Source organism: Cucurbita pepo, chromosome 20 (assembly GCF_057944985.1).
Source record: "Cucurbita pepo subsp. pepo isolate OVF chromosome 20, ASM5794498v1, whole genome shotgun sequence".
Classification (NCBI taxonomy): Eukaryota; Viridiplantae; Streptophyta; class Magnoliopsida; order Cucurbitales; family Cucurbitaceae; genus Cucurbita; species Cucurbita pepo.
This window is the reverse complement of record NC_141817.1, coordinates 8,398,694-8,470,782: the sequence shown is the minus strand read 5'-3', so window position 1 is coordinate 8,470,782 and position 72,089 is coordinate 8,398,694. Positions and strand designations below refer to the sequence as shown.

The 72,089-nt window shown below is 35.6% G+C and overlaps 4 non-coding genes and 1 pseudogene across 4 annotated transcripts; all 5 read right to left on the bottom strand.

The window, feature by feature from the left end:
* Nucleotides 1-15,836: 15,836 nt before the first annotated feature.
* On the bottom strand, nucleotides 15,837-15,917 carry TRNAL-AAG (transfer RNA leucine (anticodon AAG)). The gene has a single exon. It is a non-coding gene; the product is annotated as a tRNA-Leu (tRNA).
* Nucleotides 15,918-30,136: 14,219 nt separating this feature from the next.
* TRNAL-AAG (transfer RNA leucine (anticodon AAG)) lies at nucleotides 30,137-30,217 on the bottom strand. Its single transcript has one exon. It is a non-coding gene; the product is annotated as a tRNA-Leu (tRNA).
* A 17,587-nt stretch (nucleotides 30,218-47,804) lies between these two features.
* LOC147786485 (zinc finger BED domain-containing protein RICESLEEPER 2-like) lies at nucleotides 47,805-49,187 on the bottom strand (annotated as a pseudogene).
* A 6,400-nt stretch (nucleotides 49,188-55,587) lies between these two features.
* Nucleotides 55,588-55,667, bottom strand: TRNAL-AAG (transfer RNA leucine (anticodon AAG)). Its single transcript has one exon. It is a non-coding gene; the product is annotated as a tRNA-Leu (tRNA).
* A 66-nt stretch (nucleotides 55,668-55,733) lies between these two features.
* On the bottom strand, nucleotides 55,734-55,814 carry TRNAL-AAG (transfer RNA leucine (anticodon AAG)). Its single transcript has one exon. It is a non-coding gene; the product is annotated as a tRNA-Leu (tRNA).
* Between the last annotated feature and the right edge of the window lie 16,275 nt (nucleotides 55,815-72,089).

Sequence of the window (72,089 nt, the reverse complement as noted above, 5' to 3'; positions counted from 1 at the left end):
ATTTGAGTTCAATGATCAACTTTTTAAGCTAGCATCAACGATGCATAATGACCTTGTCTTAAACCAACCAAGTAAGCAGTTCTATTATTGGACGCCCATGAATTTGGTTTAATGACTTGTATGTTATATGAATAACACGTACATTATGACCTTTGTACGTGTCATATTTTGTGATGCTATGATATTTGATGTGTGATATGTTATGTGACGATTTATGATATGATATAAGTTATGCTATAATATGAAAGTTATATGATGTATGAACCTCCATATGTCACATCATGTATACTATGTTAGCATGTTTGAAGGGAATGAACTCTTCATCCACGTAGCGGAAGCATTGAGAACCATTTTTTATTTTTATTAAGAATTAAAACAAAGCAATAAATACAAGAGTAAGAACTCTACCTTTGTAGAAACCCTAGCTTGCAAGACTCCTCGGAGTATTCCAACTATGCGGAAGTTCTTGAACATTCCACAATATCTTCCTTACTATGACTCGAACACAAGGTCAAGACTTGTGGGAGCCTCTTCAAAGAAAATCCGAAAGGGATTGGAGAAGAGAGTTTCTAGAATTCTTAATTTTATTCTCCAGATAAAGTGGGAGAGATCGTATGTCTTTGGCTCAACCCGAGGGTCCTATTTATAGGGACTCTCGGAGAATATTTGCCAAATAATATATTTGCATATTTAATATACTATGATATAAGATATCCTAATATATTTAGATATTATAAGATATCCTAATATATATTTAATTAATTTTTATTTAAGGTATCAAAATACATTAATTGATTTAATATTTAGTTGTATTGAATACAATAAATATATTTTTTATTTAATATATCTAATAGATTAAATATTAATTTGAAACCTTCAAATTAAATATATTTACTCTATTTATTTAATATATATAATTATAAATATATTTTTTCTATTTATTTAATATATCTAATATATAAAATATTAATGTGACATTTCAATTAAATTTATTTTCTCCTTTATATTTAATATATCTCATATACTAAATATCAATTAGAACACTTCAAAAAAAAATTTCAAATAAATTGAATCTTTTAGCGTTACTATAAGCTAGCAAGGGGACCATATGGACCTATAGATTATAAGTTCAATGATACAAAATTAATTAATTAAACTCTTTAATTAATCAATTTCCATTCATTAACTATAAGTCACTCCACTATAGACTTAGAGTTGCACTCTCATGCACTCTAGGACAAGTTATGTCCATTGATATAACTATTACAAGTAAGTCGATCCTTCACGAGTTGTTCATAATTACAGCTGGGTCAAAAGTTCGTTTTACCCCTGAAATTACATCTTTCACCTTAAGTACCACTGATTCTCTAATGAACAATTTGTCTATGATCAAATCATAAACCAAGTCCCTCTCGGGCCAATGAGAGGGCGGGGCCCTATTGTTCAAGTCTCGAAATCAGTACTTAATAGAACAACTCACCTACTTTCTTTATATGGAAGGTAGTGAATTTCATCTCATGATATTATGTTTCCAACTCCCTATTTGGTCAAGTCCCCAAAATGGTAGGCATATTGATCGGCTAAAAGAGTCATTCTCACCCATGTAAATTAAAGGACAAACCTCGTAGGCAGGAGTTCATAACTCACTCAAAATTGAGATCAAGTCGCATATGATTATCCTGTGAAATATTAATCTTCTCAATTAATGGATTTATAAAGAGAGATTAAATATTTCTTGGTCCAGTCTTATACAAACTCATTGTATAGGATACCCCACTCATATGTCTCCACATAAACGAAGTTAGGAATCAATCTTTACCTTGGCGTGGACTATATCACAAGTTATAGGCTCTTAAAGTAGGCAGAAAATCATTTTTGGTGAGGCTCCTAATTGTTAGTTACATTCATGGAGTGAGAGTCAACTTTCAAGTCCATCTGTATTCTTTATAAAGGTTTAAGGATCAAAATATTAAACATTTTAAACATTAGTTAGAAGATTATATAATTGCTAAATCCATATGAGGGCCCTCAAGAAATTTCTCACGATCAAAATATTAAACATTAGAAGATTATATAATTGCTAAATCCATACGAGGCCCTCAAGAAATTTCTCAAAATAATTGTTGAGAGTGGGATTTGAACTCACACCCTTTCGGACTAGAACCTTAATTTAGCACCTTAGACCAACTCAGCCATCTCAACTTTGATGATTAAAAAAAAATTAATCCGTCAATATTTTTTATAAAGGTTTAGGGATCAAATTGTTGGCTTTTTGGCCTTGATCTCATGTTAATTAATTTTAATTAAATAATTTATTGAAGTTTTAATGATAACAAACCTACTTTTCATTATTAACCATTTTTAGTATTTCGAATGGTAGGGAATAATGATTTCAACGATTTTTCAATCACTCCAACCAGAGCTAAAACAAAGATGGTACAGTCAAGAAAACATACCCGATGTGATGATGTGACAGCTAAATCAAATTAATGGACAAATCAAAATATGACACTTATCATTCTAGAAGAGTAATAAATGGTGGAGTTTTTCTTATCATTATATTTCTAAATAAAATTATTTTTACATAATATAAATTTATTATATCCCGAGTTCTCTATACAAGGTATATTTTTTTCTCCACAATATTTTTATATTTGAAATTTACATACATGAATGATATTTCACAATACATTAAATATCAAAGCTTCTGTCCATAATTAAAATTTCATAATTTACTTACATATTACAAAATAAAAAATTTATTTAATTGAGATAAAGTAGTTGCTTAATGTAATAAACTAATTAAGGAAATACAAGATTCATCCGTTTTTATTTATTGAAGTTTATCGAGTAGATGAGTTGTCATCTTCAAATTAATTTCTTGCATGAATAAGGCATCACTTCATTCACCTATATAAATATATAAAATATATATAAATATGTGGTGTGAATTAAGTAAATAAAGAAATTCTTTAATAAATATAAATAAATAAATTTTATTAATCACAAATTTTTCCATACATGTCATTTTTTTTTAACGATCCTAAATTTTACCTATTTAATCTAAGGTCATTACTATACCTTGAAATGCCGAATTTACATCAAATGGGCTCTTATCATAAATGTTCCTTACGCTGGCCTTTTATTACCTCTTGAAAAACGAAGACAAGGGAAAGAAAGAAGAAAGAACAACACTGAAACAACTGTCTTATACTACCCTATGGTTTATTATGCGATTACAATTCAACCTATTCTAACCTATACTAATGATGCAAACGGAAATTCAACCTAAACTAACCTATTCTACGAAATGCAAAACAACTATCCTATGCATGTGCCACAGTCCGGGGTGTGCGATGCCGCCGTTGATCTCACATGGGTGCCTTGCCTTTATCTAAAAAGTATAGTAGCACGAGACTTGAGTATTTCTAGAATACTCAGTAAGTGACCCCCTATCGGGGTTATGCAACAATCACATGTAATGAGATGATGGGACCTATCTTTCAATCTGTCTTCCTACGGTGCTATTCTAACGGGTAAATTTGGACGTGTACCATATACTCTACACACAGCCCATACATGCGAGTATGGGCTCACCAGCTAGTTCGCACACCGCTGGGCCACTTTCCTTGTCGGGCGAGCATACTCTAGGAGCTCCTTAGGCCGGACACCCATTAGAACTAGTAACTGTCACGGCAGCACTATGCAAAACATAACGATCGTTGTCCTGCCATTGGATGTATGCGTTCGTACCCTCGTGATGGAATAGGGGTATCCATCATTAAAGAATCTAACCCCACTATCATTTTTCATGCTTAACATGTCATTTCTCACTTTCAGTCTACGTATCATACATATTCCTAACGGGGTTATATTTCACGTAATTTACCGTATTTCATGTCATACATTTCATGCTGTCTACATTCAAATATCTCATACAATCATGCCATAATCATTTAAGAATCACATAAACGTCATAAGCACTACATATCACATCATTCTAAACAGCATACATTAACGTTCACAAGATTACGTACTTAAGCACAACAGTCTAGCATTCAATTTAATGACACGTGCGAATCCACAGGCACGTGCCAACATACAACAAACAACGCGTAACCTACGACGGGCGAGCCACTTACTTGGTAGGCCTTAACCGAAGTACTCCTAAAATATAAACGTAAGCTCCTAGCTCCTCGTATACGTCCTACGCTTCCGTTGGTGGTTGGTTCCTATTGGGTCATTCGACAACTTCGTTAGTATTTCACAAACATAATTAATTTCCAACTTGAATTTGTGAAATACGATCTTAAAATGATCTATTTTTCCTTAAACGGGGTCGAAACTAGGTGTGGGAGGGTTGGAACGGTGACAAACCAGGTCGAAAACAGGTTTTTCGAGCCAAATAAGCCGCTAGAGCCGAGAAGCCGCCGTCGAGGGGTGTCGCGCTGCAGACGTGCCACGTGGCACAACCAGAGGGCGACGCGTGTGCAACGGTCTCGGGTCGAGGCGTGGGTTGTTGGGTCGAGCACGCGAGTTTTTGGTTGCAGTCGCGAGTTTGGGTTGACTGCGAGTGATGGACCGGGCCTGGACTAAAAGGAAACATGTGAAGGTGGGTTGGGCTGTGAGCGTCGGGTGTCGGATTGGGCTTGCGGGTCTCGGGTCGGTTGGGTTTTTGCTCTTGGGTCGTGGCTAATGGGTTAGGCCGTAATTGGGCTTTCTGGTTTGGGCTGAGGCGACTGGGCCGCGGGAGTGTCGTCAGCCGAGGTTTGGACTGGAGTGGGTTGGACTCGGTTCGGGTCGCGGGAGTTTGGCCCTTGGGTCGGACTTCGTCTTCTTCGCCCGGGTACCCGAAGTTTTCCGACGACCTCTCTCTCACCTTGTAACGTCGTTTCGACGTCCTTTTTTCCTCCTTTTTTCTCTATTTCTGAGTCTCCTTCTCCCCTTAATTTTGTTTTCGGTATTTGTTTGTTTTGTAAAGTCCTAACACTCCTGGATCTGAGAGGGTTCAGAAATCCGACGTTTTGTCTCCCTTGCCCGACGGTGTACAACGAGTAGGACTCGTCTAAATCTACCCCTGGTGTGTGTAAAAGTCTTTGGGATTTCTTTCGTTGCGTAAAATGGAGGTTTCGACGTCGATTTCGTAGGTTTTGGCTTTGCCGGAGCTTCATTTCTTATTGTCTTTCTCATTTTCTCATTATTTTTCCACTCTGCAGATGTCTTGGAGTGGCTGAAGGTCGGGTTTGGTTTCCGTGGTGACCCCGACGTCGGGAGGCCTTTGTGGGTCGTGTGCGAATGAAAACTTCGGCGTTCGCTGGAGTTTTCGGTACTGCCGATGACCATTTTTTTTATCTAATCCGTTACACTATTTACCCTTAAAAAGAACTTTCGTCCTCAAAAGTCTCGAACTCCTTGATCAATTCGGAATATTTTTCCTTTATTTCCTCCTCTCGTTCCCACGTCGCTTCCTCGATTTGGTGGTTTTGCCACAATACCTTGACGTAACCTATGTTTCTATTATGTAAGGCTTTCACTTCTCGGGCTAGAATTTTAATCGGTTTCTCCTGATAACTTAAGTTTTCCTCGACTTAGTGCGTCAGCGACTACGTTTGCTTTTTCAGGGTGGTACTGGATATCTATGTCGTAATCTTTTACCAGCTCTAGCCATCTACGTTGTCTCATGTTCAATTATTTTTGTGTGAACAAGTATTTTAGGCTTTTATGATCCGTGTAAATTTGGGTCTTTTCGCCATACAGGTAGTGCCACCAAATTTTTAACGCGAACACCACCGCCGCAAACTCCAAATCGTGAGTAGGATAGTTCTTGAAAGCTGGCCTCACAAGTATCGTTCCACATGAAAGGTACGCCTTTTTTTTGTTCAATTGAGTGAGAGACGAGGCTATTCTAGCAAAGTCTTGGACAAACCTTCGATAGTAACCCGCCAATCCCAAGAAACTTCGTATCTCGGTGACCGTAGTTGGGCGTTTCCATTTCGTGACGGCTTCTATCTTGGTGGGATGTACTAAAATTTTGTCTTTAGACACTACGTGTCCCAAGAACAAAATCTATCGTAGCCAAAATTCGCACTTGGAGAATTTGACATACAACTTGTTCTCCCTTAAGATGGTTAGGGCTTTGCGGAGGTGCTCTTTGTGTTCTAAGTCCGTTTCGAGTATATCAGGATGTCGTCTATGAGCACGATCACAAAAGAGTCTAAGCACTCCTTAAATACTCAGTTCATTAATTCCATGAACACCGTTGGGGCGTTTGTGAGGCCAAAGGACATTACCACAAATTCATAGTGGCCATATCTGGTTCGAAAGGCTATTTTCGGTATATCTTCATTTTTAATCTAAATTTGATGGTATCCTGATCGAAGTTCTATTTTAGAAAACACTGTTGCCTCTCGAAGTTGGTCAAATAGGTTCTCGATGCGGGGTAATGGGTATTTGTTCTTTACCCTCCTCTTGTTTAACTCTCTATAATCAATGCATAAACGCATAGAGCCATCTTTCTTTTTGACAAACAACACTGACGCACCCCAAGGGGATACGCTAGATCAAAGGAAGCCTTTATCTAATAGGTCTTGTAGTTGTGATTTAAGTTCTTTTAGTTCTACTAGGGCATGCGGTATGGGGCTTTAGAGATGGGTCCCGTTCCTGGTTCCAGTTCTATTTCAAAGTCTACCGCTCGCGATGGAGGGATTCCCGGGAGGTCCTTTGGGAAGACATCCGTGAATTCATTTACTATGGGTACCGTATCTATTGGTTTCTCCCTTCCTTTTGTGTTTACTGCACAGGCTAAAATCGCCCACCCCCCTTGTTGTACCAAGCGTCTCGCTTTCATCATTGATATTATTTTTGGGGTGGTACCTGTGAAGGTTCCTTTAAACTTAAAGGTAAGTTCGTTTGGAGGTGTGAATACCACTTCTTTCTTATGGCAGTCTATGCTAGCAAAGTTTTCGGCTAGCCAGTCCATTCCTAGTATGACGTCAAAATTCGTCATATCTACTACTTTTAGGTCTACGTGGATGGTTCGTCTAGCTATTACCACTCGTCCATCTTTTACTCTATTTTAAGTGACTAGGTCAACCCCTGCTGGGGTACCGACCGACAGTATATGCATTAAGGGTTCTACTATGAACCTTGCTTGTTTAACAAATGGTAAAGAAACAAACGAATGGGTAGAACCCGAATCAAACAATGTCAATGCAAAGTGTCCTAGTATAGAAAGCGTACCTGTCACCACGGTGCCAGACGTTCTCGCCTCTTTACTGGTCGGTGCATATGCCCTGGTCTATGGGCGGGTTTGTATGGTGGGTTCTCGAATGACCAGTCCTCTAAGGGGTTCCCTTGGGTTTCCCGTGCCCTTTGCAGGGCAAGCTCTGGCCAGGTGACCTACACAACCGTAAATATAACACATACTGGAGCCTGCCAAACATCTACCACCATGTTGTTTTCCACAGTCGCGGCATAGGGGTTTCTCCGGTACTACGTATTGGGCTATTGGGGGTGGAGCAGGTGGCCTGTTCTGATGTCGAGGTCTCTGGAGCGGCGGTTAGAATTTTGTGGGTTTGACCTCGACAGGGTGTTTCTTTCCTATGACAACCGTTGGCTCTGGGTTTTTCTCTTCCGAAGGTTCCTCCAGGGCCTTGGCCGTCCTCAGAGCCTCTTCGTAAGTTTTTGGGTTAAAGGCCCCCAACATGCGGCGGGTCTTCAGGTTCAACTCCAACACAAATTTCTCCATCTGTTTCTCTTCAGTGTCTGCTAGTGACGGTGCAAATCTTCTTAATCTCATGAATTCCTTATCATACTGATCCACCGTGCGTTCACCTTGGGTTAAGTGGTTAAATTCTTGTTGTTTCTTTATACGGGTTTCCATTGGATAATAATACTTCAGGAAGGCTTCCTTAAAGATTTCCCACGTTGTGATCCCCTCTCCCAGGTTGATACTCTGTTTATTATCCGCCCACCATACTTCTGCGTCTTTTTGCAGTACATACGTCGCACACGTCACCTTATGTTCATCAGGGCATCTCATTGATTCAAAGGTCGTTTCCTTGTTTGCGATCCACATCTGAGCTACTGTGGGATATTCCTTTGAACCGACAAATGGACGGGGGTTATACTGCCTGAAGTCTTTTAACCAACTGCCCCCCTATCCAGTTGCAGGTTTCTGGCGGGTTGTATGGCTACCGCATCCACCAGTTGCGTGGTCGTCACGTTGGCTAGTTGCGTTGCCATTGCTGCGACTTGTTACGTAGCTAACAACGTGGCCTGTTGTGTGGCCAGCATTGTCGTTTGGAGTGACTCCAACATTAATCTTGTGGCAGGGTCTAACCCAACTTGTGGTGCAGCTTGAGGGGGCGGTGCGTATTCAGGAGTGCGTACAGCTTGTGGGGGAGGTGCGTATTCAGGAGGGGTACAGCTTGTGGGGGAGGTGCGTGTTCAAGAGGTGGTTCAAACGCATAGGGTCCAGTAGTCGACCCTTCTTGGGAGGAGCTTCTTTCGGCTTCTCTTCTTCCCCCTCTCCTAATGGGAGGTCATCCTCTCCCTCTCTTGCCTCTTCTACGATCTTTGTGCTGCATGGTTCTAGAAACCAAGAAAATGATTCTATCTAAGTTTATGATTCACTTGTAACATTCCTTACATTCTACTATATAATTCAAGGAAAAGAAAACATAAATGCCGCAACGTAGAGACATGCATTAACAAGATCACATCACAACACAAAATCATACCGTATCATGACATTCAATATTTAAAGCCAACAACATATCACAAAAATATCCATCCTTCCCTCATCCTACCCAACACAAAATCATACAGTATCATGACATTCAATATTTAAAGCCAACCACATATCACAAAAATATCCGTTTCAATATTTAAAGCCAACCACATATCACAAAAATATCCGTCCTTGCTAGTCTACAAGATCTATAACCTAGGGCTCTGATACCAACTGTAACGACCCAAGCCCACCGCTAGCAGATATTGTTCTCTTTGGACTCCCTTTGTCCTTTTTGGGCTCCCTTTCGGGCATCCCCTCAACGCTTTGAAACGCGTCTGCTAGGGGAAGGTTTCCACACCCTGCGCTTTCCCTTTCGGGCTTCCCCTTTGGGCTTTAAAACGCGTTTTCTAGGGGAAGGTTTCCACACCCTTCTAAACAGTGGTTTGTTCTCCTCCCCAACCAATGTGTGACACCACATTTTTGATGTAGAACATCATAAGTACGCATTAAATTTCCTTGATACATCGGCCCATACTCTAACATCATGTGGTCCAATAGGAATGTGATGAATAAGAGCAACTAGATCACTAGAAAACTATCATCCTTTTGCAACAATCTCTTTAAGTCATGTCAATATAATAACTTAGTAGTTAATTTGAGTATTATTATTATGCTCTAGGAGAAGAAAAATATAACAAATGAAATAATAATGTAATCAATAATTTAGTCATCAAATTAAAAAATATAACTAATGAGAGATAATTTGGAACGAGTTACTCATAGTCCTTTTACATGCTCACGATTAGGCTCAATAACCTTATTCAAGACATCATCAACAACATTATTTGTTGAAGTTATTGTCTCAACCTCGGCTGGTTCAATACGCTCCTACAAATACAGTACTTCCAAACTTTCTGCGTGTACGAGGGAGTTGTCTCTTTTTCATGATTTTATACTTTTCAACTATTGAATCAGAAGACATATGTAACATTTATATCAAAGTATATAATAATCTCGAAAATATCATACTACATTTTTTTGATCGGTAAATATAAATTACCATAGGGTTCATACTTGTTTATTCATCAATAAAGTCCATCCAATCATCTACCGATTGCAAATTATCCAATTTTCCTTTAAGACTTTTAGTCCCAAGATATCTTCTTTGTGATCTACGGTTTGAGGATGTAGCTTATCTCTAATCATTCCAACTTGATATTAATATTGATAGATAATCGTTATGCACTAAATGAAAAAAAAAAAAAAAAAAACTAATGCATTTACACACCAATCAGACAGTACCGTCACAAAATTAATATTATATAAAGAGTATAATGTGTTCACAAAAAATATTTTATATAACGTCCCGAATTGTTCCTCAAATAAATATGCCCTCAATATCTTGTCTTGCATACGTGATCTCAGTATTTTTATCAATGTCTTCCAATGTACTAAGAATTTGTTCATTGACAACCATCGTATCAACATATTGTCGATCGTACATATCAAAGTCATGAAAGCCTATTTGTGGTACTTTTAATAGGACATAGCAATTGGAGCCATCATTTTTTCTAACATAAAACATATGTTTGGCTCCTAAGGCTAAGATGAAAGGTTCTCATATAAAAACACTTTGATTTTGATGTAGGTTAACAAGAGTGAACCCTTCCTCAATTCTTACTCCATTATAGACATGTAAAGATTGGAAGTGGTGGTGTTACTGAACGCGTGCGGAAGCAATTTGGATCTTAGGCACTCTAAGTACATTAATTATAGTAAATTAGCTAGCATGCTCAAAAGCATTAAAACTCAATGAGTTTGAATATTAACCTTTTGTAGTTCAAATTTCTTTTTCCTCACGAACCGGTTTCGAACAACCACTAGTATATTCCCTACTATTCTCTAGCCTTAAAACGAGATTGTGGAATCTGGTGAGTGACTAAACTTGATAGGAATTTAGTATATCTAAAGAGAGAGTTTTGAGAGATTTTCACACAGTTTTTCAAGCCAACTTTCCATGTACCTTATTACTCAATTTATAGGGTCATATTTGCCTGTCCATGCAAATTTGAGATTATCAAATTTTGACCCTCAAAATTCCACTCAAATTTGTGGGATTATGTGGCAAACATGCAAGTTTGGTTAAACTATATATTGACACTCAATATTCCACTAACTCAAACATGAATTTTTCCACCGAGTGAAGTCAACATTTTAACTTTCTTTATTTTAATTCAACAATTAATTTCAAATCAAAATAATATTAAATGATTAATTAAACAATTTAATTAATATTTAACATTAAATCCAGTGCCAATCTCAATCAATTCGGGTACATATTGATTATGAATCCCTATTCATAATTAAAATATTTAAATCTTATTCAATATCTCCAATTCTCTCTTTTTGTTTAATTCATAATTAAAACAAAATTTTGTTAAATATATCGTATATATTTAGTGTGTATTCTCTAATTTGAATTCGAACACTTCGAACTCACTCGTCACACTGTTCTAAGGTTTAGTCTGATATGAGCTAGCAGAAGGACCTAATGAACCTACAAATCATGGGCTCCAACGATCCGAGATTAACCGCTAAACTCATTAACCTTGTTAACCAACATTCGTTAACTACTAAGACACTCCATTATTGCCTAGTAGTTACACTCCCATCACTATAGATATATTTCTGTCCATTTGATATAACCATGATTAGTAAGTCGATCCTTCACAGGTTGTTCGTAACTAGAGCTGGACCAATTTACCGAATCCCTCTCTGGCCTCTAATGAACAATTGGTTTGTGGTCCAACCACCAAACCGAATCCCTCTCGGGCCAATTAGAGGGTGGGGCCCCTTGTTCAAGACTTGGAGTCAATACTTAAGGGAACAACCTCTCTACTATCCCTAAAAGCGGGTAGGAGTGAATTCCATCTTACACCCTATGTCCCTAGCTATTCACCCAGTCTTACCCCTGAAACGGGAGGCTTATTGAGTCGGTGAACTCGGGCCACTCTCACCCATGCAAATCTAAGGATAATTTTGAATAAACAAGAGTTCATAGTTAGCTCAGGATTAAGATCGAGTTACCTAGGTCATCGAATGAAAAAATCAGTCTCAATAGTAAACGCCATTATAAAGTGAGAATGGTTTTCTTCATGGTCTAATCTTATGCAATACTCATTGCATAGGACGCCCCCACTCACATGTCTCCACATGTACAATTTAGTGATCACATTGTTTATATCATATACAAAAGTGGGCCGCATTCATAGTGTCTCCACATGTACATTTTTTCTTGGTCTATTTGCAAGCCATTTTAACAAGTCCGAGTAAATTACGATAGATGAATCTATTTCAATCCGGTAAGAAGAAACATACTACTTGTTAGTTAAATTGTGTTATAATCGTGTACATTCATTAGTTTATGGAATAGTATGTTATATTACCTTAGATTTTAATCATGATGGAAATTATTCTGCATGAACCTTCCAAAGTAGACTAGAATATTCTACTAGTCTTCTATATTAGATCATGAGTTCCTTCATATGCATCCTAACTCAATGAATTACTAAAAAATTATGGTTGTAAGTAAGTAATAATTGGTACACAAATTAACTCACTCCATAAATTTTTCCACCACTATTGTGTTGAATAAGCCATATTGAAGTGCATTTTTAAGTACATTATCGAGTAATGTAAGTGAAGTTAAAGCTTGTAACACCCCAAGCCCAATAGGTACAGACTTACACTTCTTTCAAACAAGCATCCTCCTAACTTTTACGAGTTTATAGTTTTAGGAAAAGATGCTCGGACACATCAAGGAGCTTAGGAAAATTTAAAAAAAAATGGTAATTTGATGAAAAATTTGGGTCAGTCAACTAGGGGCAAAAGAGTAATTTTTCCCCACACACCACCCTTGAGGGGGTTTAGACAGACCTGCAAGGAAAAGAAAAGAAAAGAGACAGAGAGAGAAAAAGAGGAGTTAGGGTTTTTAAGAAGAAGAAGAAGAAGAGGAAGGTGGGTACCACGCTCAAATCCGAACATTGAAGCACTTTCGATCTAAGGTCTCCCTCCAGATCTACTCAGAGGATCAAGAGGAGTGATCCGAGTGTTTGGATCGTTTGTTTCCAACAAGAAACCCATATTTATACCAAGGTAACACAAAACCCATATTACCGAACCTTTAAAACTTGATATCTTGGTGTATGTTAAGTAATAGGTAATGAAATAGGGCTTGTTAGAATCGTAATAAGGAGCTCTATAAAGTTGTAGAAGAAGTCGGGATGAAATACGGGTTGTAGGGTTGGAGTATGGCCTCGTGACTTAACGGGAATTAATGTCAATGTGGGAAAATTGCAGGAAATCGAAAGGAAGAAGAAAGGGCGCGTGAATTCTGCCGACAGAGAGAGTGGGGGCACGTGTGTCATTGTTTTGGCTCCCGGTTTGTCCCCTTCGACTCCTTTTGACCTGTCCTATCAAGATTGGTCTATACTTATCTTGAAAATGGTGAAATATAGGTCTAATAGGAATTGGATTGAAATACCCTATTAAATGTACATCCAAGAAAAAAAGGGATTCGAAAGCAAGTAAGTAGCATATCGTTCTTTAAACTAATTCTTAACTTGTTTTACAACATGTGAGTATGTTGTTTACATGATTAAGAGCTTAGTATGTTAATATGAATTTGATGGTATTTAATGTCTATTGTATATTGTGACTGCTTGCTTGTAATGTAAGCATGTTATTAATGATTACCAGAATGTTCTGTGTCGAACATTATAAACGTATGAAAACATGCATTAGATATGAGTATGTTATGCATGTTAATGGAAAGGTTACGACTCTAGGATATGCTTATTGGTTTTGAGTCATGACTTATTTATATGAGTATTGTAGTCTACTAATTCCCGCAAAGTTCCTAACCAACGTGTTGAGTGCTAAGTTAGAGAGAATGAGTGCTCCTGACCGTTGGTATATGAGATGAACAGGCTACCAGAGAAATGAGTAGACTAGCCGTATTTGACCTAGAGCGAGTCTTACATACGAGTCCAAAAATTCTAGATAAGCCTATAGAGAAAGTAAGTAACCTAAGCTGGAGGTAGCTGAGATACCGCATTAATGAACAGGTGACACTGGTAAGAAAAACTAGGAGTCAATGACGAACAAAGCTTAAAAACATCGGGAAAGATTAGTTATAACTCATGAAAGATAAGTTAGCTATCTATTAGGTAATTTAATTACTCATCAAAATTATTATAACTTTTCTTTCCAGATTTAGATGATGCAGGCAATTGAGGACGAGACCAACGGGCTAGAGACTATTGGGAATCCATGTCTGGATCTGTTTATGTAGTTATGCTTTTCGTTGTTTAAAAGTTACGTCAGTTGTTTAATGTTTTAAATAGTACTGGTTTTAAATGTTTTACTCCATATTTATAGAAATGTTTTGGAAATATTTCTAAATTTATGGTTGGTTGTCGGAGTTTGTTATTGGTGTCGATGGTAACTCCTGTAAGTCGCGTTGTCGATGAGCGGGTGTTACAATAACAAACATATATTCTCATTTATAAAGTAATTGGAAAGTATAGTATCAAATAAATTGTATGTTGGTAGGCATTGTATTATTCCCAAGAAACATTAAATCTAAACGAAAAGATTAAGAATTTATTAAATACTTAACAAATTTTAGGAATTATAATTATTGATGGAATTTAGTGAACATCTTTAATAGGGTGAAGCGCCTTGGCATAAGTGAGAACGATTTCGAGGGACGAAAACAAGCTAATTTGGAGTTAGATAGAACTTCGACTAAGGTCATCCAAGTAAGAAGCCTTACTATCGACATGGTTATATTTGATGTTGACACGTGCTCCATGATTCTGCACGTGTCATATATATTGATATGTGTGAATGTTTATGGATCGATATGCTTATGACATGATAGTATATGTTATAATATGTAAATTGTATGATAATACTTATGGTACGACGTGTTCAATGATATGTTTGAGATAGGATACGAGAAGGATGTACTAAACATAATGTAACGATAGGAGTAAGATATGTTCATGAAACGTTAAGGTTATGTTACGTATTAAAGTGCTATGAATATGAGAGATTGATAAAAATGATATGACCATGATCGATTTATAAAAGAATATGATTAGGTGATGGATAAAAAGGGAGATGATTATGATAGGTGATGGTGTCTAGAATCTAATTGATATAGCTTTGACACAACCCATATGGATATGGGCGATTTGGAATTTTAAGTTTTTCCTCCCTCCTCGTTATTAGGGGTCTGGTTGGAGAAACAAGTTTGAACTCTTAGTACTTGGAAGTCTGTGGGCTAACCTAAGGTGTACCATAAAGCTTGTAACACATAATAGCATTTACTTGTAGTATAATAACGTTTATGACCATAAAGTGAGCATAAGTCATGTTAACGTTTAAAATTATCCAATGACTACCAAATTTCATGTGTAACCTTAATATGTCATATCTCGTAAGTAATGGAGTCCATTTAGTGGGTTAATCTAACATTACTTAATTTCCAAGCAAATCTTCGTTAACTTATGCTATTGGATTATTTCGAAGAAATTCCTACCAGTATAGAGAAAGACTAAAGGAAGGTCTGATTTGGGAGTGATGTGGCTAGTTTATCTTCTTCTAAAGAGAGGAGATAATGCACCCATGGGATACGTCTGAAAATGGTCTCCCCTTTCCTCACCCGGTGACTTTTGGCATTTGATTTCTTCATAAAAGTGGCAGATGAGATTGCAAGAAGAAGTTAGGAATCAATTTTTACCTTGTCGTGGACTATATCACGAGTTATAGGCTCTCAAATTCATCGAGTCAAGGTCAACTTTCAAGTCCAACAGCTTGATACAAACCTCTTGATACAAACCTCTTAATACAAACCTCTTAATACAAACCTCTTAACATTTGATTTCTTCATCAAAGTTGTGAGCAATCTTATTTAGAAATCTTAATCTATCTATATTCTTTATAAAAGTTTAGGGATAAAAATATTAAACATAGGTTAAAAGATAATATAATTGTTAAATTATATAAGGATCATCAAGAAATTTTGCATAATAAATGTTGAGAGTGGGATTTGAACCCACGCCCTTTCGGACCAGAACCTTAATCTGGCGCCTTAGACCAACTCGGCCATCTCAACTTTGATGCTTGAAAAAAAAAAATTAATCCATCAATATTTTTTATAAAGGTTTAGGGATCAAATTGTTGGCTTTTGGCCCTTAATCTCATGTTAATTAATTTTAATTAATTAATTGATTGATGTTTTGATGATAACAAACCTACCCTTAATTATTAACCATTTTCAGTATTTTGAACGGTTGGGAATAATGATTTCAACTACTTTTCAATCACTCCAATCAGAGCTAAAACGAAGATATTACAGTCAAGACAACATACCAGATGTGATGACGTGACTCTGATGATGTGGCAGCTAAATCAAATTATGGATAAATCAAAATATGACACTTATCCTTTTGGAAGAGTAATAAATAGTGGAGTTTTTCTTATCATTATATTTCTAAATAAAATTATTTTTACATAATATAAATTTATTGTATCCCGGCATATTTTTTTCTCTACAATATTTTTAGTATAATTTACTCTCAGCTATATTTGAAATTGACATACATAAATGATATTTCACAATATATTAAATATCAAAACTTCTGTCCGTAATTAAAATTTCATAATTTACTTACATATTACTAAATAAAAAAGTTATTTGATCGAGATAAACTAATTTCTTAATGTAATAAATTACAAGATTCACCCGTCTTTATTTATTGATGTTTATAAGTAGATGAGTTGTCATCTTCAAATTAATTTCTTGTATGAATAAAACATCACTTCATTCACCTATATAAATATATAAAATATATATAAATATGTAATCGGGTGTGAATTAAGTAAATAAAGAAATTCTTTAATAAATATAAATAAATAAATTTTATTAATCATAACTCTTCCCATACATGTCATTTTTTGTAGCGACCCTAAATTTTACTTATTTAATATAAGGTCATTATTATACCTTGAAATGCGGAATTTACATTAAATGGGCTCTTATCATAAATGCGCCTTAGGCTCGCCTTTTATTACCTCATGAAAAACGAATACAAGGGAAAGAAAGAAAAAAGAACAACACTGAAACAACTGTCCTATAGTACCCTATGGTTTATTATGCGATTACAATTCAACCTATTCTAACCTATACTAATGATGCAAACGGGAATTCAACCTAAACTAACCTATTCTACGAAATGAAAAACAACTATCCTATGCATGTGCCACGGTCCTAGGGTGTGCGATGCCACCGTCGATCTCACATGGGTGCCTTGCCTTATCTGAAAAGTATAGTAGCACGAGGTTTGAGTATTTCTAGAATACTCAGTAAGTGACCCCCCTATCGGGGTTATGCAACAATCACATGCAATGAGATGATGGGACCTATCTTTCAATCTGTATTCCTACGGTGCTGTTCTAACGGGTAAATTTGGACGTGTACCATATACTCTACACACAACCCATACGTGCGAGTATGGGCTCACCAGCTAGTTCGCACACCGCTGGGCCACTTTCCTTGTCGGGCGAGCATACTCTAGGAGCTCCTTAGGCCGGACACCTGTTAGAATTAGTAACCGTCACGGCAGTGCTATGCAAAACATAACGATCGTTGTTCTGCCATTGGATGTACGCGTCCGTACCCTTGTGATGGAATAGGGGTATCCCCCATTGGATGTACGCGTCCGTACCCTTGTGATGGTTGTTCTTTCCGTTTTTTTTTTCAATTTCATTCTTTTTTCACTTGTTTTTCTCTTTGATTTTTCTCTATTTTTTCACTCAACTCTTGTTTTTTTTTTTTTTCAATTCTTTTTCCTCGAACTCTTTTTTTTTTTTTTTTTTCCAACTTTAATTGATCAGCAAATACATTTGCAGAACTCAAAGGTACAAGAGTGGTTTTTCTACCATCTTTTACAAAAGAATACCTATTCAAATAGCCATCATACATAACCCTCCTCTCAAATTGTCATGGTCAGCCAAGCAACATGTCTTCAGCATGCATTGGTAAAACATCACAAAAAACTTCATCTTTATATTTTTTCAAAGTAAAAGATTTTAAAACTTGAGAAGTTACCTTCATTGTTCCACTGTCATTGAGTCATTGAAGCTTGTAAGGTTTAGGATGGTGTTGGGTTGGAATAAACAACCTTTTGATCAGCATGGTACTTACGACATTGGTGCAACTTCCACTAGCAATTACAAGACTACAAGGAATCCCCTTGACTAAACACCTTGTGTGAAATAGGTTGTCTCTTTGATCATCAACAACATTCTCTGTAACTTGAGTTTTAAGAAGTCTTTTGGTAACAAGTACCAAATGACTCTCATCTTCCAGTTCCTCCTCATTCTCCTGGATTTTTTCTTCAACTAGCTCATCCTGGTCACTTTCCTCACTATCTGTGACAACTTGTCCATTCTTGATGATCATGACACTCTTGTTAGGACAATCACAACTAAGATGACCAATTCCTTGACATTTGCAACATTTGATGTCTCTATTTCTTTCTTGAATCCTCCGCTTTCTCTTTACCCTTGGAGGTCTCAAATTTGTTCTTTTTTTCAAGATCATACTTGCCTCCAACTTTGAAATCTATCTTTTCAATATTTGCATTTTTTTTCCCAAGTGTTGAAAGTAGTAGACTTTGAAATACCAGACCTCCTGGAGTTCTTCTTCAAGCTAGTTCCCCTTTGAATTTGATAGCAAGGTGTAACAATTCTTGCATATCAAAGTATGCTTGCCTATCCACTTGATGAGGAAGTTGTCGGTTTAATCCACCAAGGAATCTAGCCATTATATCTTCCTCGTCTTCATCAATACGCTCTATTCATAAGGGCCTCCATTTCTTTGTAATATTACACTTTTGGATCCCTGTTGCAAAGTATAGAGTTTTTGTTTGAGTACTCGAGAATAATGCTTAGGAATGTATCTTTTTCTCACTAATGTCTTCAATTCCTCCCATGTTTCAATTGGTTCTTCATAATTTCTCCTCCACTCTGATTTCAAAGATGTCCACCATATAATGGTGTAATCACAAAATTCAGCCACAGCAAGCTTCAACTTTCTTTCTTCACTGAAATTATTGCAATCGAAAACATGCTCAATTTTGCTCTCATATTGCAAATACTCCTCTAGATCAGATCTCTCATAGAAAGTTGGAATTTTTAGCTTTACTCCCCCGAGTCTTCCTCTCCCTCGACCGACATCTCTCCCTCCCCTAGGACTATGTCCCGCTAAAAGGGTGACATTGTCATCTTCTTCATTTTCAACTCCTTCATTCAAGAGAACTTCCCTCCCTTGAAGATTACCTAAGGCTATTTCAATTCACTCCATCCGGTCTGTCAATGTACTGATAACTTGATTCAAACGAGTAATTGTTCCGACTTGTGCTTCTCTCCACCTAGCTTCATTGATCTCCCCTCCATTTCTTCCGTCTTGGTTCATGATTGTACAAACAGTAGTTAAATATGTTTAGGACCTCACACACTCAACTCATTGATTTTACACTCAGGGACACTCGTGTTTATACACACAAAGGTAGGTTGTTTGGGAAAGTGACTAAATTATGATCAAGGTAGGCTAATATATGGGTAAAGCAAATCTGATAGTTGCAAACTATTCAAGAGAATTAAGATAAGTTAATTATGAAATAACGACAAAATAAAACAAGAAGTGAACAAACAAATAAGGGACACAAAGATATTTTTGGATAGAATTGCACACTGAAAAAGAAAAAAAAAAATCCAAAAAGAAAGGACGTGAAGATTTTAAGAATGATCTAACTCTCCTTTCATAGAATTCGGGAAATTTAGAAGTTATCTTCAAGCGTAGATTATGAGGAAGAAAAAAAATATATATCAAACACAACGGTTCTAGATTTAGATAGATTAAGAAAAAAATCTGAATCGAAGTTTATTTGATCTTCAAATAAACATGCAAATGATCTAAAATAAATGATAAAGATCGTTTATAATCACAATCGTAAGAACAAATGTGAAGATTTTTTTTTTTTTTCAAGATCTAAACGTGTTCTTTAGGAAGAAAATGAGAACAAAGTGAAAAGTTGATGAATAATGGCGAAAATAACATCAAGAAAATAAATAGACAGATTTAAAGAAAAGATAAACAATATCAGAAATGAAAAAAAAACAATTCTAGAGTCGGCCACAAAGATGTAAACCTTGCTCTGATACCAAATTGATAAGGCAACCCTAATTCTTAGCCCTACAATCAAAGTTTTTGTTGAAGCAAGAACCCTTGAATCAAAGTAATTAACACCTCCTTATACGAAATTTGGATCAACCAAGAGATAAGGCTAGAATTAGATTATCTCTTACGATCGAAGATCTAGGAGCAAGATTTGGAACCTTGTTTTAAATTGAGTCTGATATGAACCAAGAGACATCAATCATACAATATACTTCAATGAAGATGTGAAGAAAATATTGTTGAAATTATCAAAAGATATTTCAATTCATGCCACATTTAGGAATAATGAAGTTTCATGTTATAAATTTTTGGTGGATTACAATTTACAGTAATTTAAAGTTATTTTATTTCATTAATGTATTTTAAGACTTTTAATTTACTCTAGGTTACAATTACATAATGGTTAAGTATGGCCATTAAATATGTGATGGAGTTAATATAACACATGCGGAATCAATTTGGATCTTAGGCACTCTTAGAACATCAATTGAAGTAAATAACTAGCATGTTCATAAGTATTAAAACTCAAGGTATTCAAGTACTAACCTTTTGTAGTTCAAATTCATTTTTACTCACGAACCGGTTTCGAACCACCACTAGTGTCTTCTCTACTATTCTCCAGCCTTAGAACGGGATTGTGGAATCCGGTGAGTGAATAAACTTGGGAGGGATTTATTATGTATGAAGAGAGAGTTTGTGAGAGTTTTTCTCAAGTTTTTCCAAGGGAGAAGTTCCATGTACCATGTTTGCATGTTCATGCAAATTTGAGATCACCAAATTTTGATACTCAAAATTCCATTCAAATGTTTTGGATCACGTGGCAAGCATATAAGTTTGAGTTAACCAAATTTTGACACCTCAAAATTTCACTAACTAAAACGTTGATTGTTCCATTAAATGAAGTCAACATTTTGACTTTTTTCATTTTAATTCAACAATTAATTTGAATAATTAATTTCAAATTAAAGTAATGTTAAATGATTAATTAAATTATTTAATTAATATTTAATATTAATTCAAATGCTAATCTCAATAAATTCGACACATATTTGATTAAAATATTTAAATCTTATTTAAATATCTCATATTCTCTCTTTTTGTTTAATTCATAAATAAAATAAAAATGCGGTTAAATATATCGTATATATGTAGCGCATATTCCCTAATTTGAATTCGAACACTTCGAACTCACTCGTCACATTGTTCTATGGTTTAGTCCAATATGAGCTAGCAGAGGGATCTAATCGACCTATATTTCATGGGCTCCAACGATCCAAGATTAACCGGTTAAACTCATTAAGCTTGTTAACCAACATTCGTTAACTACTAGGACACTCCACTATAGCCTAGTAGTTGCACTCCCCTCACTATAGATATATTTCTGTACATTTGATATAACCATGATTAGTAAGTCGATCCTTCACAGGTTGTTCGTAACTAGAGTTGGGTCAATTTATCATTTTACCCCTGAAGTTACTTCTTGTTCCTTATGTTCCACTGATCCTCTAATGAACAATTGGCTTGTGGTCCAACTAGTAAACCGAATCCCTCTTAAGCCAATGAGAGGGTGGGGCCCCTTGTTCAAGATCTGGAGTCAGTACTTAAGGGAACTACCTCTCTTCTATCCCTAAAAGTAGGTAGGTGTGAATTCCATCTTACACCTCACGTCCACAGCCATTCACCCAGTCTTACCCCTGAAATGGGAGGCCTATTGAGTCGGCGAACTCGAGTCACTCTCACCCATGCAAATCTAAGGATAATTCCGAATAAACAGAAGTTCATGGTTAGCTCAGGATTAAGATCGAGTTACCTAGGTCATTGAATGAAAAGAAAATCAGTCTCAACAGTAAACGATAGTATAATGTGAGATTAATTTTCTTCATGGTCCGATCTTATGCAATACTCATTGCATAGGACGCCCCCACTCACATGTCTCCACATGTACAATTTAGTGATCACATTGTTTATATCATATACAAAAGTGGGCCGCATCCATAGTGTCCCCAGGATAAGGTACTCAGTCTTATCCCTGTACTATAGATCATTTTGACTATATACTTGAACTTGATCCACTCTTATGTCTCTACATATAGTTCAAGTAATCATACTATAGTCAGAGTGTTCTTAGTTTATTGGATTTAGATTAATAATCGTAAAATTCACTTTATTCAATAACAATATTTACTGAATAAACAACAATAATAACTTTATTGAAAATAAAATCTGCTTTTGTTTACAAACTATGAGTTTTAGGACATAAAACCCAACAGTATGAATGTTACAACTCTTGGGAATGCCTCTAATAGTTACATTTTGAGGCTATATAAAGCCATGTATATTGTATTTGTAAGAAGACTTGGAAAATACAGTAAAAGAAGCATTTGTGCTTTTCTTTAGCCAATGGCTAAGTTTCTTTGCAATTCTATGTAGTTTAGGTTGCATGTAGAATCATTCAAGCTCGACATGATCAATCTTGCTTGTGGAGTGATTCGAATCTCAATCAAGTGTTCTTACCTTGAGATATTTGATCAACAAGAATCATTCAAGCTAGACATGATCGATCTTGCTTGTGGAGTGATTCGAATCTCACACAATGTTTTTGCCTTGAGATATTCGATCAACAAGGCAATCCGAATCTTACTCCCCTTGTAGTGATTTCCACATATCAGAGTCACTTCACAATCGAACTTGATCAAAGCTTGATTGAATGGCTCAAATGCAATTCTACCACAAGAATTGCTTGAAACTTAGAAATGGCAAAATTGATGCTCGAATTTCTAAGGAAAACGTCTCAATTTCATTCATTCACCATTCTGATTTTTACCTAACATATTGTGGGTATTTATAGTCTCCCGACAGAAGACGTTTGTGGCTGGGATTCAATCCCGATCCCCTTTAATCTCCACAAAAGACGAAGTTAATTTTGACCATTTCACCATTACAAAATGAAAATGAAAAAAACAATAAAATCTTCCAACAAACGTTGATATGTTTGAGTGGCTAAGGAGACAAACTTGAAATCTATTGCGCTTATTACTCGTGTAGGTTCAAATAGCTAGAATCTCTCCTACTTCCATGGTAGTAGGAGATCATGATGCCTTCTTGTGCCTAGTGTCTCTCCTACTTCCTTGGTAGCACGAGATCATGCTGTCTTCTTGTGCCTAGTGTCTTCCTGGTCAAGATAGTAATGCTTCAATTACTGACATGGACAACAAGGCTAGTCTACATCCTTAAGAGAAATTGAATCATGTATGATGTCTTCCCGACCTTCTTATGACTTCGGCTGGTCCATAGTATTTTTGCACCCCTCTATTTTTTTTGCTTTGAAATTGAAATTGATCTAATCTTAGTATGATTAGAACTCTTTCTATTTTGGAGTTGTTGTGGCCTACATTTTCTATCCGATGCTCTCTTAATTCATTTGGATTTTTTCTTGAGTAAACACGAGTTACTTCGAAAGTTTGTCTACACCCTTTAGTGAAAGTGTTGGTTTGGGATCTCTCTCTAGCATTCGGGTGATCACTAACATGAACCTGGTCTAATAAACTCAACTTTCAACAAGTTGTTTAGCTATTTGTGCAGTTCAAAACCGGTCCATCCAGCCTGTACCTCTATATCCGACCCATAACTGCAACCCCCGTCTATCAACATGCAGCTATACTACCCCGAAAGTGCCATGCGTGAAAATGAGTGTATAATTCCCTCATGTGAAGTGCGTGAATGCTATTATATTCGTTGGACTATTTTTCATCCTGATTTTGATACTAACCCTATTTTTATGTTAATTAGGTCTTCCGAATGATTTTTTGTGTTAATTAGGGGCTATAAGCATAAAAGCAAGCTCGAAAAGGCACGCTACATCCTGATAAGTAGCGGCATGGACGGCAAGTAATACTTATAGCGATTGTTAAGATGTGCTAGCATGCAAGTGCTTCTTACCTTAGGTGGTTAGAATATGCATGTTATTCTCCCTTAATGTTAGGCATGTTTCTTTAAACTAATTTTCTTTTTTATAATTTCAGGATCATTATTTTTAGAGTATCAATTGCTCATTAAATGTCTCTATTTAGTTATTTATAGTTTTATAACAAGGTATTAGGTTAAGATGTCACAATTCTCCCTTAATGTTGTTGATAAATATTTCTTTTGTTCGAATGATCGCAGATTGATTTGTGGAGTTTTAATGTCTTTTATTTAAAATTGTATTGAATAATGATGAATTCTAAATAAATAATTCTTTTAAAAAATAATTTTTTTAACAATGGGACAACAAAATTCAAGAAAATTTGTGTAACGACTAAAAATAAAAATAATAATAAAGAAAGAAACGAAGGAATAAATTAATTACTAATTATTTTTTAATAATAACTTATCCATAAACTTTCTCAATAAAGAAAGGAAGGAAAGGAAGGAATAAGTTTACCTCATACCGTAGCTCTTATAACAGCTACCAGTTAATGAAGGAAGGATTGTCTTAAAGAGAGGTCGTCACCTTGAGTCGATTATCCAAAAAAAAAAAAAAAAAAAATTTCTTGTTTTATCAAGTTGCACCATATAAACAACATTTGGATTATGTGATCCAAATATCAAAATAATATTGGTGTATTTATTTAAGTTAAATTAAGTTTGGAATTAAAATTATTAAAGAAATTAAGTGAACTTTTTTGATAGCGTGAAGCACCTCGGCATAAGTGGAAAAGAATTCGAGGGACAAAGGCGAGCAGGTTCACAATTAGATAGAACTTCGGCTAAGGCCAACCAAGTGAGTGATCTTACTATCGGCTCGGTTCGAAGACTTGTCTTATGTTATATGATGATGTGTGATGTTATATGAGGACATGATGGTGTTAAATGATGATATGATGATTGATGATTTACATGATGTTGACATGATGATGTCGACGCGTGATAACAAGATGATGTGAGATATATGATGATGAAACGACTTCACATTATGATATTATATATTAAGATGATGTGCATGTATTAAATATCAAGATGCACTGTGAAGACGAGTTTTCAAAGGCACAACCCTAGTTAATATTAATGATGATGAATGTATGAAGGTCCATGCTTATATGTTATTAGAGTAATGTGTGAACAATATATAGGGTTATGTGATAAAAATGATTTAAAGATGAAAACTAGGGAGGCTTCATGCATTTTGTGTGTTCATATACAGTGGAAAATTTTCCTATTTATGATGATGAGTATGGATGTGATTAAAAATTAAAAGAGAAGATTTGAGAGTAAGAATTAATTAAAAATTAGCTCAAGTCAACATAATTAAAACAAAAAAGATAATAAAATAAAAACACAAAAAGAAAATAGAATAATAACCACAAAGGTATAATGGATAGAGAAACAAAACGGGATAACCAAAATATATATATATATATATATATATATATATATATATATATATATATATATATATATATATATATATAAACAGAAAAAAGAATATAATAAAATAACACCGAGTAAATAAAGTAATTCTAAAATGTATTATAAAATGATAGTATCTAATAAATTGTATTGTTAGACATATTTATATCCCAAGAAACATTAAATCTAAACTGGTTAAATAGTTAACAAAATTTATGAATTATAATTATGGAAGAAATTCAGTGAACATCTTTAATAGGGTAAAGTGCCTTGGCATAAGTGAGAACGAATTCGGGGGACGAAAGCAAGCTAATTTGGAGTTAGATAGAACTTCGGCTAAGGTCATCCAAGTAATTGGTTTTACTATCGGCATGGTTATATTTGATGTTGATACGTGCTTCGTGATTCTGCATGTGTCATATATATTGATATGTTTGAATTTATGGATCAATATGCTTATGATATGATATGATATGTATATGTTATAATATGTGAATTGTATGATAATACTTACGGTACGATGTACTCAATGATATGTTTGAGATAGGATACGAGAAGCATACACTAAACATAATGTAACAATAGGAGTCAGATATGTTCATGAAACGTTAAGGTTATGTTACGTATCTAAGTGCTATGGATATGAGAGATTGATAAAAATGATATGGCTAGGATCGATTGATAAAAGAATACGATTAGGTTATGGGTAGAAAGGGATATGATTATAATAGATTGATAGAACGATAGCGTTAGGATACGTTTTTGTAACGATATGACTAAGGTACGTTCATGTAATGATATGACTGTGATATGTATAAGAACGCTAAGACTATGATAAGTTAGGGAACGATATGACCACGAAGTGTTTATGATATGATATGATTATGATATGAAATGTGAATGACGGAAATGTGAATTGTATGATAGTACTTACGGTACGATGTATTCAATGATATGTTTGAGATAGGATACAAGAAAGATACAATGATATTTAGTACTAAATTATAATTTACCATATATGTATAATTTATTATAATGCAAATATCTTCTTTCCATAGGTATCTTTCCATTTATTGTTTTTTCATTTCTTATTATTTCTATTTATTACTCTTCCATATCCTTGTAATTTATTTGATTATAAATAGATAACATCCATACCATTTATGTGTGGTGGATTAGGCGAACATTCACATCGTATCAGAGCCCTTTTGGTTTAGCAACCCCCATCCTTTATTTTCAATGGCTTATGAATCCCTTACCCATCTTCTTCTCCACCACCCCTGTTGGCTTTGACTCCGCAGGGGCAGTCTCCATGGCTGCCACATGTAGAGTTGATTGATTACTCATTGGTTCCACTCTATTGACCTCCAAATCACCCTTCGCCATACTTTGTACAAACAACCTCATCTTTTCCAACACAATTGATTTTCCCTCCACCAACATAGCTCTTTGGTTTTCTTCCCAATCTTCCATTTATCCTTCACAGAAACCCTAATATCAGGATCCTCATTAGTGTTCTCTTCGGAAATATAGGAAATCTCGATAAGCCCATCGACCTTCTGCAGAGATTTACCTTTAGAATCTGGGCACCGCACTGGCCTCTTCGTCAACCAAGTCGCCGCCGCCCTTCTTGCCAAAATTGGCCCCTTCGCCCACTATGGCGACTCTTCCGGCTTCAACATTGTCGTTGTGCCTTGCTCTAGGTTTCCCCTTCTACTTCTTGGGTTAGACATATTCTCACCAGAGCTAAGGCAACATCGTCGCTAAGCGACGATCCCTCTTTATGGGTTAGACATATTCTCGCCGAAGCCAAGGTAGTATCGCCGCTGAGCGGCGATCCCTCTGCAGATTCGATGGCTAAGAAAGTGTTTCTCTACGCCTCCTCTGAACCAGGTTGTTGACATCTTCACGAAAAGTGTTTCTTGACCTCTCTTTGAATTTTTCAGATTCAAGCTTCACGTTCGTTCAAATCCGACGCTTAGCTTGCGAGGGTGTTAAGGATATTTAGTACTAAATTATAATATAGATAACTTTCACACCATTTAGGTGTGGTGGATTAAGCAAACATTCTCAAACGCTAAGGCTATGATAAGTTAGAGAACGATATGACCACCAAGTGTTTACAATATGTTATGATTATGATACGAAATGTGAATGACGTATAAATATATATATATATATATATATATATATATATATATATATATATATATATATATATATATGTTGCGATATGATATGAAAATGATATGAAATATGTTATGGTACGAGATATGTGATAAATTGACATGTTTATGATATGATATATTATGACGTGATATGTTATGTTTAGATTGTTTTATGTGACCGTTGACGTAATTGTTGTATGAATCACACTTTATGAAATGTTTTGTTAAAAGCATAGAACGTTATGTTATGTCTCCTAAACTGTATGTATAAAACATATTTATTATGAATGATATGATATCATGATACATGACATGAAATATAACCCCGTTAGAATTATGCATGATATGAGAACTGAAAAATGAGAAATGATATGATATGAATGAAAAACGGTAGCGGGATTATATTTAATAATGTTGAAAATTGAAAAATATTGGGATCTCATGCATTATGTGTGTTCATGCATTGGGGGATACCATATTCTCTCACGAGAGTAGGGACGCGTACACCACTAAGCAGGAGAACTATCATTATGCTTTACATAATGCTGTCGTGACGGTTACTAATTCTAACGGGTGTTCGACATAAAGAGCTACCAGAGCATGCTCGCTCGACAAGGAAAGGGGCCCAGCGGTGTGCGAGCTTACTAGTGCGTCTATACTCGCACGTATGAGTTTTGTGTAGAGTATATGGTAGACATCCAAGTTGCCCGTTAGGATAGTGTCGTAGGAAAATAGACTGATATGATAGGATCCGTCATTGCATTTAACCCCAATAATGGGGTCACTTACTGAGTATTTCTTTAAATACTCAAGCTACGTGCTACTTCTATTTCAAGTTAAGGCAAGGCATTCCTGTACGACTGACGACGACATTGCAACTCGAGACCATGACACATGCACAGGGTAGTCACATTTATTTTCTTAGACTTAGACTAGGATAAGATGTTTTGAATGTAAACGTTTATTTATTTTATTTAGTGATAAGATAAGGAATCAATACATGGGGAATAAGATTCGGATTACCTTGTCGATCTAATATCTCAAGGCAAGAACATTGTTTGAGATTCGAATCACTCCATAAGCCAAATCGATCATGTCTAGCTTGAATGATTCTTGTTGATCAAATATCTAAACGCAAGAACACTTGCTTGAGATTCGAATCACTCCACAAGCAAGATTGATCATGTCGAGCTTGAATGATTCTACATGCAACCTAAACTACATAGAATTGCAAAGAAACTTAGCCATTGGCTAAAGAAAAGCACAAATGCTTCTTTTACTATATTTTCCAAGTCTACGTACAAATACAACACATGGCTTTACATAGCCTCAAAATGAAACTATTAAAGGCATTTCAAGACTTGTAACTTTCATACTTAATGGCCATAATTAACCATTATGTAATCAACCTACATGGTTTTATATAGTCTCAAAATGAAACTATTAAAGGCATTCCAAGAGCGGTAACATTCATACTTAATGGCCATAATTAACCATTCTGTAATTCTAACCTAAAGTAACTACAAAGTCTTAAAATACATTAATGAAGTACAATAACTCTAAATTGTAATTCACCTAAAATTTATAACATGAAACTTCATTCTTCTTCAATGTGGCATGAATTGAAATATCTTTTGATAATTTCAACAATATTTTCTTCACATCTTCTTTGAAATATATTGTATGATTGATGTCTCTTGGTTCATATCATTTAGTCTTTTTTTGCGTCGTTTTAAAGGTGTTTTCAAAATACATAAGTCCATGACTATATTTTAATATGAAGATGACGTTTTATGAAAGTTTAAATGAAGTATTTCTGCATTTAATGTTCATGATATGTATACTGTGATTACCAAATTTCATGTGTAACCTTAAGATGTCATATCTCATAAGTAATGGAGTCCATTTAGTAGGTTAATCTAACATTACTTAATTGGATTATTTCGAAGCAATTCCTACAAATATGGTGAAGGACTAAAGGAAGTTCTGACTTAGGGTGACGTGACTAGTTCATCTTCTTCATAAAAGTGGCAGATGGGATTGCAAGAAGAAGTTAGGAATCAATTTTTACCTTGTCGTGGACTATAGCACGAGTTATAGGCTCTCAAAGTAGGTAGGAAATCATTTTTGGTGGAGGCTCCTAATTTTATAGTCAAATTCATCGAGTCAGGGTCAACTTTCAAGTCATTTTTCCACCTTGTTGGGCAGCTCGATACAAACTGCTTAGAAATCTTAATTCATCCATATTCTTTATATAAGTCTTTTCGACCAGAACCTTAATCTAGCGCCTTAGACCACTCGACCATCTCAACTTTAATGCTTGAAAAAAAAAAATTAATCCATCCGTATTCTTTAATCTCAACTTTAATGCTTGAAAAAAAAATTAATCCATCCGTATTCTTTATAAAGATTTAGGGATCAACATATTACGCCTTAAACAAACTCGGCCATCTCAACTTTGATGCTTGAAAAAAAATTAATCCATCTGTATTCTTTATAAGTGATCAAAATATTAAACATCGTATAAAAAATAATTGTTGAGAGTGGGATTTGAACCCACGCCCTTTCGGACCAAAACCTTAATCTGGCGCCTTAGACCAACTCGGCCATCTCAACTTTGATGCTTGGAAAAAAATTAATCCATTTGTATTCTTTATAAAGGTTTAGGGATCAAAAGATAACATAATTATTAAATCTTATTAGGATCCCACAAGAAATTTTTTGAACTCGAGTCCTTTCGAACCAAAACCTTAATCTAGCATCTTAGACTAACTCCAACATTAATAGTCAAGTTCTAGACATTAATGTTCACATATTTCTTAAAAAGATATAGGAATGAAAATAGATTAGGGATGGGCTAACATTAAAAGAAACAAAATACCTTAGACCAATTTGGTCATCTCTAACTCTAATATATGAAATGTCCATGTACTTAATGTAACAACCAAAGAATCTACCTAGGCCTATACGGAATCGTCACAAAGCCATCCAATTGTTGAGGTTGCCTGAGGGTACGAGAATCAAATATGGAAAATACCTCGAAATTTAGATGAAGATTTGTGGAGCTTCTATACAAGTCAAAGCTGGTGATCATAGAGCTGTTAAAGAGGACGATGAGAGCTTCCTTTTCATGCCCTAAATTTGAAGAGAGCCTACAAGTGTTATGGCCTTATACCATGAATTCACGATGCATGTTGAATTTGAAGGTTATAGGAGCATTGCACAAACCAATGATACAAGTAAAATAACGAAAAATGCCCTTACTATACCTTCTATGATGTTTTATGGCTTTTACGACTAACCTGAAGTTTTATATGGCATCTAGTTATGATGTTATGAAGCATAAAAATGATAGGTATTTTTTGTGATAGGAGTAGAACATCACATGCTTAGGTTATACCCTTAGCTTTTTATGATAGACCCTCTAAAGTCAGAACCATGAACTTACAAACCTATGCATTATTTCTAAGGGTATAGCCAAGCCAAGTAAGTTGATTCGAGAAAAAACACATCCACAAGCCAAGTAAGTTGATTCGAGAAAAAACACATCCACAAGCCAAGTAAGTTGATTCGAGAAAAAACACATCCACGACCCTGAGCCAAATTGATAAGCGCCAACAATGCTGGAATTTGCAAAGCTAGAGGTCCTTCTAGAATCCTTGCAAAACGCTCACAGAGAAAGCTAACTTAACGGATTGATTCCAACCAAGAGCTGGTTAGAAGATGAATGACTCTTAGATCGAACTTGGAATCTATGATGGTCACTCTTAGATACCAAGACAATTCACTCCAGAATTAGCTTGATCAAAACTAATTCAATGAATCGGTTTAAACATCAAACCTAAAGCAAGATTTGAAAAAGAATAACACCAAAAGGGTATCAAGAAAACACAAAGGTTTTTTCTGTATTCAACCAAAATCTCTCAAACATGAGTATTACATGCCTTTAAATAGGCCCAGAAGATAACCCTAACAAAATAAAGTTCAGCCACCAACCACTAATAAATGCTAATAAATGCTATTAAATACAAATTGAAGAATATAAGGCAATTCATACAAACTATTAATAAATGCTATTAAATATAAAATGAAGCAAATAAGGCATTAATAATTTCCTTAATTGGTAATTCAACTACCAAAGGAAGTCTTCTAATTACTTTCCAATATCAGCCACTCCATTATCTTCTTGATTTGATATGCTAATGCTATAAAGATTTTTTTGGCTCAAAAGTCTTTGTTTCAACCGGTACACTAGCTAGCTTTTGAAGATGCAATGTATAGTCCTCTGGAATCTTCTTAATCTTGCTTCTTGTAATCTATCATTCGGGTACATGCACGTGATCAGTTGTTGGATTCATATCATCCCCCCTTTCTTTAAAAGGATTTGTCCTCAAATCAAATTCTTCGTTCTTTCCGGACAAGAACTGAATATTATTTTTTTTTTTCCTCACTTTTTTTTTTCTCACCTTTACCTTAGTTTCTTCTCTCCACTGTTGTTCTTCATATTCTTTTCTTTTCTTCTCCAATCTCAATTGGTCACAATGTACTTCATATGGAGACAATGGAAGTAAAGTAAATTTCTTCCCACACAAAGTAAAAGTATACTTGTTCATCAAACCATCAAATGTTACCTTTCTATCATATTGCCAAGGTCGGCCGAATAAGATGTCCCCCGCATGCATTGGTACGACATCACAAAGAACTTCATCTTTATATCTTCCAAGAGTAAAAGAAATAAGAGCTTGAGAATTCACCTTAATTTCTTCTTTGTTTGTTAACCAATGAAGTTTGTATGGTTTTGGATGGGGATGGACAGAAAGTTGAAGTCTTTTTACAAGGAAGCTGCTTACCACATTTGTGCAACTTCCACTATCATCAATCAGCAAGCTGCATGGGTTTGCTTTGACCAAACATCTTGTGTGGAACAAGTTTTCCCTTTGATCTTCAAATTTCTCTTCCTTGATTTGAACATTGAGTACCCTTCTTGTGATCAAAGATATGGAATTACCTTTTTCAACATACTCATCATCATATGCTGCGATTTCTTCCACAAGCTGTGAGTCATGATCCTCACATTCATCATCTGAATCAAGTATACCATTCCTTATCACCATAACTTTTTTATTAACACACTCTTTGCTCATGTGTCCAAACCCTTTGCACTTCCAACATTGAATAGAACTAGTCTTCTCCTTTACCGTCTTTGAAGCTTCATTCTTTTTACCAATGGAACTCTCAGCCTCCACTCTTTTAGCAGCCACAAACTTTTCTTTTGGTGACATTGATTCATTTCTATTCACAAAACTATCCTTGTTCCAAGTTTTAGAATTTGAAAAGGTGTTAGTTCGTGATGTGTACCTTTTTGAATGCTCTTTTTCTTCCTTCAACTGGTCTTCAATTTTGAGAGCATAATGATACATGTCTTCCAGATATGGTTGTGGATTTCTGTCAACAAGATGAGCAATTTCTCGATTCAAACCTCCAAGGAATCTAGACATGGTATCTTCTTCTTCTTCTCTAACATTTGCTCTTTCCATCATAGTTTCCATCTCTTGATAATATACCGCCACACTTTTTGTTCCTTGCCTCAAACCTTGCAATTTAGTTTTCAAATTTCTTTCATAATGTTTTGGAACATACCTTTTTCTCATGGCTTCTTTAAGTTCTTCCCATGTCTCTATTGGATCCTCCTCTTTTCTTCTTCTCTCAGATTTGAGATGTTGGTACCAATCACCAGCATGATTGGTAAATTCGGCAATAGCAAGTCTCATCTTCTTATTTTCACTATAGGTGTTGCAATCAAACACATGCTCTATCTTTCTTTCCCACTGCAAGTATGCCTCAGAATCTGCCGTTCCACAAAATGGTGGGATTTTGAGTTTAACTCCTCCATCTCTATCTTCATGTACTCTTTCCATCCTTCTAGGTTGCATAATAGTTGCATGGTTATTTCTTCCTCTCCATCTACCATCAACTTGTCTTTCTTGTACTACTATACCTTCATCTTCTTGTAATGTTCGTTCTTGTCTTTGTTGTTGCGCTCTTCTTTCTTGTCTATCTTCCATCATCATTTCCATCATACCTTGAATTGCTTGAAGAATGGTTGTATTAAGATTTGGTACTGGTGGTACTGCTTCTCCATTATGTAACATTTTGTTATCAAGGGACCTCACCACACTTCTCACAAAAATTTCACTCAGGGACACTCGTGTTTAACACTCAAAGGTAGGCTTTTGGTACTAGGTCAAGAATGTAAAGGCTGGTTTTTTTTTCTTTTTTTCGAGAATCTGAGAGAGAGAAAAAATTGATACAAAAAAAATAACAATAAAAATATTTCACCTCTAGAGCGGCCAAAGAACGTCGACCAAATGCTCTGATACCAAATGATAAGCGCCAACAATGCTGGAATTTGCAAAGCTAGAGGTCCTTCTAGAATCCTTGCAAAACGCTCACAGAGAAAGCTAACTTAACGGATTGATTCCAACCAAGAGCTGGTTAGAAGATGAATGACTCTTAGATCGAACTTGGAATCTATGATGGTCACTCTTAGATACCAAGACAATTCACTCCAGAATTAGCTTGATCAAAACTAATTCAATGAATCGGTTTAAACATCAAACCTAAAGCAAGATTTGAAAAAGAATAACACCAAAAGGGTATCAAGAAAACACAAAGGTTTTTTCTGTATTCAACCAAAATCTCTCAAACATGAGTATTACATGCCTTTAAATAGGCCCAGAAGATAACCCTAACAAAATAAAGTTCAGCCACCAACCACTAATAAATGCTAATAAATGCTATTAAATACAAATTGAAGAATATAAGGCAATTCATACAAACTATTAATAAATGTTATTAAATATAAAATGAAGCAAATAAGGCATTAATAATTTCCTTAATTGGTAATTCAACTACCAAAGGAAGTCTTCTAATTACTTTCCAATATCAGCCACTCCATTATCTTCTTGATTTGATATGCTAATGCTATAAAGATTTTTTGGCTCAAAAGTCTTTGTTTCAACCGGTACACTAGCTAGCTTTTGAAGATGCAATGTATAGTCCTCTGGAATCTTCTTAATCTTGCTTCTTGTAATCTATCATTCGGGTACATGCACGTGATCAGTTGTTGGATTCATATCACAAATACAACGCCCAAACAACTAGGTCATGAGGGAGGTAGAAGAATGTTCAGTCTATTGGCTAAAACCAGAATTTGAATTGTGATTTGAGTCTGGAACATAGGTTTTTCTTTAATTCATGATATTTACCGGTCATGTGACCTAGCTAGTCTTTTTAAGGGAGTGTTTTTAGGTATAGAACTAGAAAGTATAATGTATGAAAAAGAAAGTACACAACCTGATGGGACCCACCTCCGACCTATGCGATACACCAAGATCACATGTTTTTCTCACTTCAATGGGTGGAATGCCATGTCCATATTCTTTTGGTAGGATGTTAGACTCATATTAGGTCACGGGGGATGCATGAGAATGTTGAGTCGAAGGGGTGAAACCAAAATTGAAATTCTTATTTGAGTCCCGAACATAAGTTTTTCTCAAATTCATGAAGCTTCTTTTCTAGGAACATAGGTTTTAGGTATTACAAAAGAATGAGATATTCATGATTATACAACCACGAATAAAATGACAAATTATTTTTTTCGACCCAAATGTTCTGGTGAATGTAGAAGTCAAAGAACATTATGAATATTTCATCGATCTGATTGATAATTATTTAATGTATAAGTATCTTTATCAAATGCAACGAAAGTTTAAATATTTTTCTTGAAAAAGTGAGATTAAAGTTGAAATTCATGTAGGTAAATCTATAAAAACTCTATTATCATATCATAATAACCTTGTTACTAAGATTAATTGATAGACAGTGATATTGTATTCCAACTCTACCAGTCAATATAATTTTGTGAAAATTATGATGTAAGAGAAGAAAACAAGTCATTGTAGAAATGGTCGCATAAAAAACTGAGATATACGCCATTACCAGACTCTTCTTAGGAGATAGAGACGACATATGAACTTGATTGCCTTTAAAAGTATCTATAAGAGAGAGATTTTGGAAGAGTAGTAAAGTTAGTTTATAACACTTTCATAATTGGGATTGCCAAATATCATAATCGCACTCTTATGGCAGCAGCAATCAAAGATTTAGACCTGCGTGCACCTAGAGTATAGATTAGCCGATGAGCTAGTCCTAAACATCTTAGAAACAATAGTTGAGAATCACACTACATAGACAAACTAAGAACCTAGAAGCTAGGATGATAGAACTCATGTAAATCGTAAGGGCTCAAGTCATTGAGCTGAGATCTGGTATCAGAGCCTCTTAATTTTCGTGAGGGAAGAGGAGTTACTCGATCTTTAAGAGCGATGTCACAGAAACCAGGAGGAAGATATGAAAATTGAGAAGAATTTGGAGTATGTGATAGCTGAGCGAATAGCCCTTGTGTTCCAGGTGGTAAGACGCAGGAAGCGCAATAAGTCCGTTGGCAAGCTTGGGTGCTTAGTCATGAAAAATTCTGAAGAAAATCTTATCTACAACCTGACAACTTTATCAGAGACAAAACAAAGATTGACAACTTGTCAGCCACACAGTGAAGGCTCACATGCCAATTATCAATGTCGATAAATTATTAGTCTTTTAAATTAATAGTTTACTTTATGTCTTTTAGGAAAACAGATCTTGCAGGGGTCCTGTCCTGTTAGATTCGATCTTATCTCTTAGTTGACGTTTTTCAAATTTACGATCAAATTCGAAGTCTATAAAAGGACTTCATTAATGTAAAGAGGGCATCGATCGGCCAATAGCTCTCTCTTGAATATCAATTGAACAATTTAGAGAAAAATCATCATACTCTTATCTTATCTATCTTATGAACGAATTTCTTAGAATGCTCAGAAAATCAAGCTATCTCAAATGCTCTACCGATGAAGAAGAAAGTTCAAATGAACATCGAAGGGGAGAAAATCTCACCATCTCAAATACTGTCAATCAAGAATATCAGATTGCCAGAATCGAAGATCAACTCAAAAATTGGACTATTCCAAAGGTAGATCCTAAAACTATCTACCAAATTTCAACCTTCAATTTTACTCAAAGATCATGCATCAAATTTCAGAGAAGAACATCCCAATTCATAGCAATAGGGAATCTCTGAATCTTTTTTCAAGATCTCTTATACTCCAACATCGTGAAGAGTTTAACTATCTCCATGTCGGTCTTGTCCAAGTCGTGGTAAAACCATTGTTCAGACTTGGATTAGATATCCCAGTCCTTATCTCCTTACGAGATAAGAAACATGAAGATTTCTCAAATTCCTTGTTGGGAATGGTTCAATCCAATTTAGAGAATGGACCAGTCTATTTCAATTGTTATCCAAACTTTACTCTGTCTCTCCACGACCCACACATATTATCAGCTCTCATGCTAGATTTACAGTCAAAAAATTTAAACATCAAGGCTGAAACCCATTCTTCAGTTGTCATATTCCGGGTTTATTATAGGCTCATGAATACAAACATTTCTCCAAGAGCATTAAGATCCTCACCAAAATGATCGACTATGCTCATAGAAGCAAATATTGGAAAATCATCAGTGACTGTCCCAAAAACACTTTCTTGGGATCAAATAACCAGAAGCACTCTCTGGAAAATAGAAGATGCAAATCTTCCAAAGAGGAAAGAATCTCAAAACCCAGTTCAAATCATCGAACATGACGATGGAAGCGTTGAAATAAAATTCAGCGAAGAACTTTCGTTAGAGTCGAAAGTAAAAGAATTCCTGAGTTCTAGACTAAGTACTTCAGGAATATCAAGGTCAATGTATGACCCCTTAAAGGTAAAAGAGGTCAGTTATGATCAAAAAAGGGCGTCAATCCACTATGAAGATGGCTCAAGGTCTCCAACCCATACGGATATGGATACTCAATCCGTCTACGAAAGCCAGCTAAATGTCATTACAGTTGATTTCCAGATAGACAAAGAATTTTTAAAAGCAGATTTTATGTCAACTACCAACTCTTCAAAAAGAAATGCCTTCTTCCAAACCTACAAAGAGGCTGAGCGAAATGAATTAAGAGCTCAGTGGTATTCTCATATGGAAGCCATCAAAGAAAATATACCATTCTTCGAATGGTTTGAAGAAAATATTCTGCAGGTATGCACCTTGACCCAGAGGAGTTGGAAGACTACCAAAAGAGGCGAGGTATATTCGAAACATCCTCCGTTAGAAGAAGTCGAATTCGACAACTACTACGGAGAAAAGGTCAAAGCTAGCCCTTTCAAACATATTCCGGAAGGACTAGAAAAGGGTAATCCGACCCTAAAGGGTATCAAGAATATCCAGCATCATAACAATTATTCAAATAAGATTTTATCCACGATCGCTACTCAACTTGAAAGTATCGAGGAAAAAATCTCAAAGAAATCAGGTACTCAGCAGGAACAGGCAAGCAGCTCTGTACCAAAGGTTGATGAGTCAATACCAATACTCAGACCGGCAAATCTCGAAATATTTACAAAAAGGATTTCAAAAGAAGAGGCTGCAATGGTCCAGATAGAGGAAAAGTTGGACAGGATATTAAATCCCGCCATGACGCCTCAAGATTCATTTGTCAATGTCGTTAACAATGACGACGAGAACCAAGAATTCGAAGACGAGATTGCAAATGAGAGAGAAGAACCTTTCTACAATCGAATTGAAAGCATCTCTAGAAGAAGTCAAAATAATGCCCGTAATCAGAAAAACTTGTACCCTCAACCGTCTTTTCCGGATATCCAATTTGAAGAAAAGACACTACAAACTCAAGCTCATTACGATGGTTTAGCAATCTATGAATGGAATATCGATGGATTGTCTGACTATCTGATAATGAATGTTGTCAATGAGATGATGATGGCCGCAGGCGCGTATAAATTACAAGGCCATAAATCTGACCATCAGATAGCTCAAGTTTTGGTAACCGGATTTACCGGCCAACTCAAGGATTGGTGGGACAAATATCTCGACGAAACAACCCGCCAACAGATCTTAAACCACTATGTCATTAGGCCAACTACTTAAATTATCAAAGAAGAAGGTCCATCAACTAGGACCGAAGTACAACATGAAAGGGTAGAGGATGCTGTCAACACCCTCATATATACCCTCATAGAATTCTTCGTCGGCGACCCTCTGAAATACCAGGAGAGATCCGCCGAGATACTCATGAATCTGAAATGCCCTACCTTAGGTGATTTCAGGTGGTACAAAGACATGTACTTCAGCAAAGTTCTTATTAGAACAGATAGTTCGTTGGAATTCTGGAAAGAGAATTTCGTCAATGGACTACCAAAACACTTCTCAAGGAGGATCAAAGATGGTCTTAAGACAAAGTACAATGGAACAATTCCATGGCAAACTTTGTCATACGGATCCATAGCATCCTTCATCATAGAAGGACTCAGACTTTGTAATGAGTCAAAGATTCAAAACAAGCTCAATTCTTCGATATCAAACAGAAAAGAGCTTGGTAGATTTTGCGATCAATATGGAGGCAAGGGAATAGAAGCTCCCTCAACCTCCAGACGAAAGAAGGTTAAGACGCATCCAAAACCTTATCATTCATACAGGCCTAGAGAAACATATCGGAGTAAACCCGTGCAGTCTCAGAAGCCAACATATTCAAGAAGGAAGTATATTCCTACAAAAACCCATAGAGGAAAGAAAAAGCAAACTTGCTTCAAATGTCGTGAAGAAGGACACTATGCTAACAAGTGTCCAATCAGAGGAAAGATCAATGAGTTGGATATAGATTAAGAGCTGAAAAATCAGCTATTACGACTGACCCTAACTGACTAAGAGCAATCGAGCGAGGGAGAAATCCTCGAACTCCAAGAAGAATCTGATTCATATTCTAGCACAGAATACGAATCAGAACAAGAAGGAAAAAGGACGTGCGAAGGATGCATAAATGTCCTTACCAAGGATCAAGAAATTCTACTCGAAGTAGTAGAAAAAATTCAAGACCCAGAAATTCAACAGAAGATTACTCAACGACTTAGGGATGCCATGACAATCTCTAAGCCACCTGAAAGGGAAGAAAGAAATCCCTACAGACTCCAATCTGTTCTCCAAAGATTTGAAAAGCCGAGGGAACTCACTACTCAAGATTTACAAAGAGAGATTAATAATCTCAAACAAGAGGTACAGGCGCTAAGATCTAAAACCAGGTCAGAATCTTATACGCTTCGTCAAGAAATTCTCAATCTTCAGGAAAGGCTGCCCGTACAAAAGGAAACGGCGCAACCGAACCTGGATGAAGAAGATTTTCAAAGTTCCTTCGTTGGAGCCATCACCACTTCTCAATTTCAAAAATGGTACGCTCTCGTTACCTTAAAAGATACCATGAATTTATAAACAAGGAATACATTCCATTGGTATGGGGCCTTTTGGGAAAATCAAAAGCAAAGCCGAACAATATCATATCATTGTGATGTTCATGATTCCTAACATCATATGAGACTCATGCCCTTGACTTATTTATGTTAATAGAATCCTCAAATATTGAACAAAGAAGTTGTGAGCCTCAAACGTGTAGTCAAAAGTGACTCAAGTGTCGAACAAAGGGTGTACTTTGTTCGAGGATTCCAGAGAAGGAGTCGAGTCACGATTAAGAGAAGGTTATTCGAGGAATTCATAGTTAGGGGAGGCTCTATGGTGTACTTTGTTTGAGGACAGAAGTGTTCGGAGAAGATCCCACATTGGCTAATTAAGGGAATGATCATAGGTTTATAAGTAATGAATACATCTCCATTGGTATGAGACCATTTGGGGAAACTAAAAGCAAAGTCATAAGAGTTTATACTCAAAGTGGACAATGTCATACCATTGAAGAAAAGCGACGTGAGTATAAATAGGAAATGGTTTAATACTCTATTCCGTAATGTAAATAGATTATGATAGGAAATGGTTTAATACTCTATTTCGTAATGTAAATATATTATGAAATGATTGCAACGACTCAGTGCCCAGTTTTGTCATCACTCACATGTATTTTATAGATCTTTGAATGTTTCATTATTCTCCTCTTTTCTTTTTCTTTTTCTTTTTCTTCTTCTTCTTCTTGCTATTACTTATATATCTTAATTTTGGTGAGGAAATTTTAGAGATTGGAGAATGAAAGAAGGAGAATAAGAGGGCGTTAATGCTTTAACGACACATGAACACCAAATCTTTTATTTGTAGCTTAGTTTAAGAGAATTTTTGGTGTCCCCTGGAAAACAAAGTCGGCCGCTTCATGTCGCATACCCATTGCGCTGGCTTGGAAAACTATAAAGTTGGTCTTGTGTTGTTTTTAGATGTGTTTTTGTGTATTTTATCTCTCTTTCTATTGTGTACATGCACGTACACATACCTTCTACCTGAACTTTACCATTAGGATTATAATCGAGGATGAGTTGTGGTGACCTTTGAGGAGTTAAATGTGATGACGGAGAATTAAGGAAAAAAATTTGTTCTGTATCGATTAGATTTTCAAAGTTGAAAGGTGAACTCTAATATAAAAGAAGGCCCCTTAGGTTACTTAGTCATTAAAATTGCTCAGTTTCATCCTATTTTGACAACTCAGAACTAGAGAATTCATACTCTGATGGCCTATAACTTGATACATTTGATTTAGGTCTGGTAAGTTTAGATCATTGACTACCATTTTTTACTCTTCAAAATACGTTTTTTTGACACTTTTAAAGACGTTTAAAGTTAGTATGGCTACTGACTTACCCGTTTAAATTACTTATAGATAAGTTTTTAGATTATTTTATGCCAATGAGGTGAGCCAATTACCATAATAGAATTCTAAATTATAATGGTAGGACTCCTTAGGTGAAATTTGAGTTCAATGATCAACTTTTTAAGCTAGCATCAAGGATGCATAATGATCTTGTCTTAAACCAACCAAGTAAGCTGTTCTATTATTGGACGCCCATGAATTTGGTTTAATGACTTGTATGTTGTATGAATAACACGTACATTATGACCTTTGTACGTGTCATATTTTGTGATGTTACGATATTTGATGTGTGATATGTTATGTGACGATTTATGATATGATATGAGTTATGCTATAATATGAAAGTTATATGATGTATGAACCTCCATATGTCACATCATGTATACTATGTTAGCATGTTTGAAGGGAATGAACTCTTCATCCACGTAGCGGAAGCATTATGAACCGTTTTTATTTTTATTAAGAATTAAAACAAAGCAATAAATACAAGAGTAAGAACTCTACCTTTGTAGAAACCCTAGCTTGCAAGACTCCTCGGAGTATTCCAACTATGCGGAAGTTCTTGACCATTCCACAATATCTTCCTTACTATGACTCGAACACAAGGTCAAGACTTGTGGGAGTCTCTTCAAAGAAAATCCGAAAGGGATTGGAGAAGAGAGTTTCTAGAATTCTTAATTTTATTCTCCAGATAAAGTGGGAGAGATCGTATGTATTTGGCTCAACCCTAGGGTCCTATTTATAGAGACTCTTGGAGAATATTTGTCAAATAATATATTTGCATATTTAATATACTATGATATAATACCTTGTACAAATCATATTTAGATATTATAAGATATCTTAATATATATTTAATTAATTTTATTCTTATTCAAATTTTAAATATATTTTTATTTAAGGTATCAAAATACATTAATTGATTTAATATTTAGTTGTATCGAATATAATAAATATATTTTTTATTTAATATATCTAATATATTAAATATTAATTTGACCCTTCAAATTAAATATATTTTCTCTATTTATTTAATTATATAATTATAAATATATTTTCTTTATTTATTTAATATATTTAATATATTAAATATTAATGTGGCATTTCAATTAAATTTATTTTCTCCTTTATATTTAATATATCTCATATACTAAATATTAATTTGAACACTTCAAATTTTCTTTCAAATAAATTGAATCTTTTAGCGTTACTATGAGCTAGCAACGGGACCTTATGGACCTATAGATTATAAGTTCAATGATACAAAATTTATTAATTAAACTCTTTAATTAATCAATTACCATTCATTAACTATAAGTCACTCTATTATAGACTTAGAGTTGCACTCTTATGCACTGTAGGACAAGTTATGTCCATTGATATAATTATTACAAGCAAGTAGATCCTTCACGAGTTGTTCATAATTACAGCTGGGTCAAAAGTCCGTTTTACTCCTGTAATTACATCTTTCACCTTAAGTACCACTGATTCTCTAATGAACAATTTGTCTATGATTCAATCATAAACCAAGTCCCTTTCGTGCCAATGAGAGGGCGGGGCCCTATTGTTCAAGTATCGAAATCAGTACTTAAGAGAACAACTAACCTACTTTCTTTATATGGAAAGGAGTGAATTCCATCTTATGATATTATGTTTCCAACTCCCTATTTGGTCAAGTCCCCAAAATGGTAGGCATATTGAATCGGCTAAAACAGTCATTCTCACCCATTGAAATTAAAGGACAAACCCTCGTAGGCAGGAGTTCATAACTCACTCAAAATTAAGATCAAGTCGCATATGATTATCATGTGAAATATTAATCTTCTCAATTGATGGATTTATAAAGAGAGATTAAATATTTCTTGGTCCAGTCTTATACAAACTCATTGTATAGGATACCCCACCCATATGTCTCCACATAAACGATTTCGATCAAACTATTTGTAACGATTACAAAGTGGGCCGTATCAATAGTGTTACTAGGATAAGGCACCCAACCTTATCCATATACTATAGACTCTTAAGGTTATTACTTGAACACGATCCTCTTGTATGTCAACCACATACGGTTCAAGATTACATTAATAACCTTGTATTTTCATACAATGGATTAGAGTTAAATTACAAATAAAATAATAAAAATTATTATTGAAAACTAAATAATTAATTACGTGACACGGCATAAATCCCAGCAATCTCTCACTTGCACTAAAGCTGGTGAGACATGTGTCCTAGGCATACTCTATACCCAACATGTTCTCCCACTTGCCCTAGAGAATATGAGCATGTCTCGTAATCCTAGACATTCTAGGTGACCCTCGAACACTTTAGCCTAGAGAGCTATTTTATACAAATCAAAATAATTATCATTAAAAGTCATCTTTGTCATTACGGCGATGTTTTCTCTCACTATCATTCTTTATAGATAGATCTTTTATAGTTTCCTTAATATTAGTCTTTGTGTCACTATCATCACAATGAAAAGTGACCGACTAAATCACATCTGAAACACCTTTCAAATGTTTAAGAAATTATTATAGTCATACAAGTCATTTTGTTGTTTTAAAAGAAAAAAATATATATATATATATATTCCACTTTATACCATACTTCACGATCTAAGGTAAAAATGATCTTAACATAAATTTCTCTAAATTTATGTAACTAATGTAAGACTTACAAGATCAAATCTTTAACTTCATACACAAAATAAAAAAATTCTCATTATAGAAAACTTTAATTTTTCACTTAATGGTCATACCATCAGTTTAACTAATATAATCTAACTAACCGTATATTTAACGTTAATTCTCATATAGACATTAGTTGTCTCCCACTCAGGAGAGATAATTAATCATACTCTCAACATTTGAGGTTACTTATAATACTATTCCTTTGACTTCATATTTCAATGATCACTATCATTCTTTGAAGTCTTCCATCAAATATTTGACAACAATTTTGTCAATAATATACATTAGACAATATTAACGTTTATCCTTAAATCTTTATTTTTAGGAGATACATAATTATCCCAAATAATTTATTTGGTATTGGTTAAGTAGTCTATTTATGTTAGATTGAAAGATTACATCATCATAATGAATAACGTGTCCTTAACATAAAATTTGATAAAATCCACTAATTAATAATTTTCTTGTTTTCACAAGCTCATTACAATTTATTTTAAGTCATCGGTTATCAAACCTTCTATAACGGATCGGATTAAAAAAAAAAAAAAAAAGGTCATTGGCAGAACCAAAAACTCCAGCGAACGCCGGAGTTTTCACTCGCACACGACCCACAAAGGGCGGCCGAAGGTTGGGATGCCACAGAACTTGACCCCGACCTTCAGCAACCCCAAAACGACCTGCAAAGAACAAAAAATAGAGAAAAATGAAGAAGAACAGAAAAATTCGACGAAACTCCGGCGAGGTCAAACCATACGAAACTGTCGTCAAACCTCCATTTTACGAAAAAAAAAGTAATCCCAGACCTTTTACACACATCAGGGGTAGATTTAGACGAATCCTATACGTCGAACACCGTCGGCAAGGGAGACGGAACGTCGGATTTCGAACTTCACCAGATCCGGGAGTGTGAGGCCTTTACAAACCAGATCTATACCAAAAACGGGGTAGGGGAAGAAGAGACTCTGGAACGGAGGAGAAAGGAGGGAAAAAGGACGTCGAAACGCGCAGGCAACCGGGTGAAGAAGACGAAGTCCGACCAAAGGGCCGGATCCTGCAACCTGAACCGAACCTAATCACCTTAGATCAGTCCAGTAAACGACGGTTCCCGCGGCCCAGTCGCTTCAGCCCAAAACGCGTAAGCCCAGTTATGGCCCAACCCGATGGCCTCGACCCGAGACCCGCAAGCCCAGTCCAACGCCGACATGCCCAGCCCAGCCCACCTGCATTTTTCCTTCAGCCGGGCCAGCCTGTCACCCGCAAACGACCTGTCACCCGCAAACGGCCCAACACCAGCGAGCGACCGGATAACCCGCGAACGCACACCCATATGACATCGACGGCGACATCGTACACCCCGGGATCGTGGCACATGCATAGGGTAGTTGTTTTTTTTCCATTTCATAGTCTAGGTTGAATTCGGTTTGCATCATTAGTATAGGTTAGTTTAGGTTGAATTGTATTTGCATAATAAACCATAGGGTAGTATAAGACATTCATTTTCGTTTTGTTTATTTCCGTTTATTTCAATAATGTTCTTTTCCCTTCTTTCCCTTGTAATTATCTTTTCTTTCGCGAGGTAATAAAAGGTGAGTGTAAGTCGCATTTATGAACATGGCCCATTTAATGTATATTTCGTATTTCAAGGTATAGTAATAACCTTAGATTAAATAGGTAAAATTTAGGGTCGTTACACCTTCTATTCATAAATCTATACGTTAAATTCATTTCAAAAATGAACTTTTACTCCTTTAGCAAACCTTTGCCTTTTGATCTTTAATAATAAATCCATATAATAATATATGTAGCGGCATATTCTTAGATTTCTTTTCACAAAAGAATTCTAAATATTCCTTTAGCATAATTCATATAAAAATGAATCATAGAATAATAATAGACTCTCAATATGAGAGAAAGTCTACTTCTAACAATATGACAATTTGAATTTTAGTAGGATTGAATCATCTCATAATTCTCCCACTAAGATGAAGCTTATCCAATGAATGAATGACTAGGATCCACTTGACTCTCAAGTAAAATTAAATTGTTAACAACTTTTGTAAACTATTAGCAGTTTCACTTGGAATTATTTAATTAACACTATCTCACCCTATTAAAGGAGTCTCATTTTTCTTGAACTTTTCAAAAATAAAAAAATAAAATAAAATAAAGTAAGTTACATTTGGTAAGGATACTTATATTGAATAATCATCAATCAAATTGATAAAATGTTAACAATATTCTTTGGATTTTGCATTGAGCAAACCACTTGGGTCAGAATGTATGAGCCCAAAATTCTTTGGTCTTGTAGCGTTATTCAATAAAAGCTCAATGATTATCTTGCATAAAAAGCGAGATCCATAGACATGTAATCTAATAACTCCAACGTTTAGAGAATTACCTTTTACTACTTTTTTCATTGTATTCAAATTGATGTTAATCAATTAACTGCTAAAGACAAGTATCATCCTTGAGGAGAAAACAATTTGTCTTTTTATCCTTGATTCTTTAATCATGAATATCTCAATATTTCGTAGTATAGTAAGTGTTAATGTTTTAACATATACTAATTGTACTAGCTGAACATATTTTCAAACAATTTTGAAAATATAAACTTTAATCGTTCAAAGTGTTAGCATTTAGTAACAATTTTTACTTAGCATCTTAATGTCTCCCACTACATCCACTCAGATTGATTTCCTAGTGTTAACTAGTAGCATCTATTCTACCTCATCAAGTATTTTTCAAGAATTATATATAAATGTAATGAAGAATAAATCTTGATATTTATATCAACTATCCAGGTGGTGTCACTTAGTCTCCACCAAAAATCTAGTTAGGGGTGTACATGGTCCGGGTTGGGTTGGGTTGGAGGATTTTTTTGACCCAACCCAAAAGTTTGGGTTGGTTGGATTAGTAACCCAACCCAACCCAAAAAAATTTCCAACCCAACCCTCTATTTTTGGGTTGGGTTCGGGTTGGGTTTGAGTTGGTCCAAAAAAATTTAAAAAAAAATTAATTTGTATGACGTAAAATGATAAAACAATTACTACCTCTAAGTTGTAGATCAAAAATATCAAACTCTATTGCATCCATATTATCACCTATAAATATATAAAGAATATGCAATGAATCAATTCTAAAGTTACCACATCTAATTAAATTATCTACATTCACACTATATAATCATTCAACAAAATGCCTAAAAATTCACCTATAAATATGTAAAGAATAGTCAATCAATTAATTTCAAAATTACACCATTCCACAAAATATTTAAAAATATTTAATTATCCAACCCTCTCTTGCATTCTTAATTCCTACAAAAGAAAAATAGCATCTTAAAAGTTAGTACCGTTTTAAGATTGTTTGGATAAACCATAGTGTAACTTCAAATATTTTACTTATATTGAAAAATAATTATTCTTGCATGATGTTGGTGGAACTTGAAGGTCCTAAATCATCTGAAAAATAAAATAGTCTTAAATCATCTCAAAAATAAAATTTAAATTGTGATATAACAATACACAATAATCTTAACAAATAGACAATAAATAGATTTGGAGTTACCATTCTCAATCTTAGAACAAATCTCCAAATCTTCTAGTTGTTGAGGAATATCTAACAATACTGATTTTCTACCGATCCAATTTTGTGTACATATAAGAGTTTCCCCTGTTTTAGGTGTCAAAGAACTCCTCAAAGAATCAAGAATCCTCTACCTGTACTAAATGCTGATTAAGAAGATACAGTCGACACTGGAACGGCAAAAACATCGTCGCGCAATTTTTAATAAAACTCTATACTTAAACTCATTTGCTTTCCACCCTGCCAAAACATCAAAATTATCATCAAGTTCTTCACTAGGGTCAGATAAATATCGATCCACATCATTCTTTAACTCGAGTGAATGTTGCTCTTCTCTTCTTCGTTTGTATCTTGATAATACTAATATTGAACCATTGAAATTCTCTTCATCAATTGTGTCCATATCCATACTCATGGACTTAGAAGTGAGTCTTGATTCAGATTGATGATGATCTTGAGCATTATCATAAAACTTGTAGTAATCATACAAACGAATTAAATAATTCTTTATGCCATCCACCATCACTTTAGCCATAGCATCTTCATAAATATTCGAAAAGCAAAATGATATGTAATCCAATTTGTAACGAGGATCGAGTACCACCACTATGAATATCAACTTATTAATTCTTTCCACTGAGCCCCAATATTTGTCATACTTAACTTTCATATTTGAACTCTACTTAAAACAGAGTTCACATTTGTACTCCACTGAATTAAAAGTTCTCGAATACCCCAAAGTTCATGAAAATAAGAATTAGAAGTCACATATAAAGAACCACTTATCTTCGTAGTGACATCATAGAAAACCTTCAAAAACTTTACAAACACTGCAACATTTTTCCAATCATCAATGGTTGGTGGCCCTATTCTTTTGTTTCCATGATCCCCCTCCTTGAAATAATTAACATAATCTGATTCTTCTTCCTCTAATACTTTGAAAGCTTTTTCAAATTCCAAGGCATGATCAAGCATCAAATGAGTGGAATTCCATTGAGTCACCACATCCAAACAAACAAGTGCTCTACATTTAATTTTTTCTTGTTCAACACGATCTTTAAATTTTGTCAATCTCTTGGGGGATGATCTAACATACCTCACGACATTACGAACACTAGAAATGGAGTCATGCATTTCTTTAAGCCCTTCATTCACAATCAAATTAATTATGTGAGCACAACCCCTCGTGTAATATTTCTCCATCTAAGACAAGTGAATTCCAACTTCTAAGTCTTCTCATAATATATGAAATAGCTATATCATTGGAACTTGCATTATCTGTGATAGAGAAAACCTTATCGATTCTCCATTCAAATAAACAACTCTCAATAATCTTGCCAATAGTCCCTCCCTTGTGGTTAGCAACTTGACAAAAGTTGAAAATTCTTTTATGCAAATTCCATTCTGAATCAATAAAATGTGCGCTGATTACCATGTAATTAATGTTTTGCAACGAAGTCCATGTGTCAGTGGTAAGACAAACCCTCTTGGAATGATTGACTACAAAATCTTTCAACTTCTTTTTTTCTTCTAGGTAGAGCTGAAATATATATCTAGCAATGGTTACTCTTGACGGAGGGTCAACTTAGGACATGCAATACTACAAAACAATTTGAAACCCTCATTCTCTACAAATTTAAATGATAATTCATCCATAATTATCATCTTGGCACATGCTGCTCTACATCTTGTTTGACTAAATAATGAAGTAACAATATTACTACCACCCTTTCTATCTATTGAACGTTGAAAACTTAGAGTGGTTTGTCCTTTGTCCTCCAATGTGTACTTCCTACACTTATTTTTTAAGTGCTTCCATAACGTGCTAGTTCCACAAGGATTAGTATCACAAGCATACTCCTTAGAACAATAGTTGCACTTGCACCTCGTATTATTGTTCTCTAATCTTGTAAAGTGATCCCACACGGTTGATTTACTGAGTTTCTTCTTCTTAAATTAAGATTGGGTAGCCAATGGTGGTTTCGATGCATTATAATTACTAGAGCTACTTGCACGTACCGTTGCACTATTGTTTTCAATCTATAAAAAGTAAAATAGAACTATTATGATTCAAACATTTAACTCAATATGAACAATTATCATAGAATTCATCAAGGTTAAAATATACAATCAGTTTTTGCAAGGGGATATAACAAAAAGAGAAAAAGATTACCCGTTATAGCGTTTCAGGAGACTAAAAAGAGAGAAAGACGGCGCGCGAGAAAGGTAGGGAGAGGAATGGATGCATGGATTGTAGAGAGGTAAAGAGAGAAATGGATGAATGGATTGCCGTAGAGAGAGAAATTGATTGAAATGAATTACAGAGGAGGAATGGAGTGAAATGAATTACAGATGAATAGATTGAAATGAATTGTAGTGGATTGAAATGAATTGCAGAGGAGAGGAGATGATTGCAGAGAAAAGGATGGCAAAATAAAATGAATTGCAAAGGAATGGATGAATAAAATGAATCGCAAAGGAATGGATGGCAGAGAGTGCTACTGCCAAGAACTCACCCAGAGGGAAAGAGAAATTCAATACATAACATAGAAGGAAAGAGAAATTTCTTTCACTACTGAGGTAATTATTGGGTTGTGTAATGTCGGGTTTGGGTTTGGGCTTGGGCTTGGGCTTTGGTAAGAAACCAGACAAACTATAGATTGGGCTTTGACTTTGGACCTTTGGGCTTTAATTTCTTTTTTTTTTTTAATATTTTCGGATTGGGCCGGGTTGACCAAATCATTTTCTTTTGGTACCCGAACCCAACCCAAATCAGATCGGGTTAAAAAAAATGGACCCAACCCAAACTCGAAATCCAACACAACACAACCCAACCCAACCCTTATATTTCGGGTTGGGTCGGGTTGGGTTCTCGGATTTTTGGGTTGGGTGTACACCCCTAAATCTACTAAGTCAAATTTACTTTCATTTAGATTTTTCTTTCCATAGAGTAATTTTGAAAATTTCTCTCACTATAACTGTCCTCCCTCCTTACTAACTATTTCCTATTATAACTTTAGTCCTAAGATTTTTCTTCAATTTTTGTAATACTTAATTTCTAGATCATTCAGATAACTATCTAAATTTAGCTTTTATGAACTTAAACATCTCACATGTTTATGTCATTTTCTTATCTTTCATGACATGGAAAATGTTTTTGTCATTTATCTAAATTTCCAATCTACCCTTTCATAACCCTTAGTTGGTTGGATTGCTTTTCATGTGAATTGCCAAATTTTTAAACTATTAAAAAACTAATCACATTGGTTAAAAGATAATATAATTGTTACAAAATAATCCATCTGTATTCTTTACAAAGGTTTAGGGATCAAAATATTAAACATTGGTTAAAAGATAATATAATTGTTAAATCCATATAAGAACTCTCGAGAAATTTCTCAAAATAAATGTTGGGAGTGGGATTTGGACCCACCCCTTTTGAACCAAACCCTTAATCTTGCACTTTAGACCAAGTCATCTCAACTTTAATACTTGAAAAAAAACTAATCCATTTTTATTCTTTATGATGTGAGATATATGATGATGAAATGACTTCACATTATGATGTTATATATTAAGATGATGTGCATGTATTAAATGTTAAGATGCACCGTGAAGACGAGTTTTTAAAGGCACAACCCGAGTTTTCCTATTTATGATGATGAGTATGGATGTGATTAAAAATCAAAAGAGAAGATTTGAGAGTAAGAATTAATTAAAAATTAGCTCATGCAACTGAATTAAAACAAAAAAGATAATAAAATAAAAACACAAAAAGAAAATAGAATAAGAAAATAGAATAATAACCACAGAGGTATAATGGATAGAGAAACAAAAAGGGATAAAAAAAAAAAGAAAAAAGGAAGATATAAAAACACAGACAAAAGAATATAATGAAATAACACCGAGTAAATAAAGTAATTCTAAAATGTATTATAAAATGATAGTATCTAATAAATTGTATTGTTAGACATATTTATATCCCAAGAAACATTAAATCTAAATTGGTTAAATAGTTAACAAAATTTAGGAATTATAATTACGGAAGAAATTCAGTGAACATGTTTAATAGGGTGAAGCGCCTTGGCATAAGTGAGAATGAATTCGGGGGATGAAAGCAAGCTAATTTAGAGTTAGATAGAACTTCGGCTGAGGTCATCCAAGTAATTGCTTTTACTATCGGCATGGTTATATTTGATGTTGACACATGCTTCGTGAATCTGCACAAGTCATATATATTGATATGTTTGAATGTTTATGGATCAATATGCTTATGATATGATATGATATGTATATGTTATAATATGTGAATTGTATGATAATACTTACGGTACGATGTACTCAATGATATGTTTGAGATAGGATACGAGAAGGATACACTAAACATAATGTAACGATAGGAGTCAGATATGTTCATGAAATGTTAAGGTTATGTTACGTATCTAAGTGCTATGGATATGAGAGATTGATAAAAATGATATGGCTAGGATCGATTGATAAAAGAATACGATTAGGTTATAGGTAGAAAGGGATATGATTATGATAGATTGATAGAACGATAGCGTTAGGATACGTTTTTGTAACGATATGCCTAAGGTACGTTCATATAATGATATGACTGTGATATGTATAAGAACGCTAAGACTATGATAAGTTAGGGAACGATATGACCACGAAGTGTTTATGATATGATATGATTATGATACGATGTGAATGACGGAAATGTGAATTGTATGATAGTACTTACACGATGTATTCAATGATATGTTTGAGATAGGATACGAGAAGGATACAATAATATTTAGTACTAAATTATAATTTACCATATATGTATAATTTATTATAAGGCAAATATCCATAGGTATCTTTCCATTTGTTATTATTTCTATTTATTACTCTTCCATATCCTTGTAATTTATTTGATTATAAATAGATAACTTTCACACCATTTATGTGTGGTGGATTAGGCAAACATTCACATGTTATGAGAGTCCTTAGCAACCCAATCCTTTATTTTCAATGGCTTATGAATCCCCTATCCATCTTCTTCTCCACCACCCCTGCTGGCTTTGACGCCGCAGGGGCAGTCTCCATGGCTACCACATGTAGAGTTGATTGATTACTTATTGGTTCCACTCTATTGACCTCCAAATCACCGTTCGCCATACTTTGTACATACAACCTCATCTTTTCCAACACAATTGATTTTCCCTCCACCAACATTGTCTCTTTGATTTTCTTTGCAATCTTCCCTTCATCCTTCACAGAAATCCTAATCTCAAGACCCTCATTAGTGTTCTCTTCGGAAATATACGAAATCTCGATAAGCCCATCGACCTTCTGCAGAGATTTACCTTTGGAATCTGGGCGCCGCACTGGCCTCTTCGTCAACCAAGTCGCTGCCGCCCTTCTTGCCAAAATTGGCCCCTTCGCCCACTATGGCGACTCTTACGGCTTCAACATTGTCGTTGTGCCTTGCTCTAGCTTTCCCCTTCTACTTCTTGGGTTAGACATATTCTCACCATTGCTAAGGCAACATCGTTGCTAAGCGATGATCCCTCTTCATGGGTTAGATATATTCTCGCCGAAGCCAAGGTAGTATCGCCGCTGAGCGGCGATCCCTCTGCAGATTCGATGGCCAAAAAAGTGTTTCTCCTAAACTGTATGTATAAATTGACATGTTTATGGTACGAGATATGTGATAAATTGACATGTTTATGATATGATATATTATGATGTGATATGTTATGTTTAGATTGTTTTATGTGACCGTTGAGGTAATTGTTGTATGAATCACACTTTATGAAATGTTTTGTTAAAAGCATAGAACGTTATGTTATGTCTCCTAAACTATATGTATAAAACATATTTATTATGAATGACATGATATGATGATACATGACATGAAATATAACCCCGTTAGAATTATGCATGATATGAGAACTGAAAAATGAGAAATGATATGATATGAATGAAAAACGGTAGCGGGATTATATTTAATAATGTTGAAAATTGAAAAATATTGGGATCTCATGCATTATGTGTTCATGCATTGGGGGATACCATTATTCCATCACGAGAGTAGGGACGCGTACACCACTAAGCAGGAGAACTATCATTATGTTTTACATAATGTTGCCGTGACGGTTACTAATTCTAACGGGTGTTCGACATAAAGAGCTACCAGAGCATGCTCGTCCGACAAGGAATGGGGCCCAGCGGTGTGTGAGCTGACTGGTGAGTCCATACTCGCACATATGGGTTGTGTGTAGAGTATATGGTACACATCCAAGTTGCCCGTTAGGATAGTGTCGGAGGAAAATAGACTGATATGATAGGACCTGTCATTGCATTTAACCCCAATAGTGGGCTCACTTACTGAGTATTTCTTTAAATACTCAAGTCACGTGCTACTTCTATTTCAAGTTAAGGCAAGGCATTCCTGTACGGCTGGCGACGACGTTGCAACTCGAGACCATGACACATGCACAGGGTAGTCACATTTATTTTCTTAGACTTAGACTAGGATAAGATGTTTTAAATGTAAACGTTTATTTATTTTATTTAGTGATAAGATAAGGAATCAATATAAGGTGAATAAGATTCGGATTACCATGTCGATCGAATATCTCAAGGCAAGAACATTGTTTGAGATTCGAATCACTCCATAAGCAAAATCGATCATGTCTAGCTTGAATGATTCTTGTTGATCAAATATCTCAACGCAAGAACACTTGCTTGAGATTCGAATCACTCCACAAGCAAGATTGATCATGTCGAACTTGAATGATTCTACATGCAACCTAAACTACATAGAATTGCAAAGAAACTTAGCCATTAGAAAAGTACAAATGCTTCTTTTACTATATTTTCAAAGTCTACATACAAATACAACACATGGCTTTACATAGACTCAAAATGAAACTATTAAAGGCATTCCAAGACCGGTAACTTTCATACTTAATGGCTATAATTAACCATTATATAATCAACCTACATGGTTTTATATAGTCTCAAAATTAAACTATTAAAGGCATTCCAAGAGTGGTAACATTCATACTTAATGACCATAATTAACCATTCTGTAATTGTAACATAAAGTAACTAAAAAGTCTTAAAATACATTAATGAAATACAATAATTCTAAATTGTAATCCACCTAAAATTTATAACATGAAACTTCATTCTTCTTCAATGCGGCATGAATTAAATATCTTTTGATAATTTCAACAATATTTTCTTCACATCTTCAGTGAAGTATATTGTATGATTGATGTCTCTTGGTTCATATCATTTAGTCTTTTGTTGCGTCGTTTTAAATGTGTTTTCAAAATACATGTGTCCATGACTATATTTTAAGATGAAGATGACGTTTTATGAAAGTTTAAATTAAGTATTTTTGCATTTAATGTTCATGATATGTATACTGTGATTACCAAATTTCATGTGTAACCTTAAGATGTCATATCTCATAAATAATGGAGTCTATTTAGTAGGTTAATCTAAAATTCTTAATTGGATTATTTCGAAGCAATTCCTACATAAAAGTGGCAGATGGGATTGCAAGAAGAAGTTAGGAATCAATTTATAGGCTCTAGGAAATCATTGGAAATCATTTTTGGTGGAGGCTCCTAATTTTATAGTCAAATTCATCGAGTTAGGGTCAACTTTCAAGTCATTTTTCCACCTTGTTGGGCAACTCGATACAAACCAATTTCTTCATCAAAGTTGTGAGCAATCTTGTTTAGAAATCTTAATTCATCCATATTCTTTATAAAAGTTTAGGGATCAAAAAATTAAACATTCTCAAAATAAATATTGGGAGTGGGATTTGAACCCACACCCTTTTTGACCAGAACCTTAATCTAGAAAAAATTAATCGATATGTATTCTTTATAAAGTTTTAGGGTATAAAAAATAATTGTTGAGAGTGGGATTTGAACCCACGCCCTTCGGACCAGAACCTTAATCTGGCGCCTTAGACCAACTCGGTCATCTAAACTTTGATGCTTGGAAAAAAATTAATCAATATGTATTCTTTATAAAGGTTTAGGGTATAAAAACTAATTGTTGAGAGTGGGATTTGAACCCACGCCCTTTCGGACCAGAACCTTAATCTGGCGCCTTAGACCAACTCGGCCATCTCAACTTTGAGAGCTTAAAAAAAAATTAATCGATATGTATTCTTTATAAAGGCTTAGGGTATAAAAGATAATTGTTGAGAATGGGATTTGAACCCACGCCCTTTCGGACCAAAACCTTAATCTGGCTCCTTAGACCAACTCAACCATCCCAACTTTGATGCTTGGAAAAAAATTAATCCATTTGTATTCTTTATAAAGGTTTAGGGATCAAAAGATAACATAATTATTAAATATTATTAGGATTTGAACTCGAGTCCTTTCGAACCAAAACCTTAATCTAGCATCTTAGACTAACTCCAACATTAATGTTCACATATTTCTTACAAAGGTATAGGAATGAAAATAGATTAGGGATGGGCTAAAACATTAAAAGAAACAAAATACCTTAGACCAATTTGGAATATCTCAACTCTAATATATGAAATGTCCATGTACTTAATGTAACAACCAAAGAATCTACCTAGGCCTATATAGAATTGTCACAAAGCCATCCAATTGTTGAGGTTGTCTGAGGGTACGAGAATGAAATATGGAAAAGACCTCGAAATTTAGATGAAGATTTGTGGAGCTTCTATACAAGTCAAAGCTGGTGATCTTAGAGCTGTTAAAGAAGACGATGAGAGCTTCCTTTTCATGCCATAAATTTGAAGAGAGCCTACAAGTGTTATGGCCTTATACCATGAATTCACGATGCATGTTGAATTTGAAGGTTATAGGAGCATGTTTAGAACACAAACCAATGATACGAGTAAAATAACAAAAAATGCCTTTACTATACCTTCTAATCTACCATGCCTACAAGTCTCTCGATGTGTTTCCAGCTGATCTCAAATTAAAGAGCCTCTTCTAATCTACCATGAACTATTGAAAATCACTTCTTGGTTCGTCAAGTTTTCGTCAACTCTTCACGTCTTTTCAGCTAGAATCTCTCCTACTTCCTTCGTAGCAGGAGATCATACTGCCTTCTTGTGCCTAGTGTTTTCCTGGTCAGGATTGTAACGTTTCAAGTTACTTGCATGGACAACAGGGCTAGTCTGCATCCATTAGAGAAATTGAATCATGTATGATGCATTCCCGACATTCTTAATGACTTCGGCTGGTCCATAGTATTGTTGCACCACTCGTTGGTTTTTATTGCTTTTATTGCCTAGTGTTTTCCTGGTCAGGATTGTAACGTTTCAACGTGTTGTTTAGCTATTTGTACCGTTCAGAACAATAAGTGTAGAACTCCCTCATGTGAAGTTAGTGAATGCTATTATATTGGTTGGACTATTTTTCATTTGACACTAACCCTATTTTTATGTTAATTAGGTCCTACAAATGAATTTTTATGTTAATTAGGATTTACAAGCATAAAAGCAAGCTAAAAAATGCATGTTACATCCTGATAAGTTGCTGCATGGACTTTAGGCAACTAATATTGGTGGGGATTGTTAGGATGTGCTAGCATGGGAGCCTTTCTTACCTTAGGTGGTTAGAATATACATGTTAGGACTACAAAAGAGTAATTTTGGATGTGAAGGCATTGTATGTATGATAGAAAATTATCGATATGCCCCTAGGATAAGATTTTGGGATGCATGTTGTTTTTTTTATATTTTTCGGTAGAGATAGAAATAAAATACGCAAGAAATTATCAAAATTTTTCTAGTGTGCCAAAAAGGAGGATGCACTATACTCATATGTGCTTCCCGCTATTGATGGATGTTAGCTTGTTTGTTTGCAAATAGTTTCTACTTTTAGTGCTTTAGGTGATTGATAGGATATTTCACTAATAAACTTGTACGAATATTTTGATTATGTATATCATGCAATAGGTGTTTAAGGGGATAATCTTCCTAGTAAAGCATGTACAAGAGAACCAAGTTAAGACTAGGGCAAAAAAGCTAGAGCGATTTCGAGCAAACTCAGGTTAGTACATTTTCAGTAGACTGAGCACTTCAGGATCATAAGCAGCAATCAAAGATTTAGACCTGCGTGAACCCAGAGTATAGATTAGCCGATGAGATAGTCCTAAACGTCTTAGAAACAATAGTTGAGAATCACACTACATAGACATCCTAAGAACCTAGAAAATCTTCATGGCATCCAAGAAAAAATTTATGGACTTATGAGATCACTTGTAACATGAATGGATCTAACACCATGTTCATCACTATCGTATTTCGAGCATTCCAAAGGAGATGAAGACAATGAAGATTTTATTCATGATGGTCCACTAAATTAACCAATGTGAGATTCACTCCCATTTGAGCCCCCGAACAAAGTACACCCCTTTGTTCGACAGGAACACTCTGATACCATGTTAGAATCACGGATCTCCACAATGGTATGATATTGTCACTTTGAGCATAAGCTCTCATAGCTTTATTTTGGGCTTCCCAAAAGGCCTCATACCAACGGAGAATGTATTCCTCACTTATAAACCCATGATCATCCACTAAATTAACCAACGTGGGACTCACTCCCAATAATCCTCAACATTTTCTAGCCAATCCCCATTCTCATCCCCAATATCATCAATTTGGTTATATTTGCGATTTTTTGTTGAAGTATATTGAACCTTGCTCATACCTTCCTCCATTATGGGTTTTTACCCCATATTCTATGGAAAATTGTTGGGAGAGAAGTCTCACATTGGCTGATTAAAAGGATATCATGAGTTTATAAACAAGGAATACATTCCATTGGCATGGGGCCTTTTGGGGAAATCAAAGCCGAACAATATCATATCATCGTGATGTTCATGATTCCTAACATCATATCAAACTCATGCCCTTAACTTATTTATGTTAATAGAATCCTCAATGTCGAACAAAGAAGTTGTGAGCCTCAAAGGTGTAGTCAAAAGTGACTCAAGTGTCGAACAAAGGGTGTACTTTGTTCGAGGGTTCCAGAGAAGGAGTCGAGTCTCGATTAAGAGAAGGTTATTCGAGGGATTCATAGTTAGGGGAGGCTCTATAGTGTACTTTGTTTGAGGATAGAAGTGTTCGGAGAAGATCCCACATTGGCTAATTAAGGGAATGATCATAGGTTTATAATTAATGAATACATCTCCATTGGTATGAGACCATTTAGGGAAACTAAAAGCAAAGTCATGAGAGTTTATACTCAAAGTGGACAATGTCATACCATTCAAGAAAAACGACATGAGTATTCTATTCCGTAATGTAAATAGATTATGATAGGAAATGGTTTAATACTCTATTTCGTAATGTAAATAGATTATGAAATGATTGCAACGACTCAGTGCCCAGTTTTGTCATCCAATACATCTTTGAATGTTTCATTATTCTCCTCTTTTCTTTTTCTTTTTTTTTCTTCTTCTTCTTCTTCTTGATATGACTTATATATCTTAATTTGGGTGAGGAAATTTTAGAGATTGGAGAATGAAAGGAGGAGAATAAGAGGGCGTTAATGCTTTAACGACACACGAACACCAAATCTTTTATTTGTAGCTTAGTTTAAGAGAATTTTTTGTGTCCCCTGGAAAACAAAGTCGGCCGCTTCATGTCGCATACCCATTGCGCGGGCTTGGAAAACTATAAAGTTGGTCTTGTGTTGTTTTTAGATGTGTTCTTGTGTATTTTATCTCTCTTTCTATTGTGTACATGCACCTACACATACCTTCTACCTGAACTTTACCATTAGGATTATAATCGAGAATGAGTTGTGGTGACCTTTGAGGAGTTAAATATGATGACGGAGAATTAAGGAAAAAAATTTGTTCTGTATCGATTAGATTTTCAAAGTCGAAAGATGAACTCTAATATAAAAGAAGGTCCCTTAGCTTACTTAGTCATTAAAATTGCTCAGTTTCATCCTATTTTGACAACTAAGAATTAGAGAATTCATACTCTGATGGCCTATAACTTGACACATTTGATTTAGGTCTGGTAAGTTTAGATCATTTACTACCATTTTTTACTCTTCAAGATACGTTTTTTTGACACTTTTAAAGACGTTTAAAGTTAGTATGGCTACTGACTTGCCAATTTAATTACTTATAGATAAGTTTTTAGATTATTTTATGCAAATGAGGTGAGCCAATTACCATAATAGAATTCTAAATTATAATGGTATGACTCCTTAGGTGAAATTTGAGTTCAATGATCAACTTTTTAAGCTAGCATCAAGGATGCGTAATGACCTTGTCTTAAACCAACCAAGTAAGCAGTTCTATTATTTGACGCCCATGAGTTTGGTTTAATGACTTGTATGTTTCCTCGCGAATGAAATGATTCAAAAAAATGTACATGTATTTACTGAATAATAGATTGAATCATGGGATTCTTTGAGATTTAATTTAATTAATCTATTAGAAATTTTAATATCTTCTTTTGATTGAAAACTAAACTCTTTATAGATTCTAGAGTGAATAATAGAATCATTTTTTTTTATAGTTTTCTAAAAAATAATAGATAATATAATCTCGTTTTGTTATTTTTTCTTTTTATTATAAAGTTATAATAAACCTTTATTTTGTTTTGCCTTTTCTTTTTTTATCTAGTCTTATATTTGATCGACCCAAATTTATAAATCTAATAAAATTGAAATGTTCGCGGGCGAATATTTCCTCTTTTTATATGCGGAACAAAAGACGGGGGGACTCAACCGTCTTCCGAAAAGGGATGCCGCTATGTTGAAGATACAATTATCTCACTTGCAAACATATCTGGGCGGGATTAAATATATGATGGGGTTACCCGATATTGTAATAATCGTTGATCAACGAGAAGAATATCGGGCTCTTCAAGAATGTATCACGTTGGGAATTCTAACTATTTGTTTAATTGATACAAATTTTGACCCGGATCTCGCAGATATTTCGATTCCAGCGAATGATGATGTTATAGCTTCAATCCGATTAATTCTTAACAAATTAGTATTTGCAATTTCTGAGGGTCGTTCTAGCTCTATACGAAATTCTTGATTAATAATATGATAAATCAATTTTTGGGGGAACTCCATAGATTTAGGGAATTGGTTTCGTGCTACTTTACTTTTTTAGATAAGGGCAAGGCACCCATGTGACATCGACGGCGGCATCGTACACCCCGGGACCGTGGCACATGCATAGGGTAGTTGTTTTTTTTCTATTTCATAGTCTAGGTTGAATTCGGTTTGCATCATTCGTATAGGTTAGTTTAGATTGACTTGTATTTCATAATAAACCATAGGGTAGTAAAAGACATTCATTCCCGTTTTGTTCCTTTTCCTTTATTTCAATAATGTTCTTTTCCCTTCTTTTCCTTGTAATCATCTTCTCTTTCACGAGGTAATAAAAAGCGAGTGTAAGTCGCATTTATGAACAGGGCCCATTTAATGTATATTCCGCATTTCTAGAACCATGCCGCACAGAGGATGTAGAAGAGGTAGGAGAGGGAGAGGACGACCTCCCATTTGGAGAGGGGGAAGAGGAGAAGCCGATAGAAGCTCTTTTCAAGAGGGGTCGACTACCGGACCATATGCGTTTGTACCACTTCCTGAATATGCACCTCCCCCACAAACTGTACCACCACCTGAAAACTGCATCAATCCTGGTGAGGGGATTACTACGTGGGAAACCTTTAAGGAAGCCTTTCTGAAATATTATTATCCAAAGAAAACCTGTATAAAGAAACAATAAGAGTTTAACCATTTAACCAAAGGTGATTGCACGGTGGATCAATATGATCAGGAATTCATGAGATTAAGAAGATTTGCACCGTCATTAGCTTATATTGAAGAGAAATAAGACAAAAAAAATTGTGTTGGGAATGAACCCGAAGACCCGCCGCATGTTGGAGACTTTTAACCGCAAAACCTATGAAGAGGCCCTAAGGACGGCCAAGGCCCTAGAGGAACCCCCGGAGGAGAAAAAAACGGAGCCAACGGTTGTCACAGGGAGGAAACGCCCTGTCGAGGTTGAAACCACAGAATTTCAACCACCGCTCTAGAGACCTCGATATCAGAGTAGGCCACCTGCTCCACCCCCAATAGCCCGATACCTAACACTGGAGAAGCTCCTGTGCCGTAACTGTGGAAAACAACATGTTGGGAGATGTTTGGCGGGCTCAGATATGTGTTATATCTGTGGTCATGCAGGTCATGTGGCTAGAACTTGCCCTACAAGGAGCTCGGGAAATCCATGGGAACCCCTTAGAGGACCGGTCATTCGAGAGCTCACCATACAAACCCGCCCACAGACCAGGGCATATGCAACGACCAGTAAAGAGGTGGGAACGTTTGGCACCGTGGTACGCTTTCTATCCTAGAACACTTTGTGTTGACATTGTTTGATTCTGGTTCTACCCATTCGTTTGTTTCCTTACCATTTGTTAAACAAGCAGGGTTCGTAGTAGAACCCTTAATGCATGTATTGTCGGTCGGTACCCCAGCAGGGGTAGACTTAGTTACCAAAAATAGAGTAAAAGACAGACATGTGGTAATAGCTGGACAAACCATCCACCGTAGACTTAAAAGTAGTGGATATGACGAATTTTGACGTCATACTAGGAATGGACTGGCTAGCCGATGATGAAAGCGAGACGCCTGGTACAACAAGGGGGGTGGGCGTTTCTAGCTTGTGCAGTAAACAAAAAAGGAAAGGAAAAACCAATAGATACAATATCCATAGTAAACAAATTTATGGATGTCTTCCCGGAGTACCTCCCGGGAATCCCTCCATCGCGAGAGGTAGACTTCGGAATAGAACTTGAACCAGGAACGGACCCATCTCTAAGGCCCCGTACTGCATGGCACCAGCAGAACTAAAACAACTTAAATCACAATTGCAATTCCTATTAGATAAAGGCTTCATTCGACCTAGCGTGTCCCCTTGGGGTGCGCCAGTGTTGTTTGTCAAAAAGAAAGACGGCTCAATGTGTTTATGCATTGATTATAGGGAATTAAACAAGAGGACGGTAAAGAACAAATACCCGTTACCCTATATCGAGGACCTATTTGACCAACTGCGAGGGGCGACAGTGTTTTCTAAAATAGATTTTCGATCAAGATATCATCAAATTAAGATTAAAAATGAAGACATACCGAAAATAGCCTTTCGAACCAGATATGGTCACTACGAGTTTGTGGTGATGTCTTTTGGTCTCACCAATGCCCCAACGGTATTTATGGAATTAATGAACCGAGTATTTAAGGAGTGCTTAGACTCATTTGTGATCGTGTTCATAGACGACATCTTGATATACTCGAAAACGAACCTAGAACACCAAGAGCACCTTCGCAAAGCCTTAACTATCCTAAGGGAGAACAAGTTGTATGCCAAATTCTCCAAGTGCGAATTTTGGCTACGACAGGTTTCTTTTCTGGGGCACGTAGTGTCTAAAGACGGAGTTTTCGTAGACCCCAATAAGATAGAAGTTGTCACAAAGTGGAAACGCCCAATAACGGTCACCGAGATACGAAGTTTCTTGGGATTGATGGGTTACTATCGAAGGTTTGTCCTGGACTTCGCTAGAATAGGCACGCCTCTCACCCATTTTACAAAAAAAGGTGTACCTTTCGTTTGGGATGCTACTTGTGAGGCTAGCTTTCAAGAGATAAAACAAAGACTAGTATCCGCCCTAGTGCTCACAGTTCCAGAGAGTTCTGTGGGATACGTAATTTACAGTGATGCATCCAAAAAGGGGTTAGGTTGTGTACTGATGCAACATGGCAAGGTTGTTGTGTATTCGTCACGCCAACTAAAGTATTACGAGAAAAACTATCCTACACATGATTTGGAGCTGACAGCGGTGGTGTTCGCGTTAAAAATTTGTCGACACTACCTGTATGGCAACAAGACCCAAATCTATACAGACCATAAAAGCCTAAAATACTTGTTCACACAAAAAGAATTGAACATGAGGCAACGTAGATGGTAAGAGCTGGTAAAAGATTACGACATAGATATCCAGTACCACCCTGGAAAAGCAAACGTAGTTGCTGATGCACTGAGTCGAAAAGCAGTCCACTCGTCGGCCCTCATCACAAGGGAGCCACGAGTGCGAACTGATTTCAAACGAGCTGACATAATGGTAGTAACCGAAGAAGTGGTAGCCCAAATAGCCCGACTGACAGTGCGTCCCACGCTCAGACAAAGGATCATAGACTTACAACGTGGGGATCCAAGCCTAAGCAAAATCCTAGACCAATTGAAAGTAGGCCCAGTGGAGGAATTTTCTAAGTCAACAAATGACGGATTATTATATCAAGGACGTTTATGTGTGCCACCCATGAGCGAAATAAAGAATGAAATCCTAACTGAGGCACACAACTCACCCTTCTCGATACATCCAGGTGGAACAAAGATGTATCAAGACTTGAAACAACACTTTTGGTGGCCAAGTATGAAAAGAGATATCGCGGAGTACGTGAGTAAGTGTCTGGTGTGCCAACAAGTAAAAGCCCCTAGGCAGAAAAACGCCGGGCTACTACAACCTCTAAGTATACTGGAATGGAAATGGGAAAACATTGCCATGGATTTCATAGTATGCCTACCCAAAACATTAAAGGGCTATACGGTAATCTGGGTGGTTGTCGATCGTCTGACAAAGTTGGCTCACTTCCTACTGGGTAAGGCAACATATACAGTAGACAATTGGACCCAACTATATGTGAAAGAAATTGTGAGGTTGCATGGAGTACCGATGTCAATTGTGTCGGATCGAGACCCGCGTTTTACGTCAGCCTTTTGGCGCGAACTCCAAAAAGCGATGGGTACCCGCCTTGCCTTTAGCACCGCCTATTGTTTTTTGACAATCAGCAATGATAATCGGCAAGTGAAATCCTTTTCGGTGAGAGGAAATAGTTTGACGGGAAGTTGTTGGAAGAAAATAAAAATGCGAAAAAGAACAGAGAGAGAGAATTGCTTGCTTAAAATGATGCGATGATTTATTTATGAACAGATTCGTCTATTTAAACATTTAACTTATCCTAAAAATGGCACTAGAGTGGCCAACTAAATCTGTGACACTTCCTGCAAAATGGCCATCTAAAAAGTTGGTAATCGATTCGACGTGTTTGTCAAATTGTGAAAGAAAGATATTCAATCAACTAATACAAAACCTCAGTTTTATCTAAAAATCTCCTCCTAATACCTGTTGTATATCTACCTTATAAATGTCCTCCAGCCACTCGACGTGTTTGTCAAATTGTGAAAGAAAGATATTCAATCAACTAATACAAAACCTCAGTTTTATCTAAAAATCTCCTCCTAAAACCTGTTGTATATCTACCTTTTGTCAAATTGTGAAAGAAAGATATTCAATCAACTAATACAAAACCTGAGTTTTATCTAAAAATCTCCTCCTAAAACCTGTTGTAGATATTCAATCAACTAATACAAAACCTCAGTTTTATCTAAAAATCTCCTCCTAAAACCTGTTGTATATCTACCTTATAAATGTCCTCCAGCCACTCGACGTGTTTGTCAAATTGTGAAAGAAAGATATTTAATCAACTAATACAACCTCAGTTTTATCTAAAAATCTCCTCCTAAAACCTGTTGTATATCTACCTTATAAATGTCCTCCAGCCACTCGACGTGTTTGTCAAATTGTGAAAGAAAGATATTCAATCAACTAATACAAAACCTCAGTTTTATCTAAAAATCTCCTCCTAAAACCTGTTGTATATCTACCTTCTCCTCCTAAAACCTGTTGTATATCTACCTTATAAATGTCCTCCAGCCCACCTCTTCGGCCACGTCTTCGAAGATTCTTATTTAACTTTGGCCTATTTAACTTATCCTGCAAAATATCAACGCCTGCAAAAGCGTTTTTTAGTATTCCAGACACATCAAGCAATGTGTGTAATTTTGACTCGATGTGTGTAATTTTGAGCTTTGCATCTTCCTCTAATCGAACCTAAGACCTATGCGTTGTTAGGTCAACACTCTAACCATTTGAGTTATTCAACTTGACTGTTGATAAGATTGGCTCCTCCGCAATAATATACCACCGATGACTTCAACCTGGCTCTGATACCACTTGTTGTTTTTCGACAATCAGCAAGTGAAATCCTTTTCGGTGAGAGGAAATCGTTTGACGGGAAATTGTTGGAAGAAAATAAAAATGTAAAAAATAACAGAGAGAGAGAGAGAGAATTGCTGAAGACTTTTGCTTAAAAGGAGGTGATGATTTATTTTTTAATAGATTCGCCTGTTTAAATATTTAACTTATCATGACACGTGAGTGGCCAACTAAATGTCTGCCAGTTCCTACAAAATGGTCATCTAAAAAGATGGTAATCCATTCGACGTGTTTGTCAAATATTCAAAGAAAGATATTCAATCAACTAATACAAACGTGTAAAGCTAAATAAGGAAACCCCAGGTTTTATCTAACACCGCCTTACACCCACAAACGGATGACCAAACGGAACGATTAAACCAAATCCTAGAAGACATGCTTCGGGCATGCGTTATGGATTTCACAGGTACTTAATGGAATTCTCTTACAACAACAACTTCCAAGCAACCATCGGGATGGCACCCTTTGAAGCGTTGTATGGAAAATGACGTAGATCCTCATTATGCTGGGACGAAGTAGGAGAACGAGAACTTGTAGGTCCCGAGCTGGTCTGCATCACCAACGAGACGGTACAAAAAATTAGAGTAAGGATGCGCACCGCACAGAGTAGGCAAAAGAGCTACGCCGACGTTAGGCGTAGGAATTTAGAGTTCGAAGAAGGGGACCCAATGTTCCTAAAAGTAGCTCCTATGAAAGGAATTCTAAGATTCAGACGAAAGGGGAAGCTAAGCCCCCGGTTTATTGGACCGTTCAAAATTTTAGAAAGAGTGGGTTCGGTAGCTTACAAACTAGCTTTACCACCTTCACTTTCAAGTGTACACGATGTATTTCATGTGTCCATGTTAAGGAAATATATTGCAGACCCTACGCACGTAATAGACTACAAACCTCTCGAAATCGAGGAAGATTTAAGTTATAAGGAGAAACCGATTATAATCCTAGCCCGAGAAGTGAAAGTCTTATGTAATAGAAATATAGGTTTCGTTAAGGTATTGTGGCGTAACCACCAAATCGAGGAAGCTACGTGGGAACGAGAGGAGGAAATAAAGGAAAACTATCTCGAGTTGATCCACGAGTTCGAAACTTTCGAGGATGAAAGTTCTTTTTAGGGGTAGGTAATGTAATGGATTGGATTAAAAAAAAAAAAAGAAAAAAGGTCGTCGGCAGAATCGAAAACGCTCGCACACGACCCACAAAGTGCAGCCGAAGGCTGGGATGCCACAGAACTCGACCTCGACCTTCAGCCATCCCAAAACGACCTGCAAAATAGAGAAAAACGAAGAGGAATAGAAAAATCTGACGAAACTCCGGCGAGGCCAAACCATACGAAATCGACATCAAAACATCCATTTTACAGAACAAAAGTAATCTCAGAACCTTTTACACACATCAGGGGTAGATTTAGACGAATCCTATACGTCGAACACTGTCAACAAGGGAGACGGAACGTCGGATTTCCAAACTTCGCCAGATCCGGGAGTGTGAGGCCTTTACAAACAAGATCTATACCAAAAACGGGGTTAGGGGAAGAAGAGACTCGGGAACGGTGGAGAAAGGAGGGAAAAAGGATGTCGAAACGACGTTAACGAGGTAGGAAGAATTGAAACTAGTCACATCCCCTATAGTTGACAGCAACACGCCTTCGACAAACATGACCGTGACATTCTTACCCACTCAGTTGGTTGACGTCTTTGTCAACCAACTCTTTGTGAACTTAGCAATGTAGGATAAGATTGACTTCAAGTCTCTCGATGCGTTTCTAGTTGATCTCAAATTAAAGAGCCTCTTCTAATCTACCAAGAACTATTGAAAATCACTTCTTTGTTCGTCAAATCTTCATGTCTTATCAGCTAGAATCTCTTCTACTTCCTTCGTAGCAGGAGATCATGCTGCCTTCTTGTGCCTAGTGTTTTCCTGGTTAGGATAGTAATGCTTCAAGTACTGACATGGACAATATGGCTAGTCTGCATCCATAAGAGAAATTGAATCATGTATGATGTCTTCCCGACCTTCTTATGACTTCGGCTGGTCCATAGTATTTTTGCACCACTCGTTGGTTTTTTTTGCTTTGAAATCGAAGTTGATCTAATCTTATCGTGATTAGAACTCTTTCTATATTGGAATTGTTGTGGCCTACTTTTTCTATCCGATCTTCTCTTCATTCGTCTAGATTTTTTCTTAAGTAAACATGAGTTACTTAAAAAATTTGTCTCCACCCTTGAATTAAAGTGTTGGTTTGGGATCTCTCTAGCATTCAGGCGATCACTCATACCCGCCTTTGCTGGTCTAATAAACTTAACTTTCAACAAGTTGTTTAGCTATTTGGGCGTTTAGGAACTAGTCCATCCAGCCTGTACCCCTGTATCTGAACCATAACCGCAACGTCATCTATCAACAAGCAGCTATACTACCCCTGTAGTGCCATGCGTGAAAATGAGTGTAGAACTCCCTTGCACCATGTGAAAGGCATGAATGCTATTTTATTCGTTTGAACTTTGTTTGATTATTTTTTATTTCAATTTTGATACTAACTTTATTTTTACGTTAATTAGGTTTCATAAATGAATTTTTGTGTTAATTACGACCTACAAGAATAAAAGCAAGCTCGAAAAGGCACATTGCATCCTTATAAGTAGCCACATAAACTTTAGGTAAGTAATATTTGTAGGGATTATTAGGATGTGCTAGCATGCAAGTATTTCTTACGTGGTCAGAATATGCATGTTAGGACTACAAAAGAGTAATTTTGGATGAGAACGCATTGTATGTATGATACGGACAATTATCGATATCCCCTAGTGTAAGATTTTGGGATGCATGTTGTTTTTTTGAATTTTTCGTAGTGATAGAAAGAGAATATGCATGACTAAAATAACATATGAGTAATATGGATGAGTATACTACTTAAGATGTAAGAAGTTATCAAAATTATCTATTATGATATTTAAGATAAATTTTGTTTTAAATGCTTTCCATTGTGTAAGAAAGGAGGATGCGCTATAGTGATATGTGTTCTAGCTTCTGGTTGCTTGGTGATTGATAGGATATCTCACTAATAAACTTGCACGAATATTTTGATTATGTATATCATGCACTAGGTGTTTAAGAGGATAATCTTCCTAGCAAAATATGTACAAGAGAACCAAGTTAAGACTAGAGCATAAAAGCTAGAGCGATTTCGAGCCAACTCAGGTCAGTACATTTTCAGTTGACCAAGCACTCTGGGATCATAAGGAGCAATCAAAGATTTAGACCTGCGTGCACCCAGAGTATAGATTAGCCGATGAGCTAGTCCTAAACGTCTTAGAAACAATAGTTGAGAATCAAACTATATAGACATCCTAAGAAGCTAGAAAATCTTCATGGCACCCAAGAAAAAATTTGAAGGACTTATGAGATCGCTCGTAACATGAATAGATTATTGTGAGGAGTCGTTATCATGTGTAGAGTAAACCCACTTTGAGTAGGGACAGGAGACTACGTAAATAGTTAACTTGAAGTGTCACTATTTGTACGTGGAATCTAATGTCAAAACTGGCTTCGAAGCGGCCCAAGATGGTTGGAAAGAGTTAGAACAGCAAAAACGGGATCCAAATAGTAAACCCAAGCCAAATGCACTTAATATGAGTCATAGTCCCACCTAACCATGGATGAAGGGGCGCAAGTTAACAATTTCGATATTTCTTTTTCTAACCCAAATCAACATAATTGTATTAAAATGGATGCAATTTGAATAAAACGAATCTACTTGCGAAAATAGTTTCTTCCAATAGACGATCTTTCCTTCACAAATATGGACTGAACTAAAATTACACGTCTCTTCTCTTGTGAGAAAAAAATCTCTTAGAAAAACTTCCTCTTCAAATCATTGTTTCAAGAGTTTTCCACAAATCTTTGATCTTTAGTTCAAGTCATAGCAATGAAGATCTATCGTGTGAAAATTCGTTTGGCTAAACATAAGAAGTCTTGAAATTTTGCTAAAACGTTCTCTATGACCTTCAAATGTATGCTTGCTTAACTTGAATTTTTTATATTTGATCCCAAATTTATTGTTTTAAAGAGTTTAGAAATCATATTCTTCGATTAGATGATGAATAGACTCAACTTCAAAGATTAAAGATCTCATGAAAACGGTTCAACAAATAATAACAAAATTGAAGCTCGACACTTATGCCACTTTTGAATAGTTCAAACACAACACTATCATATTACGAGCGTTCCAAACCATCAAAGTGCATAGGATAGAAAACAAAATAAACGAATATCCATAATCACCCATCCGATTTTGTATCTCCAGTTCTTCGAGAACTTTGTCGAAGATTGGATGCTTGTTGAGTGATGAAGCCAATGAAGATTCTATTCATGAATTCAGCCTCTTCTATTGAAGATTGTTGGGAAAGAAATTCCACGTTGGTTAATTAAAATGGTGATTATGATTTATAAGTATTGAATACATCTCTATTGGCATGAGGTCTTTTGTTGAAACTAAAAGGAAAGTCATGAGAGGTTATACTCAGAGTGAACAATATCATACCATTGTGATGTTCGAGATTCATAACATGATATCAGAGTCATACCTTTAACTTAACCATGTCAATAGAATCCTCAAATGTCGAACAAAGAAGTTGTGGGCCTTAAAGGTGTTGTCAAACGTAACTCAAATGTCGAACAAAAGGTGTAATTTGTTCGAGGGCTCCAGAGAAGGAGTCGAGTCTCGATTAAGAGAAGGTTGTTTGAGGGATTCATAGGCCTTAGGGGAGGCTCTATGGTGTACTTTGTTTGAGGACAGAATTGTTTGGAGAGGAGTCCCACATTGACTAATTAAGAGACTGATTATGGGTTTATAAGTAATGAGTACATCTCCATTGGTATGAGACATTTTGGGAAAACCAATAATAAAGCCACGAGAGATAATCCATTCCTATTCTTTATAAAGGTATAGGGATAAAAATATTAAAGTTAAAAGATAATGTCATTGCTAAATCCATATAAGGACCCTCAAGAAATTTCTCAAAATAAATATTGAGAGTGGAAATTGGGACCAAAACAGAAAAATTAATCCATCGGTATTCTTATATTAAACATCGGACCAAAGATAATATAATTGCTAAATCCATATAAGGAGCTTGAAGAAATTTCTCGCCCTTTCGGACCAGAACCTTAATCTGGTCCCTTAGACCAACTCGGCCATCTCAACTTTGATGCTCGGAAAAAAATTAATCCATTTGTATTCTTTATAAAGGTTTAGGGATCAAAAGATAATATAATTATTAAATCTTATTAGGATCCCACAAGAAATTTTTCAAAATTATTATTGAGAGTGGGATTTGAACTCCGGTCCTTTCAAACCAAAACCTTAATCTAGCATCTTAGACTAACTCCAACCTTAATAGTCAAATTCTAGACATTAATGTTCACATATTTCTTACAAAGGTATAGGAATGAAGGGATGGGCTAAAACATTAAAAGAAACAAAATACCTTAGACCAATTTGGTCATCTCAACTCTAATATATGAAATGTCCATGTACTTAATGTAACAACCAAAGAATCTACCTAGGCCTATACAGAATTGTCACAAAGCCATCCAATTGTTGAGGTTGCCGGAGGGGACGAGAATCAAATATGGAAAAGACCTCAAAATTTAGATGAAGATTTGTGGAGCTTCTATATAAGTCAAAGCTGGTGATCTTAGAGCTGTTAAAGAGGACGATGAGAGCTTCCTTTTCATGCCCTAAATTTGAAGAGAGCCTACAAGTGTTATGGCCTTATACCATGAATTCACGATGCATGTTGAATTTGAAGGTTATAGGAGCATGTTTAGAGCACAAACCAATGATACGAGTAAAATAACAAAAATTGCCCTTACTATACCTTCTATGATGTTTTATGGCTTTTACGACTAACCTGAAGTTTTATATGCCATCTAGTTATGATGTTATGAAGCATAGAAATGATATGTATTTTTTGTGACAAGAGTAGCACATCACATGCTTAGGTTATACCCTTAGCCTTTTATGATAGACCCTCTAAAGTCAGAACCATGAACTTACAAAACTATGCATTATTTCTAAGGGTATAGCCAAGCCAAGTAAGTTGATTCGAGAAAAAACACATCCACGACCCTGAGCCAAATACAACGCCCAAACAACTAGGTGTCACTAAATATAAGAGACTCAAACATGCTATATGCCCTCAGTCATCTTAGACCTCCACCTATGCGATACACCAGGATCACATGTATATTCTTTTTGTAGGATGTTAG